Raw genomic sequence first — 60,948 nt, 5'->3', positions numbered from 1 at the left:
ATTTTAGAAAATATATATATATTTTTTTTTTATCAATGTAGAAAAAAAAAATGATTAATTTAATATCAGTTATTCATAACTCCATTATTTTTATCAATACACTATAAACATTACAGAAACCATCGAAGCACATTATCCCTTAATCATTACCTCTGTTTTGTAACAGAGGAGCCCTCAAAACAATATTAGTATACCCTGAAGCTCATTTAGAAAATATGTCAGGGACACTTCCTAAATATCTCCTATCACTCACACCCGCGTATGGGTCACAGGGAACATATGGCACAGCATAATTTGTACGTGGTGGCCCCCAATCAAACTACTGCTGGGACCTTACCATCCTAGTCAGCAGACACATCTGAGCCACAACAGGATCAATTACAGAGCACCCAGTGCGGACACTTTGGTCACCGACACCCCATTCCGGTTCCAGACCACTCACAGAAAGGTGTATAATTCCAGCCCTGGATTCTACAGTAACTCCTCTTCTGAGAAGGAAGGCGCTTCATCCCAGTGTTCTCTCTCTGTTGTTATATTCTCTTAGACACATTCAGCCAGCCAGGCAGACAGACAGATAACCAGGCAGGCAGTATGGTGGCAGTGTACCTCCAAGGGCTGCCGGAAGAGGGGTGGCACTACCATCAGTTGCGTCGGCCCCCCATGGAAGGGGGGCACCACCAGCTGTGTCGGCCCTCCATGACCCCGTGCCCGAGCAGGGGGCTGCCCCAGAACCGTCCCCAGCAGACCCGCAAAAAGCTCCAAGTCATCATCTGCATCCTGCTGGTGGAGCTGTTTGAGAGGTTCACCTTCTTTGGGATTGTGTGTAACATGATCCTGTTCTGTACGGTGAAGCTGGGCTATGATCACTACCAGGCTGCTACCGTTAACCTGTGCTTTGTGGGGGCCAGTACACTCACTCCTGTCATGGTGGGATGGTTTGCTGATACCTGCCTTGGGAGAACCAAGGTGCTCTACTTGTGTACTCTGCTCCATCTCTTTGGTAAGGTGCTCCTGTTTGTTTTCAAGGGGAGGGGGATGAGTGGAACATTGATGTTGAACACTCATCCTTGTGTATTGGTATAGGGAGTACTTATTGTTCAAACCGATTTAATTCATGGAACATCATTTTTACTTTTTTCAAAGCTTTAATTTCTCAATGCCTAATCATTATCTATTTCTTAATGCGGAATGATTTCTAAGTATTATAGTCTCTTAGAGAAACTACACGGTGGAGGGACAGAGATTAACGTTCTGAGTTTACTTGACATTTGCATTGAAGGAGAGGATGTGTGGACTGCACTGCATTATATTGCACTGCAAAACTCATAATGAGAGACAGATGTTTGACTTTGGCTCTGCACTGTGTTATGGCTTCCAACAAAGGTTTTTTACTACTTCATTCGAAACACCTTGGCCATTTGAGTAGTTCAGCTGTAAGGCTAGTTTTGGTCTAGAGCAAGGATGGGCAAACATTTTGTCTCGAGGGCCACATCAGGATTTTGAAATTCAACGGAGGGACACATTTTTTGGGGGGGCCAATTGTTTGTTAAAATGAGACCGCTGCGCATAGGGCACTGAGGCGTCATTATAGACCCGGGTTCGATCCCAGGCGGTGAGACCCATGAGGCGGTGCACAATTTGTCCGGGTTAGGCTGAGATTTCCTTGTCCCGTTGCACTCTAGCGACTCCTGTGGTGGGCCGTGTGCATGCACGCTGATGCATCTGGCTTCTGGGTTAAGTGGGCATTGTGTCAAGAAGCAGTGCAGCTTGGCTGGGTCGTGTTTCAGAGGACGCACGGCACTCGACCTTTGCATCTCCCGAGTCCGTACGGGAGTTGAAGTGATGGGACAACACTGTAACGACCAATTGGATACCATGAAATTGGGGAGAAAAAAGGGAAAAACATTTTTATAAAGTAAAAAGGACCTTGCGGGCCGGGTTGAAGTGCCCAATGGGCCGGATACGGCCGGCGGGCCGTAATTTGCCCCCCTTCGTCTAGAGACATAAATACATGTACAGTTGAAGTCGGAAGTTTACATACACTTAGGTTTGAGTCATTAAAACTCATTTTTCAACCACTCCCGAAATGTCTTATTAACAAACTATAGTTTATTTAAGTCAGTTAGGACATCTACTTTGCATGACACAAGTCATTTTTCCAACAATTGTTTACAGACAGATTATTTCACTTATAATTCGCTGTATTGCAATTCCAGTGCGTCAGAAGTTTACATACACGCTTTAGAAGTTTCTGATAGGCTAATTCACATAATTTGAGTCAATTTGAGGTGTACCTGTGGTTGTATTTCAAGGACTACCTTCAAACTCAGTGCCTCTTTGCTTGACATCATGGGAAAATCAAAAGAAATCAGTCAAGACCTCAATAAAACAAATTGTGGACCTCCACAAGTCTGGTTCATCAACTGCTGTTGGATAAAGGGCTTTATAAAAATACAATTGATTGATGGATCATCCCTTCTAAATAATTGACACATTAGGGCTGAATTACTTCTGAGCTCTCTACTTCTCAGATCCCTACTTTGCCCCATACTATTGACATTTTCCCAATCTAAATAAAATCCCTCTAATGGAATTCTGATTCCACTCCCCCGTCCTCCCTCAGGCACAGCCATGCTCCCAGTGGTGGCGTTCCCGTTCGAGGACTTCTACATCGACACGCACAACATGATTCACCAAATGGAGCACCGGGAACGGCACATCCTGTTCTACACTGGCCTGCTTGCAGCTGCCCTGGGCATCGGGGGCATCCGTGCCATCCTCTGTCCCATGGGGCCATACAAACTACAGGGCTACGACCAGCACCAGCTACTCTCCTTCTTCAACTGGTGGGTTGTTGCATTATAGTGGGGTGTGTGTATGTGCTCAACAGGGTAGAGGTGATGCCTTGAAACAGTAACGAAACTGTACTATACACATTTAACCTGTTGTATTGGACAAAACAAAAGTCATACCAATCTTACTTTAATTGGATTAATCTGACAATCAAAAACACATATGAAGCCATGAGTGCTTGCCCATCTACTGTCGTGGTAATTTCCTGTATTACTCAATGATGAGAGAGCCAACCACACACAAGTCAGAGTTATATTATAAAGTCCATCTTTAATTATATATGAACTTCACCATAGCCCTTTTTGACTCTCAGATCAATTCAGTGTCTATAAATGAATTGAAATGAATGAGAGTCCCTACAAAACAATTCTTAGTATAATTTATAGCCAAGACACACCCCTCTCAACTCACATGACGAACAAACGATCTTAGGAACATTACAAAGAACCTTTTACTTGAAAGAGGAGTATCCCATAGCTAGATAGCATTAGCTATAAATTATCGTTCAGTTTGGTCTCCTAAAACGAGATTCTAATCTCGTTCTTGGTACCACTTAGTACGAAAACATTACCTCATCCAATGGCATATATCAATTGTCAATTCCAGATACTCCCATCTCAAATACACCCACTCCTGGACAAGCTCAGAAAAGACAGTGAGCCTCTTAGGTCATATACTAGGTCAAGATAAGGGCAACCTCAGAGGGGACATACAATAGTTACAGACACATTCCCATAAGAAGACAAGCCTCCATTCTGTCCTCCTCCCCTTCTGATATTCTTCATAGCATCACATGGTTTAACAGATACATTGACATATGAAGACAAGCCTGACCTCTCCCCTCTCTGGGCCCCAAGTGACTAAGCCCTAGCTGAGAAGGGATAACTGCCAACAGTATAGTCCAAAAGAAGACATTCTAATGACAAGAATAAGATAAAACATCTTATTTATCTATGTTACCTAACTAATTCTGATTCAGCCACGACACTACTAATATAGACGAGCTGAAATTAGAATGGAATAAAAAATCGAAAAAAATGTAATTGTATTTGCCACATGCGCCATGAAATGCCTACAAACCCTTTACCAAAAATATCGGCACTCCTTTTTTAACAGTGCAATGCTTTTTACAAAAGGATCTGGCACAGCATATTTAACAAAAATAAAGTGAGTAAAACGTCAGTAGAGCAAGCCTAGGGTTACTGTACCAGGACCATAACATGTTAGGAGGGGTTTGAGTGTTGTTAGAGCATTGTCATACTGGCAGGGGGCATATCTTTAGAGATGATCCTAAATCAACTCCAAACCCAGGATAGAGGGGCTGAGTGAATGTGGTCTGGACTCTGTGGAGGAGGGTCATTGTGTCAGAGACACTGTAGAAGGACAGAGTACCTGCCTTGTGGTCCAGGTACACTCCTACTCTGGAGGCGCGGGGGACAGGGATGTTGGTTTTGTAGTTATTATTGTGCCAGAATGAACAACTGGAGGGAGAGCAGACCAAACTCCAGGACTGATCATTGTGTCCAAAACAACAGTCATTGCCCCAACCTTTCCTGCTGATCCCTCTGTATGAGACTGCCACATCAACGATCCCCCCGCTCCACTCTACCTCCCAGTAGCAGATTTCAGACAGACCCTCTTTGCACAGAGCCTGGTGATAGTAAGTAAACCTGTCTAGATGGTCTGAAGAGGCCTGGGCCTTGTCACTCCATGCTATCTCCTTGTTTCTGTTCGACAGAGAGAGAGTTGCACATGCTGTGTTGGGATCCACTTCCATGGTACGATAGTCTGCAAAAGAGGTCGTAAAACATACTAGGTCAGTGCTGTGTGTGTGGGGGGAGGCGGGAGTGTGGGCATGAGTGAGAGAGAGATGGGAGGAGGCAAAAAGTGCGAAAGAGAGAGAGAGAAAGGCGGTAGTGAAAAAATAATGGGTGCGTAGCAATATTGTGGACATCGAGAAACAAGGCGGTGATTGGAGATTAAGAATCAAGACGGAGCTGCTCTTCCTCCCGGGGAAGGACTGCCCGTTCCATGATCTCGCCATCACGGTTGACAACTCCATTGTGTCCTCCTCCCAGAGCGCTAAGAACCTTGGCGTGATCCTGGACAACACCCTGTCGTTCTCAACCAACATCAAGGCGGTGGCCCGTTCCTGTAGGTTCATGCTCTACAACATCCGCAGAGTACGACCCTGCCTCACACAGGAAGCGGCGCAGGTCCTAATCCAGGCACTTGTCATCTCCCGTCTGGATTACTGCAACTCGCTGTTGGCTGGGCTCCCTGCCTGTGCCATTAAACCCCTACAACTCATCCAGAACGCCGCAGCCCGTCTGGTGTTCAACCTTCCCAAGTTCTCTCACGTCACCCCGCTCCTCCGCTCTCTCCACTGGCTTCCAGTTGAAGCTCGCATCCGCTACAAGACCATGGTGCTTGCCTACGGAGCTGTGAGGGGAACGGCACCTCAGTACCTCCAGGCTCTGATCAGGCCCTACACCCAAACAAGGGCACTGCGTTCATCCACCTCTGGCCTGCTCGCCTCCCTACCACTGAGGAAGTACAGTTCCCGCTCAGCCCAGTCAAAACTGTTCGCTGCTCTGGCCCCCCAATGGTGGAACAAACTCCCTCACGACGCCAGGACAGCGGAGTCAATCACCACCTTCCGGAGACACCTGAAACCCCACCTCTTTAAGGAATACCTAGGATAGGATAAAGTAATCCTTCTCACTCCCCCCCCCCTTAAAAGATTTAGATGCACTATTGTAAAGTGGCCGTTCCACTGGATGTCATAAGGTGAATGCACCAATTTGTAAGTCGCTCTGGATAAGAGCGTCTGCTAAATGACTTAAATGTAAATGTAAATGTAAGAAGAACAGAGGCTACGGAGAGAGAGGTTGAGATGGAGGAAGCAGAAGTGTTTGAAGATGAGTGGACAATAGTGAAGTCCAAGAATGGAACAAAAGGGGCGAAAATTTATTCTGATGAATCGTTGCTTGTTGGAGTAAGTTTTTGGATAAGGATGTTTCTTTGGGAAACCCTTTTGAAGTCACAAGGATGGTGAAGAAGGCACTGAGAAAAGTAGATGCTGTCAAAGTAACCAGGAGTGGTATGGTGTTGATATCATGTTTAACAAAATAACAAAAGGAGTGTGCATTGTGGCTTGCATAATTATTGACTCATGAAGTGGACAGCTGGGAGTTGGGCCGGTGCCGAAAGGTAGCTGGTTCTAATCTCCGCCAACTAGGTGAAAAATCTGACGATGTGCCCTTGAGCAAGGCACTTAACCCTAATTGCTCCTGTAAGTCGCTCTGGATAAGAGCGTCTGCTAAATTAGGAAAAATGTAAGGATCAGAGCCTTTTTTACAATTTTCGCCTAAAATGACATACCCAAATCTAACTGCCTGTATCTCGGGACCTGAAGCAAGGATATGCATATTCTTGATACCATTTGAAAAGAAACACTTTGAAGTTTGTGGAAATGTGAAAGTAATGTAGGCGAATATCACATTAGATCTGGTAAAAGATAATACAATGAAAAAAAAAAAAATTGTGTGTTTTTTTCATCATCTTTGAAATTTAAGAGAAAGGCCACCATGTATTATTGCAATCTAGGCACAATTTAGATTTTGGCCACTAGATGGCAGCAGTGTATGTGCAACGCTTTAGACTGATCCAATGAACCATTGCATTACTGTTCAAAATGTTGTATCAAGTCTTCCCAAATGTGCCTAATTGCTTTATTGATACAATTGCAATTACATACTTGTGCACTCTCCTCAAACAATAGCATGGTATTATTTCACTGTAATAGCTACTGTAAATTGGACAGCGCAGTTAGATTAACAAGAATGTAAGCGTTCTGCCCATATAAGACATGTCTATGTTCTTGTTCATGTCTATGTTCTATGTTCTTGAAATGTTCTTGTTACTTACAATGTCATGCTAATCACATTAGCTCACGTTAGCTCAACCGCGTTAGCGACGATACCAATCCCATAGAGGATAAAAAGAGGCCACAGTGCTGAACCAGTTGCAAATGTTATACGTCAGTCAAGTGATCTTGATACACGTATTGGATTTTGTAGCATTTATAGCCACAGTTATTAATTGTATTGCATAAGTGTCCAAGAAGCTGGACATCATTATATCTGAAGCCGAGAAGTTTTTTGGGGCCTCCAAGACTTCACGGCATAAGCACTGTAAGGAGTACTGTCGCCAGGAAATGTCCTTCTGAGCCTGTGTAGGGACCTGATTAGAATGTTGTTAGAAAAGCATGCTGATTTAGTTTAATTGCATTTTCGTTATTGATAGTTTGTATATATATTAAGTACCAGTCAAAGGTTTGGACACACCTACTCATTCAAGGGTTTTTCTTTATTTTTACTATTTTCTACATTGTAGAATAATAGTGAACACATCAAAACTATGAAATAACACATATGGAATCATGTAGTAACCAAAAAAGTGTTAACAAATCAAAATATATTTGATATTCTTCAAAATAGCCACCCTTTGCCATGATGACAGCTTTGTACACGCTTGGCTTTCTCTCAACCAGCTTCACCTGGAATGCTTTTCCAAGGAGTTCCCACATATGCTGAGCACTTGTTGGCTGCTTTTCCTTCACTCTGCGGTCCAACTCATCCCAAACCATCTCAATTGGGTTGAGGTCGGGGGATTGTGGAGGCCAGGTCATCTGATGCAGCACTCCATCACTCTCCTGCTTGGTTAAAACTTCTTGCTGATCAATGGCATGCTAGCGTCCCATCTGGCCAACATCCGGTGAAATTGCAGAGCGCGAAATTCAAAAATGCAACATTCGTAATATTAAGCATTCATGAAAATACAAGTGTTATACATCAGTTAAAAGCTTAAATAGCCCTTACACAGCCTGGAGGTGTGCTGGGTCATTGTCCTGTTGAAGACAAATGATAGTCCCACTAAGCGCAAACTAGATGGGATGGCGTATCGCTGCAGAATGCTGTGGTAGCCATGCTGGTTAAGTATGCCTTGAATTCGAAATAAATCACTGACAGTGTCACCAGCAAAGCACCATCACACCTCCTCCTCCATCCTTCACTGTGGGAACCACACATGCGGAGATAATCTGTTCACCTACTCTGCGTCTCACAAAGACATGGCGGTTGGAACCAAATATCTCAAATTTGGACTTTTATTGATTTATTTTATTTCACCTTATTTAAACAGGTAGGGAAGTTGAGAACAAGTTCTCATTTACAATTGCGACCTGGCCAAGAGAAAGCAAAGCAGTTCGACACATACAACAACACAGAGTTACACATGGAGTAAAACAAACATACAGTCAATAATAAAGTACAAAAATAAGTCTATATACAATGTGAGCAAATGAGGTGAGATAAGGGAGGTAAAGGCAAAAAAAGGCCATGGTGGCGATGTAAATACAATAAAGCAAGTAAAACACTGGAATGGTAGATAGTCTCCCCTTACCCATCTGTCTATCGCCTCCTTTGAATTCCATGCTGTCACAGTTACCAGCCCTTTCAAGCTTAACATCCTTATCATTTATCGCCCTCCAGGTTCCCTTGGAGAGTTCATCAATGAGCTTGATGCCTTGATAAGCTCCTTTCCTGAGGACGGCTCACCTCTCACAGTTCTGGGTGACTTTAACCTCCCCATGTCTACCTTTGACTCATTCCTCTCTGCCTCCTTCTTTCCACTCCTCTCCTCTTTTGACCTCACCCTCTCACCTTCCCCCCCTACTCACAAGGCAGGCAATACGCTTGACCTCATCTTTACTAGATGCTGTTCTTCCACTAACCTCATTGCAACTCCCCTCCAAGTCTCCGACCACTACCTTGTATCCTTTTCCCTCTCGCTCTCATCCAACACTTCCCACACTGCCCCTACTCGGATGGTATCGCGCCGTCCCAACCTTCGCTCTCTCTCCCCCGCTACTCTCTCCTCTTCCATCCTATCATCTCTTCCCTCTGCCCAAACCTTCTCCAACCTATCTCCTGATTCTGCCTCCTCAACCCTCCTCTCCTCCCTTTCTGCATCCTTTGACTCTCTATGTCCCCTATCCTCCAGGCCGGCTCGGTCCTCCCCTCCCGCTCCGTGGCTCGACGACTCATTGCGAGCTCACAGAACAGGGCTCCGGGCAGCCGAGCGGAAATGGAGGAAAACTCGCCTCCCTGCGGACCTGGCATCCTTTCACTCCCTCCTCTCTACATTTTCCTCTTCTGTCTCTGCTGCTAAAGCCACTTTCTACCACTCTAAATTCCAAGCATCTGCCTCTAACCCTAGGAAGCTCTTTGCCACCTTCTCCTCCCTCCTGAATCCTCCTCCCCCCCCCCCCCTCCTCCCTCTCTGCAGACGACTTCGTCAACCATTTTGAAAAGAAGGTCGACGACATCCGATCCTCGTTTGCTAAGTCAAACGACACCGCTGGTTCTGCTCACACTGCCCTACCCTGTGCTTTGACCTCTTTCTCCCCTCTCTCTCCAGATGAAATCTCGCGTCTTGTGACGGCCGGCCGCCCAACAACCTGCCCGCTTGACCCTATCCCCTCCTCTCTTCTCCAGACCATTTCCGGAGACCTTCTCCCTTACCTCACCTCGCTCATCAACTCATCCTTGACCGCTGGCTACGTCCCTTCCGTCTTCAAGAGAGCGAGAGTTGCACCCCTTCTGAAAAAACCTACACTCGATCCCTCCGACGTCAACAACTACAGACCAGTATCCCTTCTTTCTTTTCTCTCCAAAACTCTTGAACGTGCCGTCCTTGGCCAGCTCTCCTGCTATCTCTCTCAGAATGACCTTCTTGATCCAAATCAGTCAGGTTTCAAGACTAGTCACTCAACTGAGACTGCTCTTCTCTGTATCACGGAGGCGCTCCGCACTGCTAAAGCTAACTCTCTCTCCTCTGCTCTCATCCTTCTAGACCTATCGGCTGCCTTCGATACTGTGAACCATCAGATCCTCCTCTCCACCCTCTCCGAGTTGGGCATCTCCGGCGCGGCCCACGCTTGGATTGCGTCCTACCTGACAGGTCGCTCCTACCAGGTGGCGTGGCGAGAATCTGTCTCCTCACCACGCGCTCTCACCACTGGTGTCCCCCAGGGCTCTGTTCTAGGCCCTCTCCTATTCTCGCTATACACCAAGTCACTTGGCTCTGTCATAACCTCACATGGTCTCTCCTATCACTGCTATGCAGACGACACACAATTAATCTTCTCCTTTCCCCCTTCTGATGACCAGGTGGCGAATCGCATCTCTGCATGTCTGGCAGACATATCAGTGTGGATGACGGATCACCACCTCAAGCTGAACCTCGGCAAGACGGAGCTGCTCTTCCTCCCGGGGAAGGACTGCCCGTTCCATGATCTCGCCATCACGGTTGACAACTCCATTGTGTCCTCCTCCCAGAGCGCTAAGAACCTTGGCGTGATCCTGGACAACACCCTGTCGTTCTCAACTAACATCAAGGCGGTGGCCCGTTCCTGTAGGTTCATGCTCTACAACATCCGCAGAGTACGACCCTGCCTCACACAGGAAGCGGCGCAGGTCCTAATCCAGGCACTTGTCATCTCCCGTCTGGATTACTGCAACTCGCTGTTGGCTGGGCTCCCTGCCTGTGCCATCAAACCCCTACAACTCATCCAGAACGCCGCAGCCCGTCTGGTGTTCAACCTTCCCAAGTTCTCTCACGTCACCCCGCTCCTCCGCTCTCTCCACTGGCTTCCAGTTGAAGCTCGCATCCGCTACAAGACCATGGTGCTTGCCTACGGAGCTGTGAGGGGAACGGCACCTCAGTACCTTCAGGCTCTGATCAGGCCCTACACCCAAACAAGGGCTCTGCGTTCATCCACCTCTGGCCTGCTCGCCTCCCTACCACTGAGGAAGTACAGTTCCCGCTCAGCCCAGTCAAAACTGTTCGCTGCTCTGGCACCCCAATGGTGGAACAAACTCCCTCACGACGCCAGGACAGCGGAGTCAATCACCACCTTCCGGAGACACCTGAAACCCCACCTCTTCAAGGAATACCTAGGATAAAGCAATCCCTCTGCCCCCCCCCCCCCCCCCCCTTAAAAGATTTAGATGCACTATTGTAAAGTGGCTGTTCCACTGGATGTCATTAGGTGAATGCACCAATTTGTAAGTCGCTCTGGATAAGAGCGTCTGCTAAATGACTTAAATGTAAAAAATGTAAATGATTTGCAGTGGAAGAATGTGCAAAGTAGAAATAGAAATAATGGGGTGCAAAAGAGCTAAATAAATAAATACAGTAAGGGAAGAGGTAGTTGTTTGGGCTAAATTATAGATGGGCTATGTACAGGTGCAGTAATCTGTGAGCTGCTCTGACAGCTGGTGCTTAAAGCTAGTGAGGGAGATAAGTGTTTCCAGTTTCAGAGATTTTTGTAGTTCGTTCCAGTCATTGGCAGCAGAGAACTGGAAGGAGAGGCGGCCAAAGGAGGAATTGGTTTTGGGGGTGACCAGAGATAAATACCTGCTGGAGCACGTGCTACAGGTGGGTGCTGCTATGGTGACCAGTGAGCTGAGATAAGGGGGGATTTTACCTAGCAGGGTCTTGTAGATGACCTGGAGCCAGTGGGTTTTGCGACGAGTATGAAGTGAGGGCCAGCCAACGAGAGCGTACAGGTCGCAGTGGTGGGTAGTATATGGGGCTTTGGTGACAAAACGGATGGCACTGTGATAGACTGCATCCAATTTATTGAGTAGGGTATTGGAGGCTATTTTGTAAATGACATCGCCGAAGTCAAGGATCGGTAGGATGGTCAGTTTTACGAGGGTATGTTTGGCAGCATGAGTGAAGGATGCTTTGTTGCGAAATAGGAAGCCAATTCTAGATTTAACTTTGTATTGGAGATGTTTGATGTGATTCTGGAAGGAGAGTTTACAGTCTAACCAGACACCTAGGTATTTGTAGTTGTCCACATATTCTAAGTCAGAACCGTCCAGCGGACAGGTGCAGGCAGCGATCGGTTGAAGAGCATGCATTTAGTTTTACTTGTATTTAAGAGCAGTTGGAGGCCACGGAAGGAGAGTTGTATGGCTTTGAAGCTCGTCTGGAGGGTTGTTAACACAGTGTCCAAAGAAGGGCCAGAAGTATACAGAATGGTGTCGTCTGCATAGAGGTGGATCAGAGACTCACCAGCAGCAAGAGCGACATCATTGATGTATACAGAGAAGAGAGTCGGCCCAAGAATTGAACCCTGTGGCACCCCCATAGAGACTGCCAGAGGCCTGGACAACAGGCCCTCCGATTTGACACACTGAACTCTATCAGAGAAGTAGTTGGTGAACCAGGCGAGGCAATCGTTTGAGGAACCAAGGCTATCGAGTCTGCCGATGAGGGTGTGGTGATTGACAGAGTCGAAAGCCTTGGCCAGGTCAATGAATACGGCTGCACAGTATTGTTTCTTATCGATGGCGGTTAAGATATCATTTAGGACCTTGAGCGTGGCTAAGGTGCACCCATGACCAGCTCTGAAACCAGATTGCATAGCGGAGAAGGTGTGGTGGGATTCGAAATGGTCGGTAATCTGTTTGTTGACTTGGCTTTCGAAGACCTTAGAAAGGCAGGGTAGGATAGATATAGGTCTGTAGCAGTTTGGGTCAAGAGTGTCCCTCCCTTTGAAGAGGGGGATGACGGCAGCTGCTTTCCAATCTTTGGGAATCTCAGACGACACGAAAGAGAGTTTGAACAGGCTAGTAATAGCGGTTGCAACAATTTCGGCAGATACTTTTAGAAAGAAAGGGTCCAGATTGTCTAGCCCGGCTGATTTGTATGGGTCCAGATTTTGCAACTCTTTCAGAACATCAGCTGACTGGATTTGGGAGAAGGAGAAATGGGGAAGGCTTGGGCGAGTTGCTGTGGGGGGTGCAGTGCTGTTGACCGGGGTAGGGGTAGCCAGGTGGAAAGCATGGCCAGCCGTAGAAAAATGCTTATTGAAATTCTCAATTATAGTGGATTTATCGGTGGTGACAGAGTTTCCTATCCTCAGTGCAGTGGGCAGCTGGGAGGAGGTGTTCTTATTCTCCATGGACTTTACAGTGTCCTAGAACTTTTTTGAGTTTGTGTTGCAGGAAGCAAATTTCTGCTTGAAAAAGCTAGCCTTGGCTTTTCTAACTGCCTGTGTATATTGGTTTCTAACTTCCCTGAAAAGTTGCATATCACGGGGGCTGTTCGATGCTAATGCAGAACGCCATAGGATGTTTTTGTGTTGGTTAAGGGTAGTCAGGTCTGGAGAGAACCAAGGGCTATATCTGTTCCTGGTTCTAAATTTCTTGAATGGGGCATGCTTATTTAAGATGGTGAGGAAGGCATTCAAAAAAAATAGACAGGCATCCTCTACTGATGGGATGAGGTCAATATCCTTCCAGGATACCCGGGCCAGGTCGATTAGAAAGGCCTGCTCGCTGAAGTGTTTCAGGGAGCGTTTGACAGTGATGAGTGGAGGTCGTTTGATCGCTGACCCATTACGGATGCAGGCAATGAGGCAGTGATCACTGAGATCTTGGTTGAAAACAGCAGAGGTGTATTTAGAGGACAAGTTGGTTAGGATGATATCTATGAGGGTGCCCGTGTTTACGGCTTTGCGGTGGTACCTGGTAGGTTCATTGATAATTTGTGTGAGATTGAGGGCATCAAGCTTAGATTGTAGGATGGCTGGGGTGTTAAGCATGTCCCAGTTTAGGTCACCTAACAGCACGAGCTCTGAAGATAGATGGGTGGCAATCAGTTCACATATGGTGTCCAGAGCACAGCTGGGGGAAGAGGGTGGTCTATAGCAGGCGGCAACGGTGAGAGACTTGTGTTTAGAGAGGTGGATTTTTAAAATTAGAAGTTCAAATTGTTTGGGTACAGACCTGGATAGTAGGACGGAACTCTGCAGGCTATCTCTGCAGTAGATTGCAACACCGCCCCCTTTGGTCGTTCTATCTTGTCTGAAAATGTTGTAGTTGTAGTATGGGGATGAGGTAGGTAGATTGGGTGGGCAATTTACAGATGGACTATGTACAGCTGCAGCGATCGGTTAGCTGCTCAGATAGCTGATGTTTAAAGTAGGTGAGGGAAATATAAGTCTCCAACTTCAGCGATTTTTGCAATTCGCTCCAGTCACTGGCATCAGAGAACTGGAAGGAAAGGCGGCCAAATGAGGTGTTGGCTTTGGGGATGATCAGTGAGATATACCTGCTGGAACGTGTGCTACGGGTGGGTGTTATCATGACCAGTGAACTGAGATAAGGTGGAGCTTTACCTAGCATAGACTTATAGATGACCTGGAGCCAGTTGGTCTAGCGACGAATATGTAGCGAGGGCCAGCCGACTAGAGCATACAGGTCGCAGTGGTGGGTGGTATAAGGTGATTTGGTAACAAAACGGATGGCACTGTGATAGACTGCATCCAGTTTGCTGAGTAGAGTATTGGAAGCTATTTTTTAGAAGACATCGCCAAAGTCGAGGATCGGAAGGATAGTCAGTTTTACTAGGGTAAGTTTGGCAGCGTGAATGAAGGAGGCTTTGTTGCGAAATATAAAGCCGATTCTAGATTTGATTTTGGATTGGAGATGTTTAATATGAGTCTGCAAGGGAAGTTAGTCTAACCAGACACCTAGGTATTTATAGTTGTCCACATATTCTAGGTCGGAACCGATTCATCACAGTTGATGTTGAGATGTGTCTGTTACTTGAACTCTGAAGCATTTATTTGGGCTGCAATTTCTGAGGCTGGTAACTCTAATGAACGTATCCTCTGCAGCAGAGGTAACTCTGGGTCTTCCTTTCCTGGGGCGGTCCTCATGAGAGCCAGTTTCATCATAGCGTTTGTTTTTTTTGACTGCACTTGATTGACTGACCTTCATGTCTTAAGGTAATGATGGACTGTCGTTTCTCTTTGCTTATATGAGCTGTTCTTGCCATAATATGGATTTGGTCTTTTACCAAATAGGGCTATCTTCTGTATACCACCCCTACATTGTCACAACACAACTGATTGGCTCAAACGCATTAATAAATTCCACAAATTAACATTTAACAAGGCACACGTGTTAAATAAAATGCATTACAGGTGACTACCTCATGAATTAAAGAAAAACCCTTGAATGAGTGGGTGTGTCCCTCAATATTTAATTTTTTGGGAGCTTTATTATCCAGCCGCACAGTAGGTGGCGGAATGCACATATAATTGTTGCGAACACCATTATACCGAAGAAGAGCGCCAGAGGCAAAAATAATTATTACTCACTTTTTAAAAATCCACTTCTCGTGCTGTACTCTTGCACAGGTGGTGAAGATGGATGTGTCACTGTGAAGACAGATAGAGTTAGAGTCATTCACAAAACTTTTACCTTAGAATTACAAAACTCTTATTACTTTAACCAGAAACGTACCAAGAGAAAGTTCAATCATTATGTATTACTTCTCACTGCAATTCAACCACCTTAATAATGATTTTATGATTTTTTTCACTTGACATAACATATGTATAAATTATACTGAACCTAAATATATTGAAATAAATTCATTAGGCCCTATTCTATGTATTTCACATGACTGGGAATTACAGAGATAATGCATATGTTGTTCACAGACACAGTATTTCTGTGCATTCAAATTGCCATCGATAAAATGCAATTGTGTTCATTGTCCGTAGTTTATGCCTGCCCATACCATAACACCACCGCCACCATGGGGCACTCTGTTCACAACATTGACATCAGCAAACCGCTTGGCCACACAACACCATACATGTGGTTGTGAGGCTGGTTGGATGTACTGCCAAATTCTCTAAAACGCTGTTGGAGGTAGCTTATGGTAGAGAAATTAACATTCAATTCTCTGGCAACAGCTCTGGTGGACATTCCTGCAGTCAATATGCCAATTACAGTCCCTCAAAACTTGAGACATCTGTGGCATGGTGTTGTGTGAGAAAACTGCACATTTTAGAGTGGCCTTTTATTGTCCCCAGCACAAGGTGCACCTGTGTAATGATCATGCTGTTTAATCAGCTTCTTGATATGCCACACCTGTCAGTTGGATGGATTATCTTGGAAAAGGAGAAATGCTCACTAACAGGGATGTAAACAAAGTTTTTCACAACATTTGAGATAAATGATCTATTTTTGATGGAACATTTCTGGGATCTTTTATTTTAGCTCATGAAACATGGGACCAACACTTGACATGTTGCGTTTATATTTTGGTTCAATGTAGATAAGATTCTACTAGCCATACACATTTTTTTTTCGAGACAACTCAAGATCTTGTCGGTTTCCTCCTTGCATGTATTTTCCATTCGCTCTTTCTGTTCAGAGACAAATTTCTTCACTGCTTCCAAACTGCTAGGTAATGCCTTTGGTCCAGGAGGGTCACAGAGAGAATCGATACTCTGAAAATAAATTCAGAATGAATTGAGTCAAGGACTTCTGGAGCTCAAACAGAATTCACTGACAACATTGTCTAAGACAGAGAGTAACGTTACCTGGAGGAAATGGATGTGATCCTCTGTGTGTGACAGCTGCTCCAGCTCAGAATCTCTCCTCTTTAACTCAGAAACCTCCTGCTCCAGTTGCTTCAGAAGTCCTTCAGCCTGACTCACTCCAGCCGTCTCCTGGGCCTTGATCTGCTCCTTCACCTCAGAACGCTTTCTCTCAATGGAGCGGATATATGAAAGGACGTGCATGGTACACATTCTCTCAAAGTCATCCACGGCTACCCATGAAGACTCCTGTTAAGACAGAAAAACACAGCTCTCACCAGGACTGTAAACCCCCTGTTCCTCTTGGCTCCCCAAACCCAGAGCCCCAGAACCATTGACACCCACATCATTTGAACCTTGATTTAAACTCACCTTAATGGCATCTACAGCCTGTCTCAGCTCCTGCGCCTCCTTCTCTCTCCTCTGGGCTCTCTGCTTCCCTTCCTCCTGTGTTTCTACCAACTGTTGCTGCTCAAAAACACATTACATACTTTACTAGTAGAAACTCTGCCATACCAAAAGGAAATCTCTTTGAGAGTTCAGCATACTTATTTAAGTTGTCTACATGTTGGGGTGGTTTCCCAGACACGGATCAAGCCTAATCCCGGACTAAACAGCATGTTGGGGTGCTTTCCCAGACACAGATCAAGCCTAATCCTGGACTAAACCGCATGTTGGGGTGGTATCCCAGACACAGATCAAGCCTAATCCTGGACTAAACCGCATGTTGGGGTGGTTTCCCAGACACAGATCAAGCCTAATCCTGGACTAAACCGCATGTTGGGGTGGTTTCCCAGACACAGATCAAGCCTAATCCTGGACTAAACCGCATGTTGGGGTGGTTTCCCAGACACAGATCAAGCCTAATCCTGGACTAAACAGCATGTTGGGGTGGTTTCCCAGACACGGATCAAGCCTAATCCTGGACTAAACAGCATGTTGGGGTGGTTTCCCAGACACGGATCAAGCCTAATCCTGGACTAAACAGCATGTTGGGGTGGTTTCCCAGACACAGATCAAGCCTAATCCTGGACTAAACAGCATGTTGGGGTGGTATCCCAGACACAGATCAAGCCTAATCCTGGACTAAACCGCATGTTGGGGTGGTTTTCCAGACACAGATCAAGCCTAATCCTGGACTAAACAGCATGTTGGGGTGGTTTCCCAGACACGGATCAAGCCTAATCCTGGACTAAACAGCATGTTGGGGTGGTTTCCCAGACACGGATCAAGCCTAACCTAGACAGCATTTTAAATTGAGTTTCTCTATTAAAGTTGCACTATGGAGAAATCGCTCAGCCGTTTCCTGGTTGCTAAAACTCTAATAGTTCGCCTAATTTCAGTTTAAGTGACAAAATAAGCAAGTATAGTGTAGAGAGTCATTGTACCATCTAAACCGCTGAGAAATATATTTTCCATTTTTGTTTCAGCTGTTTGAAGCTGGTGAACAAAACCGAAAGTAAAATCATTTAAGAACGGGAAGCATAGAAATAGCGCACATAGAACATATCTACTGCTTCTTAGACTTGCTTTCAAGTAGAATGACAGACCTATAACTCACATTTCTATGTTAATTTGGTCAGGTGCCCAAAAAGTTACATATTGCCACTTTATGCTTGTTTTTAGTCCCGGACTAGGTTTCATTGGTGTCTGGGAAACCCACCCTTTATGTTTTAGTGAGGGCTGGAGAGATGGACCTGCCTGGGTTATGTTGCACTTGCTACTCTATAATGGTGGATATTACATTGAAGGCATGCTAATAGATTCTAGTTTTTGGTCTGGGTTATGTTGCACTTGCTACTCTATAATGGTGGATATTACATTGAAGGTATGCTATAGATTCCATTTTTTGTTGGATCGGTTGACATTAATGTCATGTGGTTTGATCCGTCCAATAATGATGCAATTCTTTATGTAAACAAGTATACTGCATATAATGGGAGAGTAATATTTAGCATATTACCTGTTTCTCAGTCCTCTCTGCTGCAGCTGACACTGTATCATGGCCTTTATGTTCATCCATCACACACAGCAGACAGATACACTTCTGATCGGTACGACAGTAAACCTCCAGCAGTTTGTCATGATGAGGGCAAATCTTCTCCTGTAGATCTGTCACTGCATTGACAAGCTTATGCTTCTTTAGTGGGGGCACATAGTAGTGAGGCTGGAGATGAGTCTCACAGTAAGAAGCCAGACACACCAGACAGGACTTGACAGCTTTGCGTTTTTTCCTAGTGCAGACATCACACTCCACATCTTCAGGTTCAGCATAACAGTGTGCAGGAGTGGTACCTTGGAAATCTGCCATTTTCAAATTCTCCAACACTTCCGCCAGCACGGTGTTTCTCTTCAGAGTAGGCCTTGGAGTGAAGGTCTGTCTGCACTGTGGACAGCTGTAGACACCTTTCAGAACATCCTGATCCCAGCATTCTTTAATACAGCCCATACAGTAACTGTGTCCACAGGCAGTAGTCACCGGATCCTTCAGTAGATCCAGACAGATGGAGCAACAGAACAGTTTCTGATTGTCAGCCATTTTAGTGCTTTCACCCGAAAGTTCAGCAACAGTTTGTCAGATTACTTTCTGTTTCATTGAGGGAGTGGCTTCCTACTGGGCTGTGAAACTCTGTGTCTACAGAGGATGTGGTTTGGATGGAAGTCAGACTAAGATGACGTTGCATACAGCTGTGTCTGAAGGGAAAAGTAACCGGATCCTTCAGTAGATCCAGACAGATGGAGCAACATAACAGTTCTAGATGGTCGGCTATTTTGGTGCTCTCTCCTGTAGGTTAAGCAATGGCAGTGTCAAATATTACTTTCTGTTTCATTGAGCTCTATACCAGAGGACAGGGAGTGTCTTCCTACTTGACTGTGTACTCTGTATCTACAGGAGGTGTGGTTTCTTTGATAAGGAAATGTAACAATGTTGGGTAGTAGGCAGATATTTATGCCAGTGTTTATGTTACATATTTGAAATACGCATTTTAATTTTAATTACTTAGGTCATTTGAATTATGCTGGGCTGAATTACACAACTGTAATTTGTATTTTCAAAATTCTAAATACTTTTCGATACAATTTTTTTTTTTAATCGCTTCACCCTTTCACCCTGCAATGGTATCAGAAGTCTGATAGAACTATGGTGTGATAAGAGCGTCTGCTAAATGAACTAAATATAAATGTATATGTAATTTTTTATAAATACTTTGTTGAGGGAAAATATAGTTGATATGATTGTGATATGTTACGTTAGCAGTCATGGTGGACACACACACACACACACACACACACAGATGGGCAGTATTTCTGTTACATGTATTTGAAATATGTATATTGTAACTTTAATTACACTGAACTACACTCCAATGTAATTTGTATTTTCAAGATCGAAAATTCAAGCCCCTTGGGTGCTGCCATGGAGTTACATTAGAAGTGCCCATCCAAGAAGGCTCCAAATCTTAGCTAGCAGGCTATCAGTCATCATGAATCAAGTCGACAAACTACTGGCAAATCCTTTTTAATCCTTGTCATATGAAGAGAAATAATGTAGAGAAAAACGTATCGGTGCTCACCGACCACTGGACATAAACATTTCCACAACAAGTTGGAAATCGCAAATTCAACAATGAGTGGTTTGGAAGGAGTCAGTGGCTAACTGCAAGCATTGCAAAGCAATCACTAGCCTGCTATTCAGTGGAGTGGTGTGTGGTCCAAATCTTGGTTAAAGGGTCTCTTTTCCAAGCTTAAAAGGATAAACATTCAACATTGGCCATGGTGTCAATCCAGCATGACTTCTGCCGTGCTCAAAACAACCTGAAACTCAGAACTGTGAAATCTGATTTCAGTAAGTTCAAGACAACTGGTAACTCGTCGGGAACTTGGGCCTCTTTCTAGAGCGCCGACATGAAGATCACTGACGTCATCATGATTCAAACTTGTTTTTTTCAGAGTTCCCAGTTGTCTTGAAAGAACCATAAATCCAGAGAATATCAGACTTTGATGACAGAGTTTGATGACAAAATTTACCCACAAAGGACCACAGCGCCACCTTCCCATTCTAGTGAGCATGGCACAATAAGGTGAGTCCAAAAATGTATTGTATGCTGCTGCATAAATTATGTAATGTGCTAGGGAGTTATGTATACTGTAGCTAAGAAAGTACTACCTGTTATGTTGTGTAGTAAGCTGTTAGTAGCCCATGTGCCTCACCCTAATAATTTGGTCCTGTTTGCCCTCCTAATTTTGCCTACTGTTCTGACTTGGTGGTGCAGATGTAGCCTATAACCTGTTTTAGAGAAATGTAACGTTAATCATTGAATATTGTAAGAGCTTTCATTGTCTGCTTATATGCCCCCTTTATCTATCCTACGGTTCTGACTTGGTGTACAAGGACAATACTGTAAGAACGGCCAATGTTCTGAATTCGTCGCTGTACATTTCAAAAGTGCTGAACAAATAGTTATATTGACTACGTCCGTCCTAGCTCGCTTATGAATATCTTATTCGAAATTACGGATTGCCTCTTATCCGCTCGTCGTCCCCTTATGCCATAGTTTGCACATCTCAATTGTCAGTTAAAACCACATTTGTTTAAGCAAGTCAGTCATGCCAGCTATGTTTTTTCTAAAGGAATGAACTGGTTCGCTGCCAGACAAGGCTCCGCTGAGGGGGGGAGCGGTATTGTTCAGTGAGTGTGTGCAGCGCAAAAACCCTCAGAGCCCGAACGTAGCTAGCCATTTTACCACTACGGACACGCTGCATGTGTAAAGTCAGCAACAATAAGCGATGCACCGTTTGCCTTTCAACATAATGTTTTATTTTAAAAACATGTATATATATATATATTCCTGTACAAGTCCCACGACCCCCAGTTGAGAATCGCTGTGCTAAATGTCAAAGTAAAAAAGAACAGTTGAAAAGCATGCTGGGTATTAAAATAATGACCTCCACACCCAAAAGAAGGCCAATAATAATACCCAGTGTGCTTTGCGATTGTTCATTTTTTTTAATTAAATGTTAATGTTTGTCATTTAGCAGACACTCATAACCAGTGCAACTTACAACGGATTCAACTAAGGTACAGTAGATGAACAACCACATATCACAGTCATAGCAAGTTAAAAAATAAATGTTACCATTACTGAGAATGTTGTAGTGAAGGTGTGTACTTGCAAATGTATTTACCTGTATGTATTTGTAGTTTATCTAACTACAACAACAAAAGTATTTTGTATTTTAGTTTGATACATTGTTCTTTAGAGTATATTGTATTTGTAACAAGATCCATTTTGATGTATCTTTTGCCAATCTCTGTGTTGATATATATAGTCTCTCAGTGACTAGCTGATTTGGTTAAGGGTACCAAGATTAATGTTGAGATCACAGGGCCTGCATTTCATTCCGAAAAGTTTCCCTTCAAGCCTGGTCATTATGTTGTCCTCTCAGGTTCTACTGGCTGGTGAACCTGAACTCGACGATAGTGTTTCTGGGAATCGCCTACATCCAGCAGTCAGTGGCCAACAACCTGGGCTTCCTCATCCCCTTCATGTCTGTGCTGCTGATGCTCATCGCCATACACATGGTCCGCAACAACCTTATCTTCAGGCCCAAGAAAGGTAACACAACCTCAGACAGTCTCACCTTTGTGTTACAGTGTATGTATATACCTATGTTTTGTGATCTATTGTAGTATTGATGTGGTTGTTGTGGTCTATTCTAGTATTGATGTGGTTGTTGTGGTCTATTATACAACATGTGGGTCTTATCCTGAATGCTGACTGGTTAAAACCGCATTCCAGCCGGTGTCTATTCCACAAGTTACCACTGGCTAAATCTATGATGTTAAAATGCCTATTTACTGTGTTCTATCTAACTGCGCAATCCACTTTCTCATCAGCCCAGCCAGGCATTTTATAAGCTTGATCTCCACTATTAAATGCATCTAGACATTATCTCACATTTATTTTAGACTAACATTTAGTTTTCAACAATGGAGATTTGTATAAACCTTGCTGTCTGTCTCTCCAACATTTATTGTTTCAATATTCAAATTCGATCTCCAGCTGTCCCATAGTAATGAACATGTCGGAACAAGACAGACAGGCAGGCAGAGTTTCTCAGCCAGTCGAAATCATGAATCAGCTAGCAAAGTTTTTATGAATATACAGTATACAAAGAAATGTCAATTGAAAAAAGGTAAAACAATACAAAGTGCAGCTGGTTTGCAATCTTTCCAGCTTCGGGTTTGAAGTGATTGTGTTAGCTGTGTTGTTGGCTAGCTCCACAACAGTGTCCTGATGAGAGAGCACATTTTCTATGCCAGGCAAAATCGTGCCTCATTTGCTCATTGTTATGGATATATCCAAATAAATGTCGCTAGAATACAGCTTGAACAAATGCAAATGCAGCTACTTTGTTGTTATTCTGGCTGCACTGTTTGACGGGACAGTAAGTTAGCTGTAGTTGGCTAGCTAGCAAGCAAGGGTAAGAACATTGCTAGCCAGTATGGCAATGGAACATTTAGAAGGAACGACTGGGTCGCGTCAATAGATACAGAACAAAAAGACTGAACGACTGGGTTGTGTCTCTGGCAACCGAACCGATAGAACGAACGACCAGCCGGCTTGGTTAGCAACCCTAGTTTTGTGTTGGGGCTATATCTTGTGGAAGGATGAAATAGTATGAATACATTTATAAAAATGACATTTTTAATGAAAATATGTCAACCATTATTTGAATATGTTGGTAACCCGTTGTATAAAAGTGATAATGACCCTAGAAGCTGGTGTTTCGAGAACATATTGGCATGGTTTGTCGGCCCTCGACTTTGTCTCAGGCCTAACAACACCCGTGCCAATATCTTCTCCAAACACCGGCTTCTCGAGCACGATCACTTAATTCTAGTATTGATGTGGTTGTTGTAGTCTATTCTAGTGTTGTTGTGGTCAATTCTAGTATTGATGTGCTTGTTGTGGGCTATTCTAGTATTGATGTTGATAGGTTCCGATTTCTAAACTTGAAATGTGAAATATCCCTGGTTTCAGTTGTTGGGCTGTAATTTGAAATACTTGCTACACCAGAAATTAATGGTTATGTGTAGGAGGAATGTATATGGTGCGGTCAATTAAGGTTGGATATGAGCCAGGGGGTTGGCAATCACATGATTGCCGTCACTGATAAGGGTGGAGAGCTGTGGATTAATAGGACCCCAGGTCAGGTCACAATAAGGGAGAAGGAACAGTTTATTACCCACATCACTTAACTTCCTGCCTAAAGTGGAGTATATATACTTGTGCTGGTGGGATCATGTCTTTGTCTGTTCAGCTGTCTGACTCATTGGGTGAATAAACTTGCTTTGAGCTTTCCCTAGTTGTCCGTTAGTTTTTACTCTGTTTATTTAGAACCTTATATTTTGGTTGTTGTACAGGCAGTTCCCTGCTGACCACTCTGGGGGTGTTCCTGAACTCTCTGAAGATGTGCTGCCTGCACTACCGCCACCTGAGTGGAGACGTAGCCAGCTGGCTGGACCGCGCCAAGGAGAACAACGGGGGGCGCTACAGTGAGACACACGTGGAGAACGTCAAGGTCCTGGGAAGACTCTTCCCCCTGTACGGCTTGCAGCTACTGTACCGCGCCTGCCTCACTCAGGCAGGTCAATGTAATGGAGAACATCAGGTCTCTTCACTGACATGCTTCAAAGGAAATTTTTAGAACATTTTCAGGTCCTTGTTTAGTTTCAGTGGAAAGTGCAAATTCATAATTTTTCAGATATTGGGGGTAAAAAAAGGCAAATCTCTAATGTTTATTTCTGCTCCATAAAGTTGTCCTAGAATGTGACCTGACCTCTTCCACAGATTCCATCAGGCTACTACATTCAGACCATGAACTCTAACCTGCACCTGAACAGCTTCCTCCTGCCCATCGGTGCCATGAACCTCATCAGCATCCTACCTCTGCTGCTGCTGGCCCCTCTCATGGAGTGCATCACCTCCTGCTACCTGTCCATGGAGAAAACACCCTTCTCCCCTGCCAGAGTCATCAGTAGGCATGCACACATGACACACACACACACAGCACACACACAGATGCACACATGGCACACACACACAGCACACACACAGATGCACACGGCACACAAGCATGCACACACATGCACATATACCACCCTCATCAGTGACTCAGTCAATGTTAATGTCTCTCTCTCTCCATATCTCTCTGTTTCTCTCCCTCTCCCCTCCCCTCCCTCCTCTCCTCTCCCAGCGCTTGGTCATGCGTGTGCGTCCCTGTCTGTCCTGGTAGCGGGCCTGTTTGAGGTCCACAGGAAGGGCTATCCTCTGACGGAGCAGGCCCTGTCAGGGAAGGTGCTACAGGTGTCCTCCATGGCCTGCATCCAGCTGGCTCCCCAGTACATCCTACTGGGTCTGGCTGAGGCCCTCGTCACCCCCTCCTGTGAGTGACGGAGAGCCAGCACGTATTTCTGACACACCTATTGCTGCTACACTGTTGGTACACAGAGACAAACTGGGTTAGAGATTTAGAATGTCAATGGACACCACATGTAGTTAGAATGTCAATGGACACCACATGTAGTTAGAATGTCAATGGACAGCATACAGTTGAAGTCGGACGTTTACATACACCTTAGCCAAATACATTTAAACTCAGTTTTTCACAATTCCTGACTTTAAATCCTAGTAAAAGTTCCCTGTCTTAGGTGAATTACCACTTTATTTTAAGAATGTGAAATGTCAGAACAATAGTAGAGAGAATTATTTATTTCAGCTTTTATTTCTTTCATCACATTCCCAGTGGGTCAGAAGTTTACATACACTCAATTAGTATTTGGTAGCATTGCCTTTAAATTGTTTAACTTAGGTCAAACGTTTCGGGTAGCCTTCCACAAGCTTCCCACAGTAAGTTGGGTGAATTTTGTTCCATTCCTCCTGACAGAGCTGGTGTAACTGAGTCGGGTTTATAGGCCTCCTTGCTCGCACACGCTTTTTCAGTTCTGCCCACAAATTTTATATAGGACTGAGGTAAGGGCTTTGTGATGGCCACTCCAATACCTTGACTTTGTTGTCCTTAAGCCATTTTGCCACAACTTTGGAAGTATGCTTGGGGTCATTGTCTATTTGGCAGACCCATTTGCAACCAAGCTTTAACTTATATTTTTGTTTCATCAGACCAGAGGACATTTCTCCAAAAGGTACGATCTTTGTCCCCATGTGCAGTTGCAAACCGTAGTCTGGCTTTTTTAATGGCAGTTTTGGAGCAGTGGCTTCTTCCTTGCTGAGCGGCCTTTCAGGTTATGTCGATATAGGACTCATTTTTCTGTGGATATAGATACTTTTGTACCAGGCTCCTCCAACATCTTCACAAGGTCCTTTGCTGTTGTTCTGGGATTGATTTGCACTTTTCGCACCAAAGTACGTTCATCTCTAGGAGACAGAATGCCTTTCCTTCCTGAGCGGTATGACGGCTGCGTGGTCCCATGGTGTTCATACTTGTGTACTATTGTTTGTACAGATGAACGTGGTACCTTCAGGCGTTTGGAAATTGCTCCCAATGATGAACCAGACTTGTGGAGGCCTACAATTTTTTTCCTGAGGTCTTGGCTGATTTCTTTTGATTTTCCCATGAGTTTGAAGGTAGGCCTTGAAAGACATCCACAGGTACACCTCCAATTGATTCAAATGATGTCAATTAGCCTATCAGAAGCTTCTAAAGCCATGCCGTCATTTTCTGGAATTTTCCAAGCTGTTTAAGGCACAGTCAACGTAGTGTATGTAAACTTCTGACCAACTGGAATTGTGATACAGTGAATTATAAGTGAAATAATCTGACCGTAAACAATTGTTGAAAAATTACTTGTGTCATGCACAAAGTAGATGTCCTAACCGATTTGACAAAACTATGGGTTTGTTAACAAGAAATTTGTGGAGTGGTTGAAAAACGAGTTTTAATGACTCCAACCTAAGTGTATGTAAACTTTCGACTTAAACTGTATGTATTTGGGATGAAGTTAGAATCTGGAGTGTTGGAACCAACTGCCAACACGGTGGATAGTATTCTGAACTCTGGAAGCTACGGTTAGGATGACCCCTACTGGTGTATTAGAGACAGACAAGAGACGTTTGAACCAAATTAATGATTAATTCTGTTCCCAGCCTTCCTCTCTTCTCTGTTCCAGGCTCTGTGATCTCCTTCCACCTGACACCCAGTCATATCAGAAGCATCTCCCTGCACTTCCTCACCCTGTCCTACGGAGGGGGCTGTTTCCTGGGAGCCCTCATCATCCAGCTGGTCTACCTACTCTCTGGAGGTAAAGGCTTCACTAACAGATGCATCATCGTAACCATAGAAACTGAAGAGGAACATACATTCATGTTGGAATGGTTGATGGGGGTCTGTCTGCATTATGGTGATTCAGTCCTATGGCCACTGATAGAACTGTTCTCCTGACCAACTACAGGTAACTGGTACCCAAACACACTGCATGAAGGGAATCTGGAGCATTTTTTCTTCTTCTTAGCCATGTTGATGACCATAAACACTCTGGTGTTCTGGTGGATATCTTACAGGTACAGTATGAGATTATCTCATATATCAATATAAATATAGTCATTGCAGATGAGGCAAAGGAGATCAGGAAGCCATTTTAGTTCTTTAAATATTGTGTTCAAGATTTTCAGTGAAACAAATTTGAGAATTTCCTTGACCCCTTGTGGTGACCTGAACGAAGTATCAATATAGTCTGTGTAGATGAGACAGGTGACAGTATTGAGACGGGTGACAGTCTTGAGACGGGTGCCAGTCTTGAGACGGGTGACTGTGTTGAGACAGGTGACACTATTTTGAGATGACAGTATTGAGCCAGGTACTCGTATTGAGACAGATCCACCCTAGCAGTCTTTCTTCCCTGTGTCCCAGGTACCTAGATCTGAGTGTGGTGCAGAGTAGAGGAGTAGGAAGCAGCCTTCTGACAGAGAAGCTCCTGCAGTACAAGACCTGCCTGCGATTCTACCACACCATGGAACGCTCCTCCACAGCAGTCTCCATAGAAACAGTGTTGTGACCTCTACACGACCTTCGTCCCCTGTAGCGCTGGAGTTCCTCTTGGTTTATTGATGTACACTACATGACCAAAAGCTACTACTTCGAGGCTGAGCCGTTGTTGTTCCTAGACGTTTCCACAATAACAGCACTTACAGTTGACCAGGGCAGCTCTAGCAGGGCAGAAATTTGACAAACTAACTTGTTGGAAAGGTGGTCCTATGACGGTTACACGTTGAAACTCAATGAGCTATTCAGTAAGGTCATTCTCCTGCCAATGTTTATCTATGGAGATTTTATACACCTGTTAACAATGGGTGTGGCTGAAGTAGCTAAATCCAATCATTTGAAGGGGTGTCCACATACTTTTGTATATATATATTGTATGTACAGTACTGTGTTCATTTCATTGACAGTCAGTTTAGATCAGTGGTGTTCAACAGTCAGTTTAGATCAGTGGTATTCAACACTCAGTTTTAGACAGTCAGTTTAGATCAGTGGTATTCAACAGTCAGTTTAGATCAGTGGTATTCAACAGTCAGTTTTAGATCAGTGGTATTCAACAGTCAGTTTTAGACAGTCAGTTTAGATCAGTGGTATTCAACAGTCAGTTTAGATCAGTGGTATTCAACAGTCAGTTTTAGACAGTCAGTTTAGATCAGTGGTATTCAACAGTCAGTTTTAGATCAGTGGTATTCAACAGTCAGTTTTAGACAGTCAGTTTAGATCAGTGGTATTCAACAGTCAGTTTAGATCAGTGGTATTCAACAGTCAGTTTTAGATCAGTGGTATTCAACAGTCAGTTTTAGACAGTCAGTTTAGATCAGTGGTATTCAACAGTCAGTTTAGATCAGTGCTATTCAACAGTCAGTTTAGATCAGTGGTATTCAACAGTCAGTTTAGATCAGTGGTATTATAACTTTTTCATTTAGGGACCCCATTTTTCCACAATTTCCACAATTTCTCGCGACCCCACCAAATCTAAAGACACAACCGTAAAATCTATACATATGTATATTTTTACATCAGCAAAAATATGTCAATTCATTACATTTTAATCACTTATGGAAATGAAAAGAAACCAAAAAATACATTTACTCAATAAAATTAACATTTTCAAATGATCTTTCTCAAAATCCTCTATTGTCCCATACAATAATCTGTCTCTTAATTGTTTGTTCCACCGTCGCGACCTAGACTTTGATTACCACTGGTTTAAATGGTCAGAGACTTAAACCTTCGTGTTTCTTCCTACTCAAGTATAATGTGGGAGTGTATTATGCACTGTATATTAGTCTACATGGATATGATGTGGGAGTGTATTATGTACTGTCTATTAGTCTACATGGATATAATGTGGGAGTGTGTTATGTACTGTCTATTAGTCTACATGGATATGATGTGGTAGTGTATTATGTACTGTCTATTAGTCTACATATATATGATGTGGTAGTGTATTATGTACTGTCTATTAGTCTACATGGATATAATGTGGGAGTGTGTTATGTACTGTCTATTAGTCTACATGGATATGATGTGGTAGTGTGTTATGTACTGTCTATTAGTCTACATGGATATGATGTGGTAGTGTATTATGTACTGTCTATTAGTCTACATGGATATGATGTGGTAGTGTATTATGTACTGTCTATTAGTCTACATGGATATGATGTGGGAGTGTGTTATGTACTGTCTATTAGTCTACATGGATATGATGTGGGAGTGTATTATGTACTGTCTATTAGTGTACATGGATATGATGTGGGAGTGTATTATGTACTGTCTATTAGTCTACATGGAAATTATGTGGGAGTGTATTATGTACTGTCTATTAGTGTACATGGATATGATGTGGGAGTGTATTATGTACTGTCTATTAGTCTACATGGATATGATGTGGGAGTGTGTTATGTACTGTCTATTAGTCTACATGGATATGATGTGGGAGTGTATTATGTACTGTCTATTAGTGTACATGGATATGATGTGGGAGTGTATTATGTACTGTCTATTAGTCTACATGGATATGATGTGGGAGTGTGTTATGTACTGTCTATTAGTCTACATGGATATGATGTGGTAGTGTATTATGTACTGTCTATTAGTGTACATGGATATGATGTGGGAGTGTATTATGTACTGTCTATTAGTCTACATGGATATAATGTGGGAGTGTGTTATGTACTGTCTATTAGTCTACATGGAAATTATGTGGGAGTGTATTATGTACTGTCTATTAGTGTACATGGATATGATGTGGGAGTGTATTATGTACTGTCTATTAGTCTACATGGATATGATGTGGGAGTGTGTTATGTACTGTCTATTAGTCTACATGGATAGGATGGGGGAGTGTATTATGTACTGTCTATTAGTGTACATGGATATGATGTGGGAGTGTGTTATGTACTGTCTATTAGTCTACATGGATATGATGTGGTAGTGTGTTATGTACTGTCTATTAGTCTACATGGATATGATGTGGTAGTGTGTTATGTACTCTCTATTAGTCTACATTGACATGATATGGGAGTGTGTTATGTACTGTCTATTAGTCGACATGGATATGATGTGGTAGTGTGTTATGTGTCATCTATTTGTCTAAATGAATATACTGGTACATAGATTACTGGAAATAGCTGATTCATTGTGTCAATTCATTCAATAGTATAGCAATTTCAATGTCATGACGATGACTTTTATTTTGAAAGATCACATTGATTCAGTAATTGATCCAGAAAAGTGAGTTGTTTGGATTGATACATGTACAGTGATTTAAATATTCTCCTCTGATCTATTTCAACCCATCCACTGCTCCACTCTACCTCCCAGTAGCAGACTCCAGACAGGCCGCCTCTACACAGCACCTGTCTCCAGTAGGAACATCTCTCTGGTCAGGAGAGGGCTTAGCTTTATCAGTGCCTGTCACCTTCCTGTTTCCCTCAGACAGGCTGAGTTCTGGATCAGCTGTGTTCAGATCCAACGTCAGCTGGAGGACGTCTGACAGATGGAGATAAAAACACAAGTAAAAGAAAGAACATGTATGTTGTCTTTGAGAAGGTGTTTGAATATCTCTTACAGAGATACAACTCTTCTTTGGTCTTCAGCTCAGGAGACATTTGGAATTGTCACAATTTATAATTCATTGTAAATTAATATTAAGAGAAGAACGTGTTAAGGGGTTTTCAGACTAAAACACATTACACAATGAGCACAAATAGACAACTGCTCAGCAATATACCTCAAATAAGTTGATTACATTCCATGAGAAATATACCACATATTTGAATAGAGGTTAAAAAACATCTTGGGATCATATGCGTGCACTCCGTACCATTTTTAGACGTCATTCATATCTCCTTCGACGTGTTGTCCAGTTGATCTTTCAGTTCAGGAGGAGAAAACGTCATGCTGTCAAAGGAGAGGTGTGAGTTGGCAGGCAGGATGGGAGAGGACACAGGCTCATGAGGGTCACAGAGAGATTTAACACCCTGTAGGGAGAGATGAGAGAACTGTTTAGCACATTAAGTCTTCCAAAGCTCAAACACAAGTCCAGATATGACACTTTGAGAGACATATTCTTCTGTTGATAGACCAAGTGATGTCACCTGGAGGAGATGGATGTGATCCTCTGTGTGTGAGAGCTGCTCCAGCTCAGTGCTTCTCTTCCTCAGCTCAGCTATCTCCTGCTCCAGTTACTCCAGGAGTCCTTCAGCCCGTCTCACTGCAGTCTTCTCCTGGCTTCTAATCAACATTTTCACCTCAGTGAGTATTCTATCAATGGACCCAATCAGTTCAGTAAAGACTGTCTCGTACTTACTAACTTCTGCTTGTATAGAGCACTGTTAACTCACAGAGAAACGAGGGGTTCATTTTCAACCAGCTGGTACTGGACTCGTGACAGCCTGTTCCCCAACGTAGTGCTCTTATTGTCTCTGTTGAGCAGTATCTGTGTATTCAATATGTATTTTGTGTATGTGATGTCAAAAAAGTTTAAATGTGACTTTGTTTACCATGTTGTCTGCACCCAAATCAAGGGCTGGATTACATCCAGATAGGCATTACGTTTTAAATGTAATTTCTGACATATGCAGTGTTTATGTTATGCAGATGAATGAGGACCCAAAAGCGACGTAATAGTAACAGAGTCTTTATTCCAGTATAAAACAAATAATGATACTCCTGGATATAAATCAATGGAAATCCAAAACAGGAAACTGAAATCCTCTCGTCAATAGAGAGGAACGACTGGAGACGCGACCACAGACTGCAGGTCGCTTCAGGAAGGCACAGGCCGTAGCTGACATAGACACCTGCTCACACGCAGCATCTGAAGAAGGCAAAAGAACACGACAGGGCGGAACAAGACACAGGAACTGCAAACATCAAACAATTATCCGACAAGGACAGGAGCGGAAAACAGGGAGAAATAGGGACTCTAATCAGAGGGCAAAATAGGGGACAGGTGTGAAAGAGTAAATGAGGTCGTAGGGAGAATGAGAAACAGCTGGGAGCATGAACGGAACGATAGAGAGAGAAAGAGAAAGAACCTAATAAGACCAGCAGAGGGAAGCACAGGGACAAGACATGATCAAAGACAAAACATGACAGTACCCCCCCACTCACCGAGCGCCTCCTGGCGCACTCGAGGAGGAACCCTGGCGGCAACGAAGGAAATCATCGATCAACGAACGGTCCAGCACGTCCCGAGATGGAACCCAACTCCTCTCCTCAGGACCGTAACCCTCCCAATCCACTAAGTACTGGTGACCACGTCCCCGAGAACGCATGTCCATGATCTTCCGTACCTTGTAAATAGGAGCGCCCTCGACAAGGACGGGGGGGGGGGGAGGGAAGACGAACGGGGGCGCGAAGAAAAGGCTTGACACAGGAGACATGGAAGACAGGGTGGACGCGACGAAGATGTTGCGGAAGAAGCAGTCGCACAGCGACAGGATTGACGACCTGAGAGACACGGAACGGACCAATGAACCGCGGAATCAACTTGCGAGAAGCTGTCGTAAGGGGAAGGTTACGAGTGGAAAGCCACACTCTCTGACCGCGACAATACCTAGGACTCTTAATCCTACGCTTATTGGCGGCTCTCACAGTCTGCGCCCTGTAACGGCAAAGTGCAGACCTGACCCTCCTCCAGGTGCGCTCACAACGTTGGACAAAAGCCTGAGCGGAGGGAACGCTGGACTCGGCGAGCTGGGACGAAAACAGAGGAGGCTGGTAGCCAAGACTACTCTGAAACGGGGACAGCCCGGTAGCAGACGAAGGAAGCGAGTTGTGAGCGTACTCAGCCCAGGGGAGCTGTTCTGCCCAAGACGCAGGGTTTCGAAACGAAAGGCTGCGTAAAATGCGACCAATCGACTGATTGGCCCTTTCTGCTTGACCGTTAGACTGGGGATGAAACCCGGAAGAGAGACTGACGGAAGCACCAATCAAACGACAGAACTCCCTCCAAAACTGTGACGTGAATTGCGGACCTCTGTCTGAAACGGCGTCTAACGGGAGGCCATGAATTCTGAACACATTCTCAATGATGATTTGTGCCGTCTCCTTAGCGGAAGGAAGCTTAGCGAGGGGAATGAAATGTGCCGCCTTAGAGAACCTATCGATAACCGTAAGAATCACAGTCTTCCCCGCAGACGAAGGCAGACCGGTAATAAAGTCTAAGGCGATGTGAGACCATGGTCGAGAAGGAATGGGAAGCGGTCTGAGACGACCGGCAGGAGGAGAGTTACCTGACTTAGTCTGCGCGCAGTCCGAACAAGCAGCCACGAAACGACGCGTGTCCCGCTCCTGAGTAGGCCACCAAAACCGCTGGCGAATAGAAGCAAGCGTACCCCGAACGCCGGGGTGGCCAGCTAACTTGGCAGAGTGAGCCCACTGAAGAACAGCCAGACGAGTAGAGACAGGAACGAACAGAAGGTTACTAGGACAAGCGCGCGGCGACGCAGTGTGAGTGAGTGCTTGCTTTACCTGTCTCTCAATTCCCCAGACAGTCAACCCGACAACACGCCCTTCAGGGAGAATCCCCTCGGGGTCGGTAGAAGCCACAGAAGAACTAAAGAGACGGGATAAGGCATCAGGCTTGGTGTTCTTATTTCCCGGACGATAGGAAATCACGAACTCGAAACGAGCGAAAAACAACGCCCAACGAGCTTGACGTGCATTAAGTCGTTTGGCCGAACGGATGTACTCAAGGTTCTTATGGTCAGTCCAAACGACAAAAGGGACGGTCGCCCCCTCCAACCACTGTCGCCATTCGCCTATGGCTAAGCGGATGGCGAGCAGTTCGCGGTTACCCACATCATAGTTGCGTTCCGATGGCGACAGGCGATGAGAAAAGTAAGCGCAAGGATGGACCTTATCGTCAGACTGGAAGCGCTGAGACAGAATGGCTCCCACGCCCACCTCTGAAGCGTCAACCTCGACAATGAATTGTTTAGTGACGTCAGGAGTAACAAGGATAGGAGCGGATGTAAAACGCTTCTTGAGGAGATCAAAAGCTCCCTGGGCGGAACCGGACCACTTAAAGCAAGTCTTGACAGAAGTCAGAGCGGTGAGAGGGGCAGCCACTTGACCGAAATTACGAATGAAACGCCGATAGAAATTAGCGAAACCGAGAAAACGCTGCAACTCGACACGTGACTTAGGGACGGGCCAATCGCTGACAGCCTGGACCTTAGCGGGATCCATCTGAATGCCTTCAGCGGAAATAACAGAACCGAGAAAAGTGACAGAGGAGACATGAAAGGCGCACTTCTCAGCCTTCACGTAGAGACAATTCTCTAAAAGGCGCTGGAGTACACGTCGAACGTGCTGAACATGAATCTCGAGTGACGGTGAAAAAATCAGGATATCGTCAAGGTAAACGAAAACAAAAATGTTCAGCATGTCTCTCAGTACATCATTAACTAATGCCTGAAAGACAGCTGGAGCATTAGCGAGACCGAACGGCAGAACCCGGTATTCAAAATGCCCTAACGGAGTGTTAAACGCCGTTTTCCACTCGTCCCCCTCTCTGATGCGTACGAGATGGTAAGCGTTACGAAGGTCCAACTTAGTAAAGCACCTGGCTCCCTGCAAAATCTCGAAGGCTGACGACATAAGGGGAAGCGGATAACGATTCTTAACCGTTATGTCATTCAGCCCTCGATAATCCACGCAGGGGCGCAGAGTACCGTCCTTCTTCTTAACAAAGAAAAATCCCGCTCCGGCGGGAGAGGAAGAAGGCACCACGGTACCGGCGTCGAGAGAAACAGACAGATAATCCTCGAGAGCCTTACGTTCGGGAGCCGACAGAGAGTATAGTCTACCCCGAGGGGGAGTGGTCCCCGGAAGGAGATCAATACAACAATCATACGACCGGTGAGGAGGAAGGGAGCTGGCTCTGGACCGACTGAAGACCGTGCGCAGATCATGATATTCCTCCGGCACTCCTGTCAAATCACCAGGTTCCTCCTGAGTAGAGGGGACAGAAGACACAGGAGGGATAGCAGACATTAAACACTTCACATGACAAGAAACGTTCCAGGATAGAATAGAATTACTAGACCAATTAATAGAAGGATTATGACAAACTAGCCAGGGATGACCCAAAACAACAGGTGTAAAAGGTGAACGAAAAATCAAAAAGGAAATGGTCTCACTGTGGTTACCAGATACTGTGAGGGTTAAAGGTAGTGTCTCACATCTGATACTGGGGAGAAGACTACCATCTAAGGCGAACATGGGCGTGGGCTTCCCTAACTGTCTGAGAGGAATGTCATGTTTCCGAGCCCATGCTTCGTCCATAAAACAACCCTCAGCCCCTGAGTCTATCAAAGCACTGCAGGAAGCAGCCGAACCGGTCCAGCGTAGATGGACCGACAAGGTAGTACAGGATCTTGATGGAGAGACCTGAGTAGTAGCGCTCACCAGTAGCCCTCCGCTTACTGATGAGCTCTGGCTTTTACTGGACATGACATGACAAAATGTCCAGCAGAACCGCAATAGAGGCAAAGGCGGTTGGTGATTCTCCGTTCCCTCTCCTTAGTCGAGATGCGAATACCTCCCAGCTGCATGGGCTCAGTCTCTGAGCCGGTGGGAGGAGATGGTTGAGATGCGGAGAGGGGAAGCACCGTTAACGCGAGCTCTCTTCCACGAGCTCGATGACGAAGATCTATCCGTCGTTCTATGCGGATGGCGAGTGCAATCAAAGAGTCCACGCTGGAAGGAACCTCCCGGGAGAGAATCTCATCCTTAACCTCAGCGTGAAGTCCCTCCAGAAAACGAGCGAGCAACGCCGGCTCGTTCCAGTCACTGGAGGCAGCAAGAGTGCGAAACTCTATAGAGTAATCCGTTATGGATCGATCACCTTGACATAGGGAAGCCAGGGCCCTGGAAGCCTCCTTCCCAAAAACTGAACGATCAAAAACCCGTATCATCTCCTCTTTAAAGTTCTGATAATCGTTAGAACACTCAGCCCTTGCCTCCCAGATAGCTGTGCCCCACTCCCGAGCCCGACCAGTAAGGAGTGATATGACGTAAGCGATCCGAGCTCTCTCTCTTGAGTACGTGTTGGGCTGGAGAGAGAACACAATATCACACTGGGTGAGAAAGGAGCGACACTCAGTGGGCTGCCCAGAGTAACATGGTGGGTTATTAACCCTAGGTTCCGGAGACTCGGAAGACCAGGAAGTAGCTGGTGGCACGAGACGAAGACTCTGAAACTGTCCAGAGAGATCGGAGACCTGAGCGGCCAGGGTCTCAACGGCATGACGAGCAGCAAACAATTCCTGCTCGTGTCTGCCGAGCATAGCTCCCTGGAACTCGACGGCAGTGTTGAGAGAATCCGTAGTCGCTGGGTCCATTCTTGGTCGGATTCTTCTGTTATGCAGATGAATGAGGACCCAAAAGCGACGTAATAGTAACAGAGTCTTTATTCCAGTATAAAACAAATAATGATACTCCTGGATATAAATCAATGGAAATCCAAAACAGGAAACTGAAATCCTCTCGTCAATAGAGAGGAACGACTGGAGACGCGACCACAGACTGCAGGTCGCTTCAGGAAGGCACAGGCCGTAGCTGACATAGACACCTGCTCACACGCAGCATCTGAAGAAGGCAAAAGAACACGACAGGGCGGAACAAGACACAGGAACTGCAAACATCAAACAATTATCCGACAAGGACAGGAGCGGAAAACAGGGAGAAATAGGGACTCTAATCAGAGGGCAAAATAGGGGACAGGTGTGAAAGAGTAAATGAGGTCGTAGGGAGAATGAGAAACAGCTGGGAGCATGAACGGAACGATAGAGAGAGAAAGAGAAAGAACCTAATAAGACCAGCAGAGGGAAGCACAGGGACAAGACATGATCAAAGACAAAACATGACAGTTTACTGTGAATGCAGTCTCCGCGAACGGAGGAACATTGCCTTTAAATTTAAATCTAGCTATAACACGGATCTTCTACGATACTTCGGCAGTACAGATTGAATCCACAACCCATTTTAGATAACACTACAAGTGTGTCCTGATAAGAACATTTTCTAATTAACCCAAAGTTTGTATGGTATACAGTAAATGTCCAACACTCACCTTCAGAGAGTCCACAGCTTGTCTCCGCTCCTGCATCTCCTTCTCTCTCCTGGATTGTCTTCTGAGATTGCAGCTGACTCTTTTTAATTGCCTCTGCAGAGAGAAAATGTTTTACATAATGATGATAAAAACCATGATTACATTAGGTGATCTACTTCAGTCAAGCAGGGAACTAATGCATCTAAACATATTTATTGGACCTCGGACCCCAAATACTGTCTTTAAAAATGTTATTTTTCTATATATTGGGATTATCAATAACACCAGTGAACAGAACTTCAGACATGAATAGTAAAGTGACATTTAAGCATCCAGTTTTTACCCGTTTCATCCAATATTTACCTGTTTCATCCAATATTTACCTGTTTCTCAGTCCTATCTCCTGCAGCTGACACTATCATGGCCTTTATGTTCATCCATTGTACATAGATAACAGATACACTGCTGATCGGTACGACAGTAAACCTCCAGCAGTTTGTCATGATGAGAGCAGATATTCTCCTGTAGTTGTGCGGTGGCTTTGACCAACTTGTGCTTCTTGAAAGCAGGAGATTCATAGTGAGGTTGGAGGTGAATCTCACAGTAACAGGCCAGACACATCAGACAGGACTTGACAGCTTTGAGTTCTCCCAGTGCAGATGTCACACCCCACATCTCCAGGTCCAGCATAGCACAGAGCAGGAGGGAGAGCAGCCTGGAGTCCTGTCTTCTTCAGTTTCTCCACCACCTCAGCCAGCACAGTGCTCCTGTTCAGAACAGGTATTGGGATAAAGGTCTGTCTGCACTGTGGACAGCTATAAACACCTTTCAGAACATCCTGATCCCAGCTTTCTTTAATACAGCCCATACAGTAACTGTGTCCACAGGCAGTAGTCACCGGATCCTTCAGTAGATCCAGACAGATGGAGCAACAGAACAGTTCCTGATTCTCTGCCATTTTGGTGCTCTCTCCAATAGGTTAAGCAATGCCAGTGTCAAAGATGACTTTCTGTTCAGTGTCAACAATAACTTTCTTTCATGGAACTTTACACCAGAGGACAGGGAGTGGCTTCCTACTTGACTGTGTACTCTGTATGTAGAGGGGGTGTGGTTTCTTTATTTTGTCTTTTGAATTACACTGGGTTGAACTATACTCCAATCTATTTTGTGTTTTTTATTTGCAAAACACAACACATTTTTTATAGCAGTTAACATATTGTGGCCCCTCTTTCACGCTTCATTGGTATCAGAAGTCTGATAGCACTATGGTATGATAAGAGCGTCTGCTAAATTAACTAAATATCAATGTATAAATGTAAAAATGTTCATAAATACTTTGTTGAGGGAAAATGTATTTGATACGATTGTAATATGTTGTTGTCTCACCTAGCTGTCTTAATATGAATGCACTAAACAGAGCGTCTGCTAAATTACTACCTAAAAATGAATAATTGCAAAGCATGCTGTGTATAAATCTAATGAGCTCTGCCTGAATAAAGAACAATAATAATACCCAGTCTGCTTTGCAGTTCATTTGGTATGTTCATTTTCACATATACATTTTAGTCATTTAGCTTCTCCAGAGTGACGTGCTCAACTGAGGTAGTTAACAACATACACTATCAACTGTCAACAAGCAAGAAAAAAAAAAATCTAAGCATTACTGAGAATCTTGTTGCTGTTTGAGCCAACTATTTGCAAGTGTATTTTTGTTTAAAATTAAGTATGTTATGCAAGTATTTTGTAGTTTATTTTGATACATTGATCTTTATGGTATTTTGTATCTGTATTTGTAGTTTATTTTGATACATTGATCTTTATGGTATTTTGTATCTGTATTTTGAAATTGTATGTTTTCATTTTTGCGCAAACCTGGTAGTAGAATACTCTATGAGATAGTGGCTGGGTTCTGGTCGACTTGGACCGATTCGTTTTCTCTCTGAAAAATGTAGTTCATTTGTCCATACAGGGCATCTGAACACACAAAATACATTTTGATGATTTTCATTACATTTTGGGTGTTTTATTTAACTTTTGCACACCTGTGGTGTTCCCTTGTCAAAAATGACCGATCATTACAAATGAATGGGTGAGACTATAATTAGTGTATAAAATTGAGTTCAGGCACATGCCCATTCATCAGATGGACGAACATCCTCTCCTAGACCCCCACATGGATGTGTGTTTGAGCACACATACACCTCACTCCCCTTGGCTTCCATGGCAACCCCCAGAGGAACCTTTCCCCAATAGAATCTTTCCCCCACAGGAACCACACCTGTTGGCATTCTCACAAACAATCACAACATTGTTTCATTAATATATAGAACTTTTCTCACAGCTCTGGTATGTAAAGCTTTTTTGAGGCCTTGCTCACAGTTCATTCTGTGGTAGCTCAATGACCAAATGGTATACTGTATGTGTGACTCTTGATCATATCTTTGATCATGACACTGATGAGGAGGAGAGAGTCCTTGTTAAACTTTGACACAAAGTAGTCTGTGATAAATAGAACAATACGTTTCATCTGAGTATTTGTTATAGTCAAAATAACCCATAAATAATGCTTTTTTACTCAAAAATGAGTTGTATGAGCTCAGGTCAATGAGACCTACAGATTGTAAATTGCAAATAGAAGTTCAAAACGTATAATGTTCACAAGAACTTTAGTTGATAAAAAGATCTAACACAACATTAGGTGATAATATATGTATTATTGTGGATTTATAATCAGCTATAATGGGGCGGTCATTTTGGACCGGGAACACGAATGAAACGTGAAACGAACACAACAGGAGGGTTAAATTACTTTTGAGTATTTTTTCACTGGCCTGAACTACAATCCCATGTATGTTGTAACAGTATACTTTTAAGACCTGTAATTTGTAAAGACATTTTGTTGTAAAATACAAATTATTTTTTATAGGGGTTGGTAATTTTGTGGTCCCCTTTCATCCTGCATTGGTATCAGAAGTCTGAAGGCTCTATGGTGTGATAAGAGTGTCTGCTAAATGACAAAAATGTTTTTTTTTTAAGTAACACTTGACAAGCATGCTGGGTATTATAATAATGAGCTCAGCACCCAAAAGAAGGACAATAATAATACCTAACATGGTTCGCAATTGTTAATTTTACATTTACATTGAGATTTTAGTCATTTAGCCATGTCTTACTGTATATCCAGAGTGACTTACAATCAGTACATTCAACTAAGGTAGATAAACAACCACATATCACAGTCATACAAAGTAAAAATATGTTTTCTTCCATTACTGAGAATGTTGTTGTAGTGAAGGTGTGTACTAGCAAATATATTTGCCTCCATGAATTAGTATTTTATCTACATACAACTCAACAAAAGTATTTTGTATTTTAGTTTGATACATTAGTCTAGTCTTGTATTTGTAACAAGATCAGTATATTTTGCCCATCTCTGTGTTGATATATACTTAGTGTACAAAACATAAAGAACATGACATAGACTGACCAGGTGAATCCAGGTGAAAACTATAATCCCTTATTGATGTCACTTGTTAAATCCACTTCAATCAGTGTAGATTAAAACTTCTTATGGCTGGGGGCAGTATTGAGTAGCTTGGATGAATAAGGTGCCCAGAGCAAACTGCCTGCTACTCAGTCCCAGATGCTAAGATATGCATATTATTAGTAGATTTGGATAGAAAACACTCTGAAGTTTCTAAAACTGTTTGAATGATGTCTGTGAGTATAACAGAACTCACATGACAGGCAAAAACCTGAGAAAGAATCCAACCAGGAAGGGAGAAATCTGAGTGTTGTAGGTTTGCCTATCCAATATATAGTGTCTATGGGGTCATATTGCACTTCCTAAGGCTTCCACTAGATGTCAACAGTCTTTAGAACCTTGTTTGATGCTTCTACTGTGAAGGATGAGGGAATAAGAGCTGATTGAGTCAGGGGTCTGGCAGAGTGCCACGAGCTCACTCAGGCGCGCCCCCGTGAGAGTTAGCTGTTCCATCGCATTTCTACAGACAAAGGAATTCTCCGGCTGAAACATTATTGAAGATTTATGTTAAAAACATCCTAAAGATTGATTCTATACATCGTTTTACATGTTTCTATGAACTGTAATGGAATTTCTGGACTTTTCGTCCGTCCTGCGCGTCATCAATTTGGATTTTGGAACTAAACGCGCAAACAACAAGGAGGTATTTGGACATAAATTATGGACGTCATCGAACAAAACAAACATTTATTGTGGAACTGGGATTCCTGGGAGTGCATTCTGATGTATATACCTCCTCCACTGTCCATACATTCACACAAACACACCAAAGGATTGGGATAACCTGGTTTGGTTATCTCTTGTTCTATGTAGTGTTCTGTGTAGTGTAGTTAAAGGTTGTGTGTGTGTGTGTGTGTGTGTGTGTGTGTGTGTGTGTGTGTGTGTGTGTGTGTGTGTGTGTGTGTGTGTGTGTGTGTGTGTGTGTGTGTGTGTGTGTGTGTGTGTGTGTGTGTGTGTGTGTGTGTGTGTGTGTGTGTGTGTGTGTGTGTGTGTGTGTGTGTGTGTGTGTGTGTGTGCGCCCGTGATGTGTGTGTGCCCGTGATGTGTGTGTGTGTGTGCGCCCGTGATGTGTGTGTGCCCGTGATGTGTGTGTGCCCGTGATGTGTTCAGTAGAGAACAACTTTGTCGAAAGTTCAGATATAAATGAATTGTCTAGATATTATCTTATGTGTCTCTCTGACAAGTAAGTTAATCATATCATCTCTACTCATTACATTACACATACTACTATCTTCATTGTCATCCACGTGCACTCAACCCTGTTGATGCTGTCCTTTATTGATGTTCTCTTTTGAAGCTGGGTTGTGTTCATTTGAGCACACACCATATCAAAATGTGTTGCAACAAAAAAAAACGAAATATGCATTTGATATTGCACAAGTTCAGATAGTTTTCTACCTCCTGTTACACTGTGTTTTCTGTGTTGTGCTTCTGAACATGACCCTGTCCTTTATTGACTTATTCTCTGTCTGTCTCTGTAGTGTCCTGTTGTTGTTCTTGTTGTATTGACCATGTTGTCCTCTGTTCTTATTTCCCCCAGTGTACAAAATCATCTAGCATGTCATTGTATGCTGTGGCGTTAAGATTTCCCTTCACTGGAACTAAGGGGCCTGAACCATGAAACAGCCCCAGACCATTATTCCTCCTCCACCAAACTTTACAGTTGGCACTATGCATTGGGGCAGGTAGCGTTCTCCTGGCATCTGCCAAACCCAGATTCGTTCATCAGACTGCCAGATGGTGAAGCGTGATTCATCACTCCAGAGAATGCGTATTCCACTGCTCCAGAGTCCAATGGCGGCGAGCTTGGCATTGCTCATGGTGATCTTAAGCCTGTGTGTGGCTGCTCAGCCATGGAAACCCACTTCATGAAGCTCCCGACAAACACTTATTGTGCTGACCCTGCTTCCAGAGGCAGTTTGGAACTCGATAGTGAGTGTTGCAACCGAGAACAGGCGATTTTTACGCGCAACACGCTTCAGCAATCGGAGGTCCCGCTTATGTGGCTTACCACTTCGCGGTGAGCCTTGTTGCTCCTAGACATTTCCACTTCACAATAACAGCACTTACAGTTGACCAGGGCAGCTCTAGTAGGGCAGACATTTTTAAAACTGACTTGTTGGAAAGGTGTCATCCTATGACGGTGCCACGTTGAAAGTCAATGAGCTCATCAGTTAGGCCATTATACTGCCAATGTTTGTCTATGGAGATTGCATGGCGGTGTGCTCTATTTTTTTACACCGGTCAGCAACGGTTGTGGCTGAATTAGCCAAATCCAGTCATTTGAAGAGGTGTCCACATACATTCGTATTTATACAGTACATTCGCAAAGAATTTTCCACATTTTGTATGCTCTAAAATGTATTCAATTGTTTTTTTTCCTCTCATCATTCTACACATAATAGCCCACAATGGCAAAGCAAAAACAGGTTTGTAGAATTGTTTTGCAAATTTATTACAAAATAAAAGCACCTTTGGCAGTGATTACAGCCTCGAGTCTTCTTGAGAATGACATTACAAGCTTTGCACACCTGTTTTTGGGGAGGATCTCATTCTTCTCTGAAAATCCTCTCAAGCTCTGTCAGGTTGGATGGGGAGCGTCACTGCACAGATATTTTCAGGTCTCTCCAAAGATGTTCGATCGATTTAAAGTCTGTGTTCTGAATGGGCCACTCAAGGACAATATGAGACTTTTACCAAAGCCACTCCTGCATTGTCTTAGCTGTGTGCTTAGGGTCGTTGTCCTGTTGGAAGCTGAACCTTCACCCCAGTCTGAGGTCCTGAACACTCTGGAGCAGGTTTTCATCAAGAATCTCTGTGTACTTTGCTCCGTTAAACTTTCCCTTGTTAATCTTTCCACCGTAGGGATGATGCCATGTTTCCTCCAGACTTGACGCTTGGCCTTCAGGCCAAGAGTTCAATCTTTGTTTCATCATACCAGAGAATCTTGTTTCTCATGGTCTGAGTCCTTTAGGTGCCTTTTGGCAAACTCCAAGCGGGCTGTCATGTGCCTTTTACTGAGTGGCTTCCGTCTGGCCACTCTACCATAAAGGCCTGATTGGTGGAGTGCTGCAGAGACGGTTTTCCTTCTTTAAGGTTCTCCCATCTCCACAGAGGAACTCTAGAGCTCTTTCAGAGTGACCATCGGGTTCTTGGTCACCTCCCTGGTCAAAGCCCGTCTCCCCCGATTGCTCAGTTTGGACGGACGGCCAGCTCGAGCAAGAGTCTTGGCGGTTACAAACTTCTTCCATTTAAGAATGATGGAGGCCACTGTGTTCTAGGGGACCTTTAATATTGCAGACATTTTTTGGTAACTTCCCCAGACACAATCCTGTTTCGGAGCTCTACAGACAATTCCTTTGACCTCATGGCTTGGTTTTTGCTCTGACATGCACTGTCAAATGTGGGACCTTATACAGACAGGTTTGTGCCTTTCCAAATCATGTCCAATCAATTGAATTTACAACAGGTGGACTCCAATCAAGTTGTAGAAACATCTCAAGGATGATCAATGGAAACAGGATTCACCTGAGCTCAATAACGAGTCTCATAGCAAAGGGTCTTAATACTTATGTACAGTTGAAGTCGGACGTTTAAATACACCTTAGCCAACTACATTTAAACTCAGATTTTCACAATCCTTGACATTTAATCATAGTAAAAATTCCCTGTCTTAAGTCAGTTAAGATCACCGCTTTATTTTAAGAATGTGAAATGTCAGAGTAATAGTAGAGAGAATGATTTCTTTCATCTTTTATTTCTTTCATCACATTCCCAGTGGGTCAGAAGTTTACATACATTCAATTAGTATTTGGTGGCATTGTCTTTAAATTGTTTAACTTGGGTCAAACATTTCGGGTAGCCTTCCACAAGCTTCCCACAATAAGTTGGGTGAATTTTGGCCCATTCCCCCTGACAGAGCTGGTGTTACTGAGTCAGGTCAGTAGGCCTCCTTGCTCGCACACGCTTTTTCAGTTCTGCCCACAAATGTTGTATAGGACTGAGGTCAGGGCTTTGTGATGGCCACTCCAATACTTTGACTTTGTTGTCCTTAAGCCACTTGCCCCACAACTTTGGAAGTATGATTGGGGTCGTTGTCCATCTGGAAGACCCATTTGCGACCAAGCTTTAACTTCCTGACTGATGTCTTGAGATGTTTCTTCAATATATCCACAATTTTCCTCCTTCATGGTGCCATCTATTTTGTGAAGTACACCAGTCCCTCCTGCAGCAAAACACCCCCATAACATGATACTGCCACCCCCGTGCTTCACGGTTAGGATGGTGTTCTTCGGCTCGCAAGCCTCCCCCATTTTCCTCCAAACATAACAATGGTCATTATGGCCAAACAGTTCTATTTTTGTTTCATCAGACCAGAGGACATTTCTCCAAAAAGTACGTTCTTTGTCCCCATGTGCATTTGCAAACCGTAGTCTGGCTTTTTTATCGCGGTTTTGGAGCAGTGACTTCTTCCTTGCTGAGCGGCCTTTCAGATTATGTCGATATCAGACTCGTTTTACTGTGGATATAGATATCTTTTTAAATGTTTCCTCCAGTATCTTCACAAGGTCCTTTGCTGTTGTTCTGGGATTAATTTGCACTTTTCGCACCAAAGTACGTTCATCTCTAGGAGACAGAACTCGTCTCTTTCCTCAGCGGTATGACGGTTGCGTGGTCCCATGGTGTTTATACTTGCGTACTATTGTTTGTACAGATGTCCCCATGTGCAGTTGCAAACTGTAGTCTGGATTTTTATGGCGGTTTTGGAGCAGTGGCTTCTTCCTTGCTGAGCGGCCTTTGAGGTTATGTCGATATCGGACTCGTTTTACTGTGGATATAGATACTTTTTAAATGTTTCCTCCAGCATCTTCACAAGGTCCTTTGCTGTTGTTCTGGGATTCATTTGCACTTTTCGCACCAAAGTACGTTCATCTCTAGGAGACAGAACTCGTCTCTTTCCTCAGCGGTATGACGGTTGCGTGGTCCCATGGTGTTTATACTTGCGTACTATTGTTTGTACAGATGTCCCCATGTGCAGTTGCAAACTGTAGTCTGGATTTTTATGGCGGTTTTGGAGCAGTGGCTTCTTCCTTGCTGAGCGGCCTTTGAGGTTATGTCGATATCGGACTCGTTTTACTGTGGATATAGATACTTTTTAAATGTTTCCTCCAGCATCTTCACAAGGTCCTTTGCTGTTGTTCTGGGATTCATTTGCACTTTTCGCACCAAAGTACGTTCATCTCTAGGAGACAGAACTCGTCTCTTTCCTCAGCGGTATGACGGTTGCGTGGTCCCATGGTGTTTATACTTGCGTACTATTGTTTGTACAGATGTCCCCATGTGCAGTTGCAAACTGTAGTCTGGATTTTTATGGCGGTTTTGGAGCGGTGGCTTCTTCCTTGCTGAGCGGCCTTTGAGGTTATGTCGATATCGGACTCGTTTTACTGTGGATATAGATACTTTTTAAATGTTTCCTCCAGCATCTTCACAAGGTCCTTTGCTGTTGTTCTGGGATTGATTTGCACTTTTCGCACCAAAGTACGTTCATCTCTAGGAGACAGAACTCGCCTCTTTCCTGAGCGGTATGATGGATGCGTGGTCCCATGGTGTTTATACTTGCGTACGTGTCACGCCCTGATCTTAGAGAGACGTTTTATTTCTCTTTGGTTAGGTCAGGGTGTGATGTGGGGTGCGCATTCTATGCTTTGTTTTCTATGTTTCTTTATTTCTATGTTTTGGCCGGGTATGTTTCTCAATCAGGGACAGCTGTCTATCATTGTCTCTGACTGTGAATCATACTTAGGTAGCCCTTTTTCCCTCCTTTCAGTGTTGGTAGTTATCTTCTCTAGGATAGGGGGCAGCATTTTCACTTTTGGATAAATAGCGTGCCCAATTTCAACTTCCTTCTACTCATCACCAGAATATAAGATATGCATATTATTAGTAGATTTGGATAGAAAACACTCTGAAGTTTCTAAAACTGTTTGAATCATGTCTGTGAGTATAACAGAACTTATGTAGCAGGCAAAACCCTGAGGACTAACCATTCAGATTTTTTCTTTTTTGAGGTCACTGTCTGTTCAATGAGTTTTCATTGGGATACTAGATTTCTAAGGGACTTGTTTGCAGTTCCTACCGCTTCCACTGGATGTCACCAGTCTTTGGAAATTGGTTGAGGTTATTCCTTTGTGCAATGAAGAAGTATGGCCATTTTCAGTGTAGCGTTATGTGTACTGTTTGAGAGTTGCGCAAGACTAGAAAAGTAGCGTTAGTTTGTTGTCCTCCTGTATTGAAAACAGATAGACCCGTCTTCAATTTGATCGATTATTAACGTTTAAAAATACCTAAAGTTGTATTACAAAAGTAGTTTGAAATGTTTTGGCAAAGTCTACACGTAACGTTTGAGATATTTGTAGTGACGTTGCGCAAATTGGAAACTGTTTTTTTCTGGATCAAACGCGCCAAATAAATGGACATTTTGGATATATATGGACGGAATTAATTGAACAAAAGGACCATTTGTGATGTTTATGGGACATATTGGAGTGCCAACAAAAGAAGCTCGTCAAAGGTAAGGCATGATTTATATTTTATTTCTGCGTTTTGTGTTGCACCTGCAGGGTTGAAATATGCTACACTCTCTTTGTTACTGTTGTGCTATCATCAGATAATAGCATCTTATGCTTTCGCCGAAAAGCCTTTTTGAAATCAGACATGTTGGCTGGATTCACAACGAGTGTAGCTTTAATTTGGTATCTTACATGTGTGATTTAATGAAAGTTAGATTTTTATATCATTTTATTTGAATTTGGCGCTCTGCATTTTCCCTGGCTTTTGGCCAAGTGGGACGCAAGCATCCCCCCTATCCCAGAGAGGTTATCTTTGTTAGTGGCACTACAGTCCTGTAAGCTTCAAAGTTGTTTTTTCGTTTGTTGTTTTGTTGGCGACATTTACTAAAATAAAAGGAAAATTCACACTCACCACGCTGCACTTTGGTCCACTTCTTTTGACGGCCGTGACAGTACTATTGTTTGTACAGATGAACGTGGTACCTTCAGGCATTTGGAAATTGCTCCCAAGGATGAAGCAGACTTGTGGAGGTCTACAATTTTTTTCCGAGGTCTTGGCTGATTTCTTTTTATTTTCCCATGATGTCAAGCAAAGAGGCACTGAGTTTGAAGGTAGGCCTTGAAATACATCCACAGGTCCACCTCCAAATGACTCAAATGATGTCAATTAGCCCATCAGAAGCTTCTTAAGCCATGACATCATTTTCTGGAATTTTCCAAGCTGTTTAAAGGCACAGTCAACTTAGCGTATGTAAACTTCTGACCCACTGGAATTGTGATACAGTGAATTATAAGTTAAATATTCTGTCCGTAATCAATTGTTGGAAAAATGAATTGTGTCATGCACAAAGTAGATGTCCTAACCGACTTGCCAAAACTATAGTTTGTTAACAAGAAATGTGTGGAGTGGTTGAAAAATGAGATTTAATGACTCCAACCTAAGTGTATGTAAACTTCCGACTTCAACTGCAAATACATTTTTTAAGTTTTGTTTTATTTTTTCTTCTAAAAACCTGTTTTCGCCTTGTCAATATGGGGTATTGTGTGTAGATTGATTAGGATTTGTTTTTATTTAATCCATTTTAGAATAAGACTGTAACGTAACAAAATATGGAAAAAGGGGAACGGTCTGAAAACTTTCTGAATGCATTGTAGTGTATCTTCCACTGTTCAGTTCTCACCACAACATGCTCTTCCACATTCTCACACACATTCCTCACTGCTGCAGACCTTAGTCTGAGTCCCAGTCTGTTTGTGACATCATGACAACTCCTTGTCACTCATGGTGATGCCAAATGTTTGGCTTGACAACGACAGCAGTGGAGTTGGTAAGAACACACATCTATGACCTGGGGCCTGTTGCACAAAAGTAGAATTAAGACATCCGGGATAAATGACTCAGCTGAGCTCAATGAAGCCAAAACATGTGCGTCCAGGCTTAATTGGTTGCACAAAGACCAAGCCAGGATGAGCAGACACGGATTCATTAAGCCAGGTGAAACCAATCCTGGATAGGTGCGCGCTCACGGCTCACTCAAATAGACCCCGCCACAGATCACAGATTAACTGATTTACCATGGCAACTAGAGCCGCGTACTTTTCCCGGTCGGAAGCACAAATCCTCATGGAGGCATACGAGGAGGTAAAAGATATAATTAAGAAGAAAGGCAACACCGCCACAGTGATAAAGCAAAGAGAAAAATCGTGGCAAAGTATTGCAGACCGCCTGAATGCGTAAGTAGTGCACAATTACACACTCACCGCTCCGCTGAAACATCACAATTACAATTCAAATATTTAATTCACATCTCCAAAAATGCAGTTGTACTGTAATTATGAAACGGTTAAATTTTTAGTTGAAATGCACTGCAGATATGAGTGAAATTGTGTAAAGTAACTCCATCACACTGTATAAAGCTATGATACATTTTTTGATATTTTTACTGAAAACAAGACAAAAATACCAAGTAATTTTTTGCAGTGTGACTCCATTAAATGTGTGTGTGTGTGTGTGTGTGTGTGTAGATTAAACATGAACGGGCCAAAACGGACATGGCAGCAGGTCAAAATCAAATACAAGAACATTCTGCAGAATGGTATGGTCCCTGACTAATATTTAACAAAGCACAAGCATATATTGTACCCAGAAGGTGCCTGCTCACACATTGTCTGTACTGTTTTAGCAGTGAAAAAGAATACCCACAGACAAGGCACGGGTGGTGGGTCACCAAAGGCTGACCTTACCCCAGCAGAGGACATGGCCTTGGAGCTAAATAAAGGCAGGCCCGTCTTAGAGGGGATCCCTGGGGGGAAAGAGACGAGCATAGGTTCCTCCCAAGATGCCACCCGCTTCATTCAAGGTATGTCCTTCCATCTCTACATGGGATACAACCACATTCATATTGAATCAATTTGGACTGTCTGACTTTGGTTTACCTATTGCCTTGCAGTGTCTGGCAGCACTGTGTTCCTGTTAGAGCCACCAGCACAAGCACCAGACGATGCTGATCCAGTGAGTACTCCATCAAAGGCATACTGTAGGCCTGGCATGTCTTGTCTACTAGCTTCAATATGAATCCGATTAAATGTGATAGGGTGAAGGCCCCAGTGCAGCAGCAACAGCACATGATGGAGACGATGATGAGGAGGAGACCATCTCTCTGGATTCCAGAAGGCATGAGGTATCATGTTAAGACTGTGAAAGTACTATTTACTCTACAATGGTGAGGAGTCCTCATCAAAATCAAAAAATCTAATTTCTTTTACAGGACCCAGATGCTATACAGTGGGAAAACCAGCCTGGCAACATAGTGCGTATTAATAAAAGGACACCACATCCTGCCAAATTCCAGCTGCGCTAATTGTATTGTGTTCACAGAGCTCACAAGCTATCAGAAAGTTGTATGGCAACCACCTCCGGCGCCAAATAGAACTGGCAGACATAGACATTCAGTACAAGAAGAAAAAGATGGAAAATCTTGCACTGGAGTCCGAAATAAAAAAGAGGACAATTAGTAAACTGGACCTTGAAATAAAAAAACTTGAGAGGGAGGTGAGATATGCCTTCAATGTACACTGTATGCTAACTGTAACACAAATGTATTAATCATTATTTTTCTTTCCTCCCCCAGCTCCAAGAAGATGACACAGCTCAAAATAAAAATTAGGTATATTCTCGTAAAGTCAAGTGAGCCATGACATATGAGCTCTTATTGTGAGCACACAGGACGGTGGCATCTTTCTAAGGTTTTTTTTATTTTCCCAGCAATCAGTACAACCAAGTCATCGTTATAAGGCATCGCCCTCTTTTGCCCACCCCCCCAGCACCAGGTGTGGCCACTAGCCTATATGAAGGCCCAAAATTGTGTGTTCCTTTCTGCTCTGACAATGGCATGCCCATTCGTGCGAGATGTGGTGGATGAAGAAGCACTTGTGCTGAGGAGAGCCTTCAGGCGAGAAAGGGTCTTCAGGGACCGGTTGGACCCACTGGCCTTCCCTGATGACCATCTATATGAAAGATACAGGTTTTCTGCAGATGGCATCAGGTATCTATGCAGACTACTGGGTCCCAGGATTAAGCACCGCACTGCACGGAGCCATGCACTGAGTGTGGAGCAAATGGTTTGTGTGGCCTTGCGCTTTTTTGCTAGTGGAGCCTTCCTGTACTCAGTGGGGGATGCAGAACAGCTGAACAAGGCGACAATTTGCCGCACAATAAGGAGTGTGTGTCTGGCTATCAAAGCATTAGCAGATGTCTTCATCTCCTTCCCTGGCCACAGAAGACTCTGTGACATCAAAGAGGAGTTCTATAGGATTGCAGGTAAGAGGATCTACAAATTACAGGACAACTGTTAACACATAGTAGGATACTCATTACTTTGTGTGACAGGTTTCCCCAATGTCATTGGTGCAGTGGACTGCACACACATAAGGATAAAAGCCCCCTCAGGTGCCCATGAGGCCGATTTTGTGAATAGGAAATCCTTTCACAGCATTAATGTTCAGGTGAACATAACTTTTTGATATTGTCCATTGACGAACACTCTGCATTGCCAGTGATGTGCATTGATTGGTGTAATATTCCTCATCTTATGATTTCAGATGGTCTGCAATGCTGACTGTGTGATCAGCAATGTTGTGGCAAAATGGCCTGGCTCAGTCCATGACTCCAGAATCTTTCGGGCCTCTGAAATCTATCAGTGCCTATCACAAGGTAAGCCACACAACCCCTATTTATAACCATCATGGCTGTGTCAAGAATATCACTGTGTTTATGAGGTAGTAATGATGAGATTTTGTGTTGACAGGTGAATTCTCTGGTGTGTTGCTGGGAGACAGGGGGTATGGCTGCCAGCCTTTTCTCCTGACACCTTTCACAGACCCCCAGGAAGCACAGCAGGCCTACAACCATGCCCATGCCAGGACCAGGGCCAGAGTTGAAATGACCTTTGGCCTCCTGAAGGCACGCTTTCACTGCCTTCACAAATTAAGGGTCAGCCCTGTTAGGGCATGTGATATTACTGTGGCTTGTGCTGTCCTCCACAATGTGGCCTGCCTGAGGAAGGAGAGGGCCCCCAGAGTGCCACCAGCCATGGACTGGGACAATCCGGCAATCTTCCCTGATGACGACAGTGGTCGGCTGCTGAGGGACCAATATGTGTTGAATTATTTTAGTTAGTATGTGTGCTTTCAATTTTGGTTAAATATGTCCTGCGGTGGCAGAGGAATTTGGGTTTTTTTGGGTTCGTTTTTTGACGAATTTGGCCTCTTATGATGTTTGTGCGGTATACTGTGTGTAATACAAGGCTGCAGGGAGGCTACTGCATCCATTCATTTGTCTGTTCAGTTGATGTGTATGGATTTGTCCTGCATTTATTTTAGTGTGCAGACATGCAGGGTGTGTTATATACAGACCTTTGAATGTGTATGTATCATTTTGTATAATATGCTTGGATTCTGTGCTTTCCATCTTGTAGAGTCACTGTGACTTCAGTTTCGAAAGGAGCTGATGGTTTACCTGCTTTGTTTTGTCCTTATTCAATAAAGGAACATAATGTTACACATTGTGTTTTTATATTCATATGGAATGTGTATTTGTTTATATGACAGAGTACTAGGGCCACACTGAAGAAAAAGGATAAAGTCATAAATTTATGAGGCTGGTTCTTTCTGCAGAAAAGCTACATATTGTTTTTACAGTTTTGATACTTATGACAATGTGATACTTAATATTCTGGCACATCAGCATGTCTTTGTTTATGAAACCATACTGAAGTACAATTTCACGAAATGCCCCACATCTGTCATTTTAACAACTGTCCTCCTTTAAAACAACTGGTTACAATATTATGACTTTTTTCCCCTCTGTGGCCCTAATATTCTATCATTTTATATATAGCCTTATAGTCTATGGGAAACTGTAAATTATCTAATGATAGCAACATCATCTAAAAATCATTTTTTATCCCAAATCATTGAAATTAATGATCACAAACGTTTAAATAATAACAGTGGGTCTAGTTATATGTGATAACAATGTATAGTGAGCAGTGAAATAACTATTGGTTTCCATTTGTGGTGACTGCTGACTGACATTAGGGATGAGATTAAATAGATCCTGGAATTTAGCCTGGTCTGGAGCAGGCTAGCTCCACAGAATAAATCTCCATGGTAATTTATACCATAACATATCCTCCTGCCCCCTATCCATCTTTAGTGCAACCGGATTACGGATCAATTGAGCCAGGATCACCAAGATATCCTGGCTTAATCCCTTATCCTAGTTTTGTGCAACAGGCCCCAGGCTACAGATACCTAGGATTATTCCTGTAGTCAACTCACACTGCACCACAAACACACACACTAACCCAGTACCTGTAGGTCCCCTCTGTCTAGGAACAGTAACACACACTAACCCACTACCTGTAGGTCCCCTCTGTCTAGGATCAGTAACACACACTAACCCGCTACCTGTAGGTCCCCTCTGTCTAGGATCAGTAACACACACTAACCCGCTACCTGTACGTCCCCTCTGTCTAGGATCAGTAACAGTGTGGGTCTCTCGGCCCTGCCCCTATCGGCCCTCATCACACCAGAACCTGTAAATCAACATCTAAAGGACTGTGTGGTGGTAACCCTGTAGTCATCTTGCTGTCTCTACCTCTCTGGGGGGTTGTAGTACAGACACACAGTACATTAATATATACAGGACTGTGTGGTGGTAACCCTGTAGTGTTGTGAAAATTACAAATTAGACATGCTATGCTGTTTTCTACTCAGAGAATTACCTATAGTTATGAGCTAGTATTTTTCTACTGATACAAACTGTCTTTGTTGTAACTTAATGCAGCCAAGAGCCGTTTTGGTGTGACCACAGTAAGTGACACATCCTGTTTTTTTGGTATCTGCAAAGTGCACAGCCGTGTGGAGACATGCAAGAGAAGAGAAACTAGCTGAGCAGTAGCACCTAAATATCATCAGAATGGAGTAACGAAACTGGAGGTTATCACTTATTCACAAAGCTGCTTACTGCCACATAGACAAAGAGGTTGTACTTTTATATAAAAGCTGAGACCCAATCCTGTTTGTTGGACTTTTGACTCTGCACTATTGAGTGATTGTCAACTGATCCAGATGTGCAAATCTGATAATAAAGTTTCTGTTTGAAGAATCTACAGTCTCTCTTCCTTTTGGTTACAATTTCCATGACAATAGTCATCCTGCTGCCTCTACATCTCTGGTGGTTGTAGTACAGACACACAGTACATTAATTATTACATTAATTATTACAGGACTGTGTGGTGGTAACCCTATAGTCATCCTGCTGCCTCTACCTCTCTGGGTGGTTGTAGTACAGACACACAGTACATTAATTATTACAGGACTGTGTGGTGGTAACCCTGTAGTCATCCTGCTGTCTCTACCTCTCTGGTGGTTGCAGTACAGACACACAGTACATTAATATATACAGGACTGTGTGGTGGTAACTATGTAGTCATCCTGCTGTCTCTACCTCTCTGGTGGTTGCAGTACAGACACACAGTACATTAATTATTACAGGACTGTGTGGTGGTAACCCTATAGTCATCCTGCTGCTTCTACCTCTCTGTTGAGAACACACACTCATTCCTTCAGTGTATTTATGTTGTCTCATATCTCTGCAGAACGTCCAACTGATGGACTATCACCTCTATGTGATGCTGGCCAGGAGACTCATGTCATGACAGTCCTGTGAGTATCCGAATGGGTAAGATCAGCTTGGCAATAGATGACAGTAACCAGACCTTTTCTCACCCACAGAGTGGAGGAGGGAGCTGCTGGTGGGTTGACAGTCCACACCCTGTTGTAAATTCAAGGAGAGAGAACATCCCTCTCCAAATTTCACAGAGGAATGTGCTTTGTCTACACATAGTTTTCCCGCCGAAACTCTAAAACATAAGAATGTGGGGAATGGTCAGTGTTAAGCTATGGAAAACGAATGTCAAATAGGTTATTGTTTTGTGATGTCATTAAAAGTGTTATAAAGGAACTACTGTAACTTGAAAAGTATATACACTACATGTATGAAGTCTCCATCCTCTACGTTGTATATGAAATAAGAAAAATGGGGAAAGTATTTTTGTTCAAATATGAATGTGATTTTAGGAGCCATGACATAATTTGTCTCCTATAAACTTTGCCTATTAAGTATCCCTGCCCTGAGTGTGGTCAGAGAGCTTGTCAGCCTGATGGAAACATCCCCTTCAACCAGAGTGCATAAAAGGATTGGTAAAGAAATTAACATTTAGACCAGAAAAGAGTGAAGCTGTAGCTACACGTTTCAAATGGTTGGAACTTTGAACCTCAACACGAGGTGAAGAAAATAATCTTACCTTCCAGACCTGGAAAGAAGTGGAGCTGTAGCATGTCTAAAGTGGTTTGAACTGTGAATATCAACACGAGGAAGAGACGAGAAGCTCACCTCTCAGACAATCACTGGTACAGCTGATTAGCTGTCCTAAGAAAAGCATCTAGAAAAGCAAATTTAAGAGGGACCACTGTACTACTCTTCTCAAATCACCATAGTACGCTACTCTCATCAACGAATGGGAACCATCGACACGGCTGGCTAGCGTATCTTCAAAGGAGCATTGTCCAACAGTAGAATAGACGGGTCCGGACCCTTTTGGACAATCAGAGCCTTACAATTGTGCCACTGAAAAGCCCATCGCCCTTCCTAAGGAGGGCTGGTTCCAACAGAGATAAAAGGGCTAACTAAGGCATTCACACGTAAATACATTCATGATTTCTTACTCCAAACGAGCGGCTGTTCATGTGCAAAGTATATTATTACTGTGAAAATAGTTTCTAAAATGTATCAACGATAAGTGTCTCTTTCTCTCAAATCAAATTGTATTGGTCACATACACATGTTTAGCAGATGTTAATGCGAGTGTAGCGAAATGCTTGTGCTTCTAGTTCCGACCGTGCAGTAATATCTAGCAAGTAATCTAACAATTTCACAACAACTACCTTACACACAAGTGTAAAATGAATAAGAATACGTACATATAAATATACGGAAGAGCGATGGCTGAATGACATAGGCAAGATTCAGTAGATGGTATAGAGTACAGTATACACATATGAGATGAGTAATGTAGGGTATGTAAACATTATATAAAGTGGCATTGTTTAAAGTGACTAGTGATACATTTATTACATCCAATTTTTAACTATTAAGGTGGCTAGAGATTTGAGTCAGTATGTTGCCAGCACCCACTCAATGTTAGTGATGGCTGTTTAACTGTCTGATGGCCTTGAGATAGAAGCTGTTTTTCAGTCTCTCGGTCCCAGCTTTGAGGCACCTGTACTGACCTCGCCTTCTGGATGATAGCAGGGTGAACAGGCAGTGGCTCAGGTGGTTGTTGTCCTTGATGATCTTTATGGCCTTCCTGTGACATCGGAAGGTGTAGGTGTCCTGGAGGGCAGGTAGTTTGCCCCCGGTGATGCATTGTGAAGACCTCACTACCTTCTGGAGAGCCTTACGGTTGTGGGTGGAGCAGTTGCCGTACCAGGAGGTGGTATAGCCTGACAGGATGCTCTCGATTGTGCATCTGTAAAGGTTTGTGGGTGTTTTTGGTGACGAGACAAATTTCTTCAGCCTCCTGAGGTTGAAGAGGCGCTGTTGTACCTTCTTCACCACGCTGTTTGTGTGGGTGGACCAATTCAGTTTGTCCGTGATGTGTACGCCGAGGAACTTAAAAAACATTCCACCTTCTCCACTACTGTCCTGGCGATGTGGATAGGGGGGTGCTCCCTCGCTGTTTCCTGAAGTCCACGATCATCTCCTTTGTTTTGTTGACGTTGAGTGTGAGGTTATTTTCCTGACACCACACTCCAAGGGCCCTCACTTCCTCCCTGTAGGCCGTCTCGTCATTGTTGGTAATCAAGCCTACCACTGTAGTGTCGTCATCAAACGTGATGATTGAGTTGGAGGCGTGCATGGAAACGCAGTCATGGGTGAACAGGGAGTACGAGAGGGCTGAGAATGCACCCTTGTGGGCCCCCAGAAAGCCATCAGAAAGTCCAGGACCCAGATGCACAGGGCGGGGTCGAGACCCAGGGTCTTGAGCTTAACTTCTTACGGCTGAAATCCCGCTAACGAGATCGATATGACAACAGCCAGTGAAAGTGCAGGGCGCCAAATTCAAACAACAAAAATCTCATAATTAAAATTCCTCAAACATACAAGTATTTTACACCATTTTAAAGATAAACTTGTTGTTAATCCCACCACAGTGTTCGATTTCAAAAAGGCTTTACGACGAAAGCACACCAAACGATTATGTTAGGTCAGAGCCTAGTCACAGAAAAACACAGCCATTTTTCCAGCCAAAGAAAGGAGTCACAAAAAGCAGAAATAGAGATAAAATTAATCACTAACCTTTGATGATCTTCATCAGATGACACTCGTAGGACTTCATGTTACACAATACATGTATGATTTGTTTGATAAAGTTCATATTTATATCCAAAAATCTCAGTTTACATTGGCGCGTTATGTTCAGTAATGTTTTACTTCCAAAACATCCAGTGATTTTGCAGAGAGCCACATCAATTTACAGAAATACTCCTAATAAACATTGATAAAAGATACAACTGTTATGCACTGAATTAAAGATACACTTCTCCTTAATGCAACCGCTGTGTCAGATTTCAATGCAACCGCTGTGTCAGATTTTTACGGAAAAAGCACACCATGCAATAATCTGAGTACGGCGCTCAGACACAAAAACAAGCCATACAGGTACCCGCCATATTGTGGAGTCAACAGAAGTCAGAAATAGCATTATAAATATTCACTTACCTTTGATGATCTTCATCAGAATGCACTCCCAGGAATCCCAGTTCCACAATAAATGTTTATTTTGTTCGATAACGTTCATAATTTATGTCCAAATACCTCCTTTTTGTTTGCGCGTTTAGTTCCAAAATCCAAATTGATGACGCGCAGGCCGGACGAAAAGTAAAGAAATTCCATTACAGTTCGTAGAAACATGTCAAACGATGTATAGAATCAATTTTTAGGATGTTTTTAACATAAATCTTCAATAATGTTTAAACCGCAGAGTTCTTTTGTCTTTAGAAATGCAATGGAACGCAGCTAACTCTCACGGGTGCGTGCGAGACTGAGCTCATGGCACTCTGGTTGACAGCTCTCATTCTCTCCCCCTTCACAGTAGAAGGTTCTAAAGACTGTTGACATCTAGTGGAAGCCTTAGGAAGTGCAATCGGACCAAATTTACACTGTATCTTGGATAGGCAAAGAGTTGAAAAACTACAAACCTCAGATTTCCCACTTCCTGGTTGGATTTTTCCTCAGGTTTTTGCCTGCCATATGAGTTATGTTATACTCACAGACATAATTTAAACAGTTTTAGAAACTTCCATGTGTTTTCTATCCAAATCTACTAATAATATGCATATCTTAACATCTGGGCCTGAGTAGCAGGCAGTTTACTCTGGGCACCTTATTCATCCAAGCTTCTCAATACTACCCCCCAGCCATAAGAAGTTAATGATGAGTTTGGAGGGTACTATGGTATTAAATGGGGAATTTATATGGGAATTTATATGTTTAAAGTAATAGTAAGAGAATCTGACTGACATTAAGAGTAAATGACTAAAGTATTTCACCCTAATAGTTACAGAAGCTTAGACAATGTGTTAAGACATACTACTAGAATATTGTGAGACAGTGGGGACATTGTGTTTGTGTGTGATAAAGAGGAACTGACAACAGACATGTTTTGGTACTGTGAGACCAAGGACAGGAGATGAAGTTCCTCCACCCAGGGAGGAACAGATGCGCTTGTAGACTTGTAGGCGCTTGTAGGAGTTATATAAAAGGCTATGCGCATTATAGGATTTTTAGCGCTGTCATGAATAAACAACTACGAACCTTTTGCAGAATCTTGTCTTTGCCTAATTCTTATTAACCCTAGCTTTACAAACTAGGGGGAATTGGTCAAAGCTATAGTGATTGTTATCATCATTGGGATTGAAAATTCTCGTGACAAATACCCGCTTAACCCGGAAGCCAGCCGTACCAACATGTCAGAGGAAACACTGTACATCTGGCGACAGTGTCAGCGTGCATTGCACCCGGCCCGCCACAGGAGTTGCTAGTGCGCGATGGGACAAGAACATCCCTGCCGGCCAAACCCTCCCCTAATCCGGACAACGCTGGGCCAATTGTACGCCACCTCATGGGTCTCCCGGTTGCAGCCAGCTGCAACAGAGCCTGGACTCGAACCAGGATCTCTAGTGACACAGCGAGCATTGCGATGCAGTGCTTTAGACCACTGCACCACTCGGGAGGCCAGTCCATATATTTTAGTTACTATCTGTTCCAAGCCACTGAGAAAAACTACATAGAGATTGCCTCCCGAGTGGCGCAGCGATCTAAGGCGTCACTACAGACCCGGAATCGATCCTGGGCTGTTTCACAACCGGCCGTGATCGGGAGTCCCCTAGGGCCGCACAAAATTGGTCCAGCGTCATTCAAAGTTAGGGGAGCGTTTGGCCAGGGTAGGCCGTCATTGTAAATAAGAATTGGTTCTTAACTTACTTGCCTAGCCTAATAAAAGTTTAAAAAAAGTTTAATTAATGTACAAAATTAAAACAATGCATTTTAATGGATGACATTTTTGAAGATCAAATCAGTCAGAAAAAAAACATTTGTAAAGACAAATAGAGCAGAATGAATCATCATATCTGGGGACCATCACCACCAGCATGAGTAGAATATATGTGGACCCCACTACAGTTTAACCAGCTCAGCTATAGACTACACCAGCATGACTAGTATCTATATGGACCCCACTACAGTTTAACCAGCTCAGCAGTACCAGAGAAAAGACAATCAACAGAAAACCCAGGATAGAGTGGCTGAGTGAATGTGGTCTGGACTCTGTGGAGGAGGGTCATGGTGTCATAGACGCTGTAGAAGGACAGAGTACCTGCCTTGTGATCCAGGTAGACTCCTACTCTGGAGGCTTGAGGGCCTGGCACTTTCGTCCTAACACTATTGTGTCTGAACCAAAAACCATCACCATAGTAGTGTAAACTCCAGGACTTGTCATTGAGTCCAAATGTATTACTTCTGCCTGTTCTGCTGATGTCTTTATATGAGACTGCTGTAATAACACACAGCCCACTCCACTCCACCTCCCAGTAACAGCGTCCAGACAGACCCTCTCTACACAGCACCATCAAGTCGTTTGTGAATCTGTCTGGATGATCAGGATATGGTTGGACTTGGCGTGTATAGGTCACCTTTCTATTCCATTCAGACAGAGAGAGACGTGTGTGTGCTGTGTTTGGGTCCAGTGTGAGCTGACAGGAATCTGGGAGAAGAGCAGAGCAGAGACCAATGAGGGGAGTTAGAACAATAAGTTAAGTCAGATACTGTATCTACCCTGTCTTTGATTAGAGCACAGCAGAGATCAAATCAGAGAAATATGAGGAGTCGGATAGATACCCAGTCTTTGATTAGATCTACTATTGCTATATATTTCTAGAGGGATTGTTAGGAGTGTCAGTAAAAATAGACTGTTAGTTACTTCACAATAAAGAGACTCACATTGTAACAACTCTTCTCTGGTCTTGGGCTCTGGAGGCAGTACAACATCCACTATATTCACTACAGACACACAAACACATTGACAGAGAGAGGGAATGTTATCATCATACCCTATTCAAGGTTCCTTAACAGCTTCTACCCCCAAGCTATAAGAAAGCTGAACAATTAATCAAATGGCAAGCCAGACAGATTTCCTCAAATAACTTGTACCCTCGCACATTGACTCGGTACAGGTATATAGCCTCGGTATTGCTATTTTATTGTGTTTTTTTTATTATTATTTTTTATTAATTTTATTTTGTAAATATTTTCTTAACTCAATTTCTTCAATGGCATTGTTGGTTAAGGGTCTGTAAGTCAGCATTTCACATTAAGGTCTACACCTGTTGCATTCGGCGCATGTGACAAATGGCTGTAGGACCTTTTGTTGGTCTACAGTTTGAATTTACATGACTTAATAATGTTGTCGAATTTCAACACACCTGTAGTGGAGATCTTGGTCCATTCTCCTTTAAGGAAGTCTTCTACTTTCTCTCTCAATTCAGACACAGTCTTACTAACATCTCCAAAGTACTGAGGAGGACGGACAACGATGCTAGGTAAGTCTGAAGATACACTGATACTGGAGAGAGACTGATAACTCTGGAGAGAGAGAGACAAAGAGAGAGTGAGAGAGAAATGAGAACCAGTACATAATGATTAAGAGTTTAATATTAAGTTTTAAATTCAATCACATGTAACAAGACA

General features: G+C 43.5%; 4 protein-coding genes across 5 annotated transcripts in view; 2 read left to right on the top strand and 2 right to left on the bottom strand.

Moving 5' to 3' along the window:
- The first annotated feature begins 591 nt into the window (after positions 1–591).
- On the top strand, positions 592–28,408 carry slc15a5 (solute carrier family 15 member 5). The gene is made up of 9 exons (XM_071405468.1): positions 592–1,000; positions 2,624–2,846; positions 21,782–21,951; positions 23,763–23,983; positions 24,190–24,376; positions 24,596–24,784; positions 26,526–26,657; positions 26,808–26,916; positions 27,266–28,408. The coding sequence occupies exons 1-9, from the start codon at positions 592–594 to the stop codon at positions 27,408–27,410; spliced, it is 1,785 nt and encodes a 594-aa protein (XP_071261569.1). The 3' UTR covers positions 27,411–28,408.
- LOC139578176 (E3 ubiquitin/ISG15 ligase TRIM25-like) lies at positions 3,104–18,925 on the bottom strand. Its single transcript, XM_071405467.1, has 6 exons — positions 18,297–18,925; positions 16,706–16,801; positions 16,337–16,582; positions 16,090–16,243; positions 15,101–15,160; positions 3,104–4,641 (listed from the first exon to the last, which is right to left on the bottom strand). Exons 1-6 carry the CDS (start codon positions 18,870–18,872, stop codon positions 4,109–4,111), a joined length of 1,665 nt encoding a protein of 554 aa, XP_071261568.1. The 5' UTR covers positions 18,873–18,925; the 3' UTR covers positions 3,104–4,108.
- A 19,966-nt stretch (positions 28,409–48,374) lies between the features above and the next one.
- Positions 48,375–53,098, top strand: LOC139578175 (putative nuclease HARBI1). 2 transcript variants are annotated; one of them, XM_071405464.1, is made up of 8 exons: positions 48,375–49,171; positions 49,259–49,435; positions 49,526–49,587; positions 49,677–49,756; positions 50,621–50,895; positions 50,965–51,080; positions 51,177–51,288; positions 51,383–53,098. In XM_071405464.1, exons 1-8 carry the CDS (start codon positions 49,108–49,110, stop codon positions 51,751–51,753), a joined length of 1,257 nt encoding a protein of 418 aa, XP_071261565.1. In that variant the 5' UTR covers positions 48,375–49,107; the 3' UTR covers positions 51,754–53,098. The 2 variants fall into 2 exon arrangements, with proteins under 2 accessions (XP_071261565.1, XP_071261567.1); XM_071405466.1 differs by lacking the exons at positions 50,965–51,080; positions 51,177–51,288; positions 51,383–53,098 and adding exons at positions 49,844–49,885; positions 49,954–50,127; positions 50,207–50,242 and having other exon boundaries at positions 49,670–49,756; positions 50,341–50,752.
- Positions 53,099–59,235: 6,137 nt separating this feature from the next.
- LOC139578185 (tripartite motif-containing protein 16-like) overlaps positions 59,236–60,948 on the bottom strand; it is an 8,197-nt gene continuing 6,484 nt past the window's right edge. Inside the window, exons 4-6 of the mRNA XM_071405478.1 lie at positions 60,684–60,843; positions 60,202–60,261; positions 59,236–59,965 (exon numbers count right to left, since the gene is read on the bottom strand). Of these exons, the coding sequence (XP_071261579.1) occupies positions 59,442–59,965; positions 60,202–60,261; positions 60,684–60,843 (744 nt within the window). The 3' untranslated portion in view covers positions 59,236–59,441. The remainder of the gene's footprint in view (positions 59,966–60,201; positions 60,262–60,683; positions 60,844–60,948) is intronic.

Source organism: Salvelinus alpinus, chromosome 6 (genome assembly GCF_045679555.1).
Source record: "Salvelinus alpinus chromosome 6, SLU_Salpinus.1, whole genome shotgun sequence".
In the NCBI taxonomy this organism is placed as follows: Eukaryota; Metazoa; Chordata; class Actinopteri; order Salmoniformes; family Salmonidae; genus Salvelinus; species Salvelinus alpinus.
Note: the sequence above shows the minus strand (reverse complement) of the source record. Positions and strands in the feature narration are given on the sequence as shown.

Bases quoted from the DNA above. Each gene is read 5' to 3' on its own strand.
- slc15a5 (XM_071405468.1), top strand. From the start codon at position 592: ATGGTGGCAGTGTACCTCCAAGGGCTGCCGGAAGAGGGGTGGCACTAC. The intron at 21,952-23,762 runs GTAACACAACCT...GTTGTTGTACAG, and splicing joins TATCTTCAGGCCCAAGAAAG to GCAGTTCCCTGCTGACCACT. The intron at 26,658-26,807 runs GTAAAGGCTTCA...GACCAACTACAG, and splicing joins GGTCTACCTACTCTCTGGAG to GTAACTGGTACCCAAACACA.
- LOC139578175 (XM_071405464.1), top strand. From the start codon at position 49,108: ATGAACGGGCCAAAACGGACATGGCAGCAGGTCAAAATCAAATACAAG. The intron at 49,172-49,258 runs GTATGGTCCCTG...GTACTGTTTTAG, and splicing joins CAAGAACATTCTGCAGAATG to CAGTGAAAAAGAATACCCAC. The intron at 49,757-50,620 runs GTATCATGTTAA...AGATGGCATCAG, and splicing joins TGGATTCCAGAAGGCATGAG to GTATCTATGCAGACTACTGG.
- LOC139578176 (XM_071405467.1), bottom strand. From the start codon at position 18,872: ATGGCTGACAATCAGAAACTGTTCTGTTGCTCCATCTGTCTGGATCTA. The intron at 16,244-16,336 runs GTAACGTTACTC...ATTTATTTTCAG, and splicing joins ATCACATCCATTTCCTCCAG to AGTATCGATTCTCTCTGTGA. The intron at 4,642-15,100 runs GTGAGTAATAAT...CCTCTTTTGCAG, and splicing joins GAGAAGTGGATTTTTAAAAA to ACTATCGTACCATGGAAGTG.